The following is a 72,089-nucleotide window of genomic DNA, read 5'->3' as shown; positions in this document are numbered from 1 at the left end:
AAGTCAGGCTGGTCGACCCATCGCACCCTTCTATGAACCTTTTCCTGCCTACCCCACTGTCCCTAAACATCGAGAAAAAGAAAAAGAAAACATCTGAGGTCCCATTACATTTAGAAACCATCATTTCTCAAGCATGTAATACACAAAAAGAAAATTCCTTTTTAATAACACTAAGGTAACATCTCAGAGAAAACATAAGACTGTATAACGCTGTAGTTTCTCAGCAGCCTTGACGCCGGTGTAGTATCGATGACGTCTTGACTCTGGATGTTGTATCGACAGTCCACGTTCAGAGTTCTTCAGGCCATTCGTATTTTCATGTTTGAAGTGTCTGAATCCATTCAGCCCATCGGAGTCCCTGACAATCCACCACCCTCACAGTGTTCTTCCCCCAGAATGTTCTAGAATGAAAGAAAAGAAAACCAGTATCTTTTGCATACAGAACAGATACAAATTTAAACATCAAACTCAGAATAAGAACACTTTTATAAGTAAAAATGTGAAATTAGAAATCATAAATGTGAAATTAATCATATTGTTCATAAATGTCCATTAATCATATTGTTCATATTAGAAATCATAAATGTGAAATTAATCATATTGTTCATTTGTTGCCATACCCCCCCTTCGAGACTAAACAAAGTCTCGAAAGAGCAACACAACATCAACACTACAAACTACACAAGCAAAAACAGAGGTAAATAATATGATTATGTTTTAAAATGGATATTCCTCCATCACTTCGATCTTCATTGCGTCATCCTCTTCCACGTCCGTGTCAGCTTCGTGTAATAATGGCATCAACGTTTGATCGTCGGGCAGCACAACTCCAACCCATTTAATTATCATGGCCTTTGCAAAGGTCAACAACATCGTGCAAAAACAAAACATCACGCACAACGACAGAACGAGCGCTACCAAAACCTGAACTAACACTGCTCCTAGTGGCCCCAATTTATCCCGCAACCAAGCATTTGCAGACCATCCCGCGTCTTCTGATGGGCCAAACGCATCTCTTATGAGCTTCAATGCCCCTATGACACTAGTCATATTATCAGAACTATCGGGAATCAAAGTGTAGCAAGCATCTCCTGTTAAATTTAAAGCAACACATAAGCCCCCTTGTTTGGCCAAAATATAATCAAGAGCCATGTCATGTTTCAGCAACGTCAGTCTGTGACTTCTCTGGGTGTTTGACAACAATTCGAAACCTCTTATGGTTTCGTTCGCAAAGCCTTGCAAGGTGTAGGTAATGTTGTCGATGTGATCTGCCAAGAACGTCACACCATACCATGGAAAAAATCCTATACCCCACTTCTCTCCTAAACTTATTCTCCAATGGAAGGATTCCAACTTGTGAAACTGTGCCAACTCACGTTTTCTCCTACTACTTGAAGCGACATCAGATTGGACCCCCTCTGTCCCTACTCCCTTCTGGATAGTAAGAACCTCATATGGAAGTTTCAACAGTGACATATAACAGCATCCTGTCCACCCATATGGTAGAAATATGTATGCCTTATTACCACAGACCCACCAAATATCCTTGAAATTCCCTATAGTCACATTCCCTGGCAATATCTGGTTATGTACCCTCAAAATTGTCTTCTTTTTGTGTTGTGATGCCTGAAAAGACGCTTCATACGAATCATTACTATTCCCACGTTCCATTTTACCCAAGTCCATCATATATTTATCACACTTTGATAACCCCATAAACGTTCCCGGCCCTTCATGAGTTGTATTTGAACAAAAACAGCTGGTAGCTCCCCCTGCTGTCACCTCCATTATATCAGGGACCGCTGTTCTGATATCTTCATGCTGATCACGTATATTTACATATGGTAAACCTGCCACCCAAGAACAAGTCAATCTAGGCTTAAAAAGGTTCATTGCTAAAGCCATCACTTTATCCACTGATGATTGCTGTTGATACAAGAGCCATGATAATGCATAATTTTGACACATAGTGGTTAGTGGTTCTGGTATAGTCTCTAAAATCGAAGGCCATGAGCTTGGCGATCGGATTTTCACCAGATACGGACCATCCGTTTTCACAACCGATCTTACGGAGTGGGTTACTTGCTGAAACCATAAGTTCCTACCTGCCCACGGGTCTGCGATTTGTAACACTGAAGGATCAAACCCAAATGCCTTCCATTTAGTGTCTCTCTTCTGCAATACATGGTTCTGTTCAAACATCTCCTGTGATATCTGATCTGAGTCAACAAACTCCTTTCCCATATCTAAAATATTCCTCTGAACAGTCTCAGATGAATTTCCAACCTTCACTTCCTCAATCTCCTTCCTACTACCCACACTAATCCCCATCTCCAACATAGACTTCCGTCTCTCATTTACCATCTCTTTCACTTTCAAGGATACTTTATCAAGTGTCTGTGTCACATTCTCCAATTTCCTAGGCGTTAATATTACCGCCAAGGCAGTACTCTGATTGGAAGCATTATCATTATTTATTGATTTCAAATTTAAAGTAGCAGCCTCTGAGCTGGACGTAGATGACTCTACATCCTTTTCTTCTATCCTCTGTTCTCTAACTTCAACAATGTCATTGCTTCTGTTCACTCTAGGCTCTATTTTTGACACTTGCTTCTCGACTAAATTAACCACATCCTTAAAGGTCCAAGATGTCATATTAGGTGTCTGCGTTGTATTTACAAATGTCGTAGATGCCACGGATGTCGTCACTGTTGTAACATTCATCCCCTTTGAAGTCATAATTAGAGTAGTAGCCAGAGTCGGTGTATGAACATTCTTAGTTGTTTTTGGAACTAATGTAACAAGCTTTATCTGTGTACTAATCACCTTTGGAGTGGTTACTGTAGTAAATTGTTTCTGAACTTCTTTAGTACCCCTAGAAACTCCAATAGGCCCCAAATCTTTTATCAGGAGTGACACTCTACGAGTCACACGACCTGTGATCCAATAATTTTGATATGGAACAAATTTAAACTCCGGATCTTCATAAGAACACATGTATTCTCCTTCGTCTTCCCGAGTAACGTTACGCAGGACAAGGGAACAATCATCTTTAATTTTTATCCACCTAACCTCATTAAACAAAATATACTTCCTCTGACCACGAGGCACAACGTCATCGTCCGGTCTTGTCAACAACAAATCTTCACCACGACTATTTTCCCATTTGGGAAACAAGTTCCCTCCATTATTCCATCTCCCACACTGACAAGGAAGGTAAGCTGTTCCTCCTACCCTAGCTCTGATCACAGTACTCAAATGAGGTGACGTTATAGATATCACCTGAGGCGCCTTTGTAGTTACATGTGACGCATTTATACTTTCAATAGCTTTTGCCATTGAAGGAGTAGATTTCTCTTCCATCTGTCCAGCTTTCGTCTGGAGAGTTGATGTCATCGTTGTCAATTCTCTTGTTTCCCCAACCTCTTGTGAATCTATACTCTTATTCCCCCCTAGTATTACTAGAGACACCACGCGAACTCCAAATCCTAGCTCGGACAGCTCACTTCCAATATGTCGATCGTAAAAAGAACACCTGTAATCACCTTGATCTTCCTGTTGAGGCTTATATACATAGAGACTACAGTCTCCCTCAACCTTCACTCTCCTTTTGTCATTAACTAATGTATACTTCCCTAATGGTACTGTCTCTGACAGATCTAGGATCTTACCATGGTTATCTTCCCACTGAACTCTGAGTTTCCCTTTACCACTGTTTTCTTCTGTACACTGACATGGAAGCCTACCTGACTGTCCCAAGGTTACTTCAACCCTGGTTCTAATAACGGTCTGGTTTGACTCTTCTCCTAACTGGTCTCGGGCTCCTTGGTCTGGCTGGATCCCTGGGTTGTCCTGCAGCGGAGTCACCGCCCTTTGATATCTCTGGCGCTGTGCAGGCAACTGAAATAGGCCCTGCTGGGTCTGGGACATGTTGAAAGACAATGTCTCTAAATCTTCTGTCCTGTCCATCAACTGCCGAGTCATTTCTGGCATCATCAGGAATGTGTACAGAAACATCAACATTGTCCACAACCTGGGTGATCTCTCCTTCTGAATTCTGACTCTGGGGATTTTCATGCATCTGCCCTTCGGCTGCCTGTTCTCCCTCATTTTGTTCCACAGAGTCATCTCGACTCTGTGTGGGTTGTACCTCTTCTCTGGGTGCTTTGACGCAGTGCGATAAATGATACCAAGTTGGAGACCCCTTAACCTGGACCGCGGTTCCAGTACTGCGAACCACTTCAAACGGTCCCTCACGGCGTTCGTTATACCACTTCCGTCTAAACACCTTCACGAACACCGTGTCTCCAGGTTGCACTGTGATCCTTTTTTGCGCATCGAGCTTCTCCTGCACCTCCTCCTTAGTTTGCCTGTCAGACACATATGTGGATATTCTTTTATGTAGATTAACCATGTATGTGACATACGTTTGCATTTCATCTTCCAAAAGGGCCAAACTTGGACCTTTACCACTTGTCCGCAGACAAGGCGTTGGCATCAGTCTTCCTGTAACCAACTCATGAGGTGTCATATGTAAATCGCGGAGCTCACTAGAGCGACATACCATTAACGCCAATGGAAGTGCTGCAATCCAGTTTAACCCCGTGTGCTGGCATATTTTGACAATACGATTCTTCAGAACCCCATTCATTCTCTCGCAGATTCCTTGACTACGTGGGCTATAGATTGCCCCAAGACGCTGTTTGATTCCTAGTTTTTGCAAAATCAATTTCACCGTCTTATCCACAAACTCTTTCCCATTGTCTGAGGATATTCGATCTGGAAGTCCCCACCTGCTTATGACCTCTCTGCATAAGAACTTGGCAACCGATTGAGCATCCTTTCGTTTTGTTGGACAGGCCTCAGGCCATCGTGAAAATCTGTCCACCACGACTAGCATGTACCTTTTCCCTTCAATCGGTTTTATCATGTCAACATATTCTATAACTAGTTCCCGCATAGGACCTCTTGGAGTTGGGATGTGGCCAGGAGGAACCGGCACTCCCCTCCGAACATTGTTTTTCAGACAGATAGTACACCTGCCTATGACATAATCAATCTGTTCAAGCAAACATGGTGCCCAAAAACCATACTCTTTCGTGATCTTTCTCTTCACTTCCCCCCTTGCAACGTGAGCTAAGCCATGCGCCTCCTGAATCATCAGACCCAACAGGTCTGGAGGTGATAGTACCAGCCCCTCATGAGTTCTCCAAAGTCCAGTAGAATCTCGGGTGGCACCTCGGTCTAGCCACAACTGTTTGTCCATTTCAGGAGCAGCTTCCTGCATTAAAATCACATCTTTGAGTGTAATTTTGTCTTCCAAGTTCACTTCATGCGTGACGAGGAGAACTTTGCCCAATTTATCTGCTCCAGTGACTGCTTTTGCAGCTTCATCAGCCGCTCTGTTCCCTTGTGAAACCCTTGACGCATCCTTCTTATGTGCCGCACATTTAGCTATTGCTATTTCTTTAGGCTTCATCATAGCATGCAACAATTTCATGATCTGGGCGTGATGCTGTATCGGCGAACCATCCGTTTTCTTAAACCCTCGGTTCTTCCACACTGCTCCAAACAAGTGGCACACATTATGTGCATATGCAGAGTCAGTGTATATCGTCACTCGCTTCCCTTCTGCCAACAAACATGCTTCAGTTAGCCCCACCAGCTCAGCAAGTTGTGCAGATGCAGGCTGTGGTATCTCTTCAGCCTTCTCAACTGTAAATCCAGTTCCTTGGGCTTTTACTATCGCATAGCCGGCCCTTAATTTATCGCCCACACGATAACAAGACCCATCAGTCCAATACTCCAGGTCTACCACATGCAATGGGAGAGCTTGTAAATCTGATCTAAGCCTAGAGTATTTCTCTGCTTCTTGAACACAATCGTGTGGCTCACCGTCTTCTGGAGTTGGCAAATTCTCTGCTGGATTTACCGTAACACACCTTGCTAGGGTAACATCTTCCTGCTCTAAGAGCCTATGATAGTCTCTGAGCCTAGACATGGTCAAGTTGTTCTTACCATAGTTCAAAAGATTTCTTAGACTATGATGTGTAAGAATTGTCACTGGATAACCCATTGTTACAGATGATGCTTTATTGTACATTAGAGAAACTCCCACCATAGCTCTGTAACACAGTGGTAACCCTAGCTCTACTTCTGAATAAGCCGTGGAGTAATACGAAATAGGTTGAGGACTCGTACCCGTACCCGTTGGTTGGCAAAGAACTGCACATGCATATTTACCCCCAATGGAAGTAGATACATATAACACAAAATTCTTAGAGTAGTCTGGAATTGCTAGCGCCGGAGCCTCTTGCAACTTCTTTTTTGTCGTTTCAAATGCCAAAAGGCCATCATGTGTCCAGGACAGATTACAGTGTAGCTTAGCATTCCCAGTATCTTTGATCATAGCTCTTAAAGGCCCCGTCAAGCTAGCATAATCCTCAACCCATGCTGAGGAATATCCTGCAATACCAAGGAATGTCATCATCTCTCGGACTGTTCTGGGTTTTGGAGCCTTACGAATAGCCTCCACGTGAATATCAGAGATGCTTCTGTGTCCCTGCGTTATTGTTTGACCCAAATAGATTACCTTCTCCTGACAATACTGCAGTTTCTTCAGAGAGGCCTTGTGGCCCTTCTCTGCCAGTATTTGTAGCAATTTAATTGAGTTCTTTTTGCATGTCTCCTCATCTGGTGAACAAATGATGATGTCGTCCACGTATTGAATTACATTGCTTTTTAGTACCTGCTCTATCCCCTCCAAATCGTCTTTCACTATTTTATTGAAAATGTGAGGACTATGTTTGAATCCTTGTGGCAGTCTCTCATACTCATAAGATTGTCCATTGTACGTGAACCCAAATAACCCTTGGCTTTCCCTACTGAGTGGAACACTGAAAAACGCACCACATAAATCTAACACTGTGAAATGTGTCGCTTTTGGCGGAAGTTGGGCTAGCAAAGTATGTGGATCCGGCACCTCTGCTGGAAAATCAACCACCACTTCATTGACCGCTCTTAGATCATGTGTTAGGCGATATGAATCATCTGGCTTCTTTATCGGCAACAAAGGCGTGTTGCTCTGGGGATCCTGTGTTATCTTCAACACCCCCGCCTTAAGAAGTCCCTCAATCTGTGGTTCAATTCCTCGGATTGCCTCTTCACTCAGTGGATACTGGTTCTTCCACGGTGGTTTGACTCCTGGTCGGAGTTCAACTCTCACTGGTTGAGCTGACTTCACAAGTCCAATATCCGTATTATGCCGAGCCCATAAACATTCTGGAACTTGTTGTAGCATCTCTTCTCTCATTGAGTCTGAGTCCATCTTAGCACTGCAGATGGATTCATGTGTCATTCGCACGGTTTGTGGCTGTCCTATTCCTTGAGCAGAGATCATAATCTTAATGAATCTCTGATCCTCACTCGTCCAGATGGCAAGATTCTCTGTTACTGGTGTAAAAACAGCTTTTTCAGCCTCCGCCATCATTTCTCCCACTTGCTTCTGGGTATGTTCTTCACGCACCCACAAGGTCACATGTGGGACACTCTTCTCGATATCAAACTCTTTGTCCAAATAGTCATCTTTGTGTATTTTCATAGCTGCTCCTTGGGATCCCAAAATTATACAGCCTGAATTTATTTGAACTTGTTTTGGTTGTCGGCTCAACCATTCTTCTGCGTTTATTTGAGCATCATCATTGAAATACTGGAGCGTGCAGTGAAATGGATACTCTGGAAGCTTTGCGTCGGGCATATTTGCGGTGATAAACTTTTCCCACAACTTAACCGGCTCAAAAAAATCTGCACTGAGATTTCCAATCCAAAATACTGACGACGCTCCAGTCTCTGTTGTCATCAATAATTGGTGAACCCTCTCGTTCGGCATTTCCACCAGACAGCCGTCTGGCGTGCATTTTATTGTACACCCCAATTTACACATAGCATCTCTTCCCAAAAGCGCAATAGGTGTATGTCCTGATACCAATATGGGTAACGTGATCTTCTTCTTTTTATAGCTGATCTCGATTGGTTTAGTGAGAGGAACTAGCTGTTTTACTCCCTCGAACCCGATTGTCCGAATCAATTGATCAGACATGGGGAGATGTATAGCATCTTCAGGCCGAATACAGGTAAAAGCAGCTCCGCTGTCCGCCATCACTTCCACTGGACGATTATTTACTTTTACCTCTATTGTTGGATCTTCCTCCGGCCCTGATACTACCAGCTGACACCCCCCTCTCGAGTCTTCCGGGCACCCCTAGTAACCAGGTTCCGGGCCCCTGTAAGGGTTCACCGGTCCTCTGGGTGACCTTGATTGGCCCCTGAATCCTCCCCTGAATCCTCCTCTGAAGTTTCCTCCTCTGATGTTTCCTCCGGGCCTGTTGCACTCGCGAGCGAAATGGCCTTGTTGTCCACAAGTATAACATCCGGTTGATTGCTGTTGAAAGTTTGGATTAAACCTTCCTCCTCTTCCGAAATTTCTTTGATCTCTTCCTCTCCAGGTCTGCGCTTGATCAAAGGCTGGCTGTGGGTAGGTGACAACTGGAACCACCGGCGGTGGCTGGAACGCTTGGAGCTGAACCTGGTTCGGCTGTGGTAGTGGTACTATTTGATTTAGTGGAGCCTGATTCTGCATAACCAGAGCCTGCTTCTTCTCCATCCTCTTGTTATCCGTCAGTTGTATTTGATTAAGTTTCCTGAGGGTCTCTTGGTCCTGGTCTTTTTGATCATGTTCCTTTTTCCTATACAGCTCAACTTGGTGGGCTATATGAGCCGCATAAACCCTCTTTTCCATGCTTCCAAGACCAACCACCTCTGCCAATTTGCTTCTCACTGGCAGGGGCAACCCCTTCTGTATTCTGGTTCGCAAAATCGACTGCTCCATTTGATTCAAATCCGGGTCATTTCCTGTGATACTTCTCCACACTTGATGAACTCTCGACACATAGGCCCTCGGGTTTTCCTCTTGTCCCAGTGGATCAATAAAAATATTGTCAGGATGTACGTTTGTCGGAAATGTGTCTTTCAGCGCCCTGCACACTTGGCCTCTACTTGCAGCAAACAGCTCTGAATCATTCACAGCAGTTCCCACATATCGATTAAGTCCAGCTTTCTGTAGAATCTCTTCCATAGCGTGAATTCCAATGAGGCAGGCCAAGAGTCTCTTTATATCTCCCATGGCCAGTTGCTCTCCCACTGTGATTTCTTCCAACTTCGAAATCCAAGGATGTGCTCCATCTTCAAGAGTAGGTAACTTTTCGCGTATGTTTGACATATCTGTATTCTGCCAAGGCTTGTACTCCAACTTCCGTCCTCGGATAATGACTGGACAGATTTTTCCAGTCTCCTTCTTGTTTCTTGAGCGCAATGCATATCTCATAGCTGGTTTTGGGGAGCTCTTCTTCTGTAACTCTTTTTTCTGTCTATACAGTTCCTCCAATTGTTCTTCCAACGTTCCTTGGCGATCAGGGCTGGGACTTCTATCCAAGCATGAAAAGCATTCCTCTATGCTTCTTTCGATTTCTCTCATAGTTTTCCGTGCATCCTCTTCATGGCCCTCTTCCTGGCCCTCTTCATCCTCACTGTCATCAGAGTTATCATTTCCTCTTATTTCCGCTCTTGCCAACATCCGCCTGACTTCAGGGTCATATCCTCCTCTGCACCCTTCCTGATCGCTTTGGTCACTCTCGTTTCCATGGTCCCGCTTTTGCCTCCTAGACCCAAACTTTGTTTTACTCTTACTTTTGGATCTTGGATACATCGTTATAGTTGTCTCCGCTCGTCCTGTTTCTATTATTCTGTCCTCCTCGTTTCTGATACGGTAGTCACCTTCCTGACTGATCACCGGGATTTGAGGATAGATTTTCTTAGCCTCCGTCTTTACCTCATAGGGTGGTGGTCCCTTCACAGGGTTCATGTGTGAGAACGATGAATTGGTGTCTTTCCTTAGTTTTTCTGTTTGTTCTGTGTTTTGTTTTATTTCTTCTTCAACTTTATCCCTCTTATCGTTTGCAGCTTTGATCAGTTTCTGTCCCTCATCTTCAAATAACTGGAGAATGCCAAGCTCCACTTGCCTCTTCTCTTTGCGTTTTATCCCCTTTTTTCCCTTCTTTTGCTCGGCTTTGTATGTCGATACAAGTACTAGCATTATTCCAATTACATCTGGGTTAAGCGTCCCCTCTATTGGCCATGGTTGGTCAATTTCAGGCCAGCGTTTGTGCCATTTTTCCGATATTTTTGCAATGTTTGCGATGCCCCTAATTAAAGGATTATTCTTCTGTACTATCTCAACAGGAGTGATTACTTTCGGATTTTTAGTGTTCTTCTTCCCCATTATAACGGCTTCCTTATGTTCCGTTATTGTACTTCAAGAAGTAATTGCTGAAATTAAAACTACTCAAGGCTTAGATTACTTCCCCCCTTTATTTTTTTTTTTTTGAAATCCAATTACCCAATTAATCAATTAACCAATTAACCAATTAATCAATTAACCCATTATCCAATTAACCAATTAACCAATTAACCAATCAACCAATTAACCAATTATCAATTAACCAATCAACCAATTAACCAATTATCAAATCAACCAATTAACCAATTAATCAACCAACCAATCAGTCAATCAACAATTTATCCATTTATCCAACTAATCAGTTAACCAACAAATTAACCAGTCATCTAATCAATCAATCAATAAACAACCAGTTATCTAATCAATCAATATTCAGCTCAAATCTTCAAACAGTCACCACCTTGAATGTCCACCACATCACAGATCAGACAGACTACGCACCATAACATAAATGAACATCTGTAATTGTCAGCAGAGGTTAGACTAAACAATCATATGCCATTAATTAATCAAATGCATTAACTGATCAATCCGTTGCCAAGTTTTTTATTAATTCATTTATTTATTTCTCCTAACTGAGCAGGTCAGTTTCCTCTTAGGCTTAATAAATGAAAGCAGGTCTATATGTGTACCATCAATATTGCTTATGACTGAGAACACATACACATATGGAAATGCAGGTTTTGTTTTTGTTAAAGAGTTTGTGTATAAGTTGTACCGGCCTTTTTAGTAGATTGACCTGGAAAGCCTTCCAAGTCGACGTCAGCAATCCACCCTCCGTGATGTGCCGGCCCTCTGCCTTGCCTCCCGTCTCAATTCTCACTCACCATAAATGACATAACAGGCAATGCTTTAGTCTCTTGTGAACCCATAGGTCCCTTTAACAGCATCATACATTATATTCCTAACTTAAACCCCTTATCTAAACATTAAAGAACCCCACTGGACCAAACAGTTCAAATGGCAAAGGAATTTTCTGTATCTCCCAAGAAAGGGTCATCGAAAGGAATTTTGGGAAGAGAGAGAGAGAGAGAGAGAGAGAGAGAGAGAGGGTTTCAATCACTACCCTTCTTAAACGAAGTTCATGGTTTTATACATTCTTTATTCTTATTATTATATGTTTCTATTCTTTTCCAAGGGTTATACGGGTACTGCAGTTACACAACTCCACTTTATTTGTCCTGGTTTATAGTTATTATCTTATGTGTATGCGTTTATCGTAACCAGGCTCATTTCAGTGGCTCATCGTTTTATTCTTTTACTGTATCTCCCGGAAGTCCCTCTTTTGCAGAGAAAACAAGCGTCCACTCCTACCGGCCGTGTCATCACGCCCAACGGCGTGAGTGACAGCGGAGATCCAGAGAGGGTGCGCTTCGATCTCTGATCCAGAGCAATTCCCACAATCAACAGCTTATGTTTTACATTATTTAATTAATTTAGTCTTCTGGAAACAGAAGCTCATGGTTTTATACAATACATCATTAGTCTTCTAACCATTTTATGGCCCACATCTGGACTCCATCAGCAGCCAAATGTCACACACACATTTACGCACCCACATTTTCCCTTCTGCTCCCCTCAAAGTAAACACACCCCCACCTTTTTTTTTTTTTTTTTTTTTTTTTTTTTCACTCCAAAACTCCAACGCACATACATCCAGACTCCAACGCACACCCATTTTTCTCAACTGCACCCTTCCATCCCAAAGTAAACACGCACCCACATTTTCTTCACTTGAACTTTTAGATATATTCCTATGCATGCTTTCTGCCGCTATTTCCTTACTTTTTCTCGTAAAATTTCTGCTACCCATGAGATGTAAAATTTTCGACGAGAAGCTACTTCTTGAATCACCGTTCGTCAACAGCGTCAGAGTGGTAACTGTCAATCGAATTGTGATTCTACACTCTCCAGTTATTAACTGACCATCAGATGTTGTTTCAGGTTTTAATTTGGCCCATACTACAATGCTCCTCACCTGAGGGCCCTATCCTATCCGATTTGCGGCTTGTCATATGATCATTTCCTTTATTTCCTTTATTTCCTTTATTTCCTTATCTCTCTTAACACTCTTTACATTTATTTATTCAAATTACCTGGATCCAGGTTTCCCAATTTTGTCTTTCTAAGTTAATTCCGGACTATGTCAGAGCCATCGTTACGCAGTGGCTAATATGCATGCGTCTTACCGTTAAGAAGTTTAGGGCCCCTCTTCATTAATCCTGCACGATACTTTTTAACCACCTTATCGTTACCATAAAGCTATTCTAAACTATTCCTTGTATTTCTCATACTTCTTTTCTTCCCTTTATATCTTTTCTCTATTCATTCCCCCTTTTTTCATTAAATTTAGCACGGAGCCTCACTTTAAACATCAAATCAACAGTACATGTCTATAACCAGAAGGTTCTTAATTTACGGTGTGTCCAAACAACTCCACATAACAGCCCCAATTAATGACCAGCATTCAATGAGTGATCTCACCGTTCTGTGAAGTTGTGCTGATGGTCACCTCCGATCCTGTCTCGTGACGCCAAATTATGTCATATCTTTTCTGCGACAGTGCTGTTGAAGTGATGATGAAGGATGCTCCGAGGACACTGTTCTTGCTGGTAAAATAGAGTTTATTACAAACAAGCCACACATGTCATACGGACGTCGCGAGCAGTCCGGAGGCCTCCAGTCGAATATGAAAGTCCTGCAGCTTGGGGGCCCGCGCCCACCTTATATCGGGTTCAGGCCCTCCAATCACCGAGCTAAGATATGAACTCATGTCTTAGGTATTCTCCTACATGTTTATCTTTCAGCCCCTGGCCTTTGCCCTACTTCTTTCACATATGTTTTTAATTAGGGGCCTCTCAGTCCGGCATCAGACCTGAAAATATACCACATTAGCGAGTCCAATTTTTAACGTTTTAAGGATTTTGTGCGTTAGCTCGTCCATTGTTAATGTTTTAAGGCGTTTGTGCTGTAGGGACCCACCATTACTGGTGGCAAAGACAATGAACTATGCTTCTCAGGATCCTTGAGTCATGCAGCCATTGGCTGTGGACTCAGCTCAGTAGCCATTGGCTACTGTAACATTCACACATAGGTGTGAAATTCATCCAGGACAAAACCAGAGGAATCTCTTTGTTCCTCCTCTTTCTTCACCTTCTCCTCACCCCAGCTGACCTGTGGAGGTGAGCTGCTGCTCTGATCTATGGCCTGTTAGGAAACAGCCATAGGAACACAAGGAACCTCTAAGCAGAGGACGCGAGAGCCTGACTTTTGACCAACTAACTTCAAGCAACAACCGCAAGGAAGTTAGCACCAAGCTATCAAGCTGCTGAGAAGAAGTATTGGAGCGATCAGCTTCCTCCAATCTGCACAGCAAAGACGACATCTTTGACTTTGAACCACAACTTCAACACATGGAATCACAAACCCTTTTCTTCCATGGATCGGTAACGTACTGGGCTTACCTTAGCAGTAGCAATTACACATGGCTGAGCAAGACTGTTCAACTTTGATTTCTAGAATGTACTTGTATTGATTTGGTTTAATGTTATTCATTGAGTTTAACTGTTGTGATATTATTTGTGGTTATTTGGGTAACTGGCTTCGTCACATCTGATGTGTTTAGTTTATGCTTCACATAGACAAGGTCTTTCATGCAAACTAACCATCTTTTCTAACCTACTGTATATCTGACACACATTAAGATCACATACACAAACTGTGAATTAGTTTTAAACATAAACATACAGCTTCAGATAATCTTAACCCCACATCACTCTGTCCTTCCTGAGCACATGTGCTCCGAAGAACAAAGAGGCCATGTGGTGACATGTTGGTGGCCATCTTTGATCCTGCCATCTTTGTAGTTTTACAGTGCTTGCCCCTTTTGTCTGTAGGCCATGCAGACATCTTGAGACAAGAAGCCATCTTGTCTCTCTCTCTCCCTCTCTCTCTCTCTCTCTCTCTCTCTCTCTCTCTCTCTCTCTCTCTCTCACACACACACACACACACACACACACACACACTTTGTTTGGTTTGTTTAGTTTAGTTATTTAGTTAGATTAATATTGTGTTTTAAACCTTTATTATCTTGTAAATAAATGTTTGTGGAATATACCTGCTGGTCTGTTTAATGTTGTACAAGAGTGAATAATGCCAACCTCTGCTATGTCAAGAACTCCGATATCCTTCAACCTTTACTATCTATTTTGGTTATAGTTATTAATTTAATTATTAATCAACGTTCCAAATTGATAGTTTAGCATATATAATGAGACTATATTAACGTTTTGGTTATTGGTCCCTGATTCCAGGGTGGTGCCCCGTTTATTAATAATGTTTATTGATAATCTTTATTAATATTAATAATTCTATTATTATTTATTAATTAATTTGCTGATAACCAAACCTGTTACTGCCAAATCCCTACAGTGCGTTAGCTCGTCCAATTTGAACGTTTTAAGGCGTTTTAAGACGTTTTTATAAAGTCCCAAAGTGTACATTTACTACTACGTTCTACCACTACGTTTACATTGAAACAGATTTATTGTGACACGTGCACAAAGTGTATTAGTATAGCTTTAGAAATTGTGGTACAGCAGCAGAGCGGAAGGCGGTTGGGCTTCTGCTGAGGTCGGACATGTGTCTCTACATCTGAATGAATGTAGGTGAAACTATGGAAATATAGACATTGATGTTTTACACATTAAATACTGGTGAGAATGTTTTCTGAGGACACAGCACTGACCTGAACTAACCTTTTACATTTCAGCATCACCTTTATGAATCGTGACTGTGGTGTTACCTGATAAGATATTATCTGAAGATGTGTTCGTTGTTTTGACTTCAACTTGTGCTTTAATCTCTTCATCGCTTTTATTCCCAGCAGACAGATTCAGTCGTGATGGAGCTCAGTGAACCAGAGAAGTTTCCTATATCCGCCTTCTAATCTGCACCGACTGGTAAAACTATAACTGTGTGCCAGTTTCACACCTTAAAAAGAGAAACTAAATATGTCCTTTGTGCAAATGTCACATAAAGTTCACTGTCTGCTCTCCTTTCTAAAGAACTTCAGAGGTCCTAAATTTAAGACCTGAACCAAAACAGACCCGTTGAAAACCTACTAAAGGGATCTAGTGAAAGTCAGACTTGGTCCGAGGACGATTAGACCTGATCCAAAATGTGGTGGACCACATTGAGAACAGCAGCACTGGAAGCATCATGGTGATCTACTGATTAACAAGCAGCCACGGTGAAGGAGAGCAGCTTGTCCTAAGAATCAGTGTTCAGTTATTAAAGGTTCTGTTTGTAACTTGTTCAGGTATAACTCATTGCTGGTCGGTGTCTCATGGTCTCTCGTGTGTCTCCGCTGTTCAGACTCAGACTCCAACACAAACTCCAGTGAAGCACCAAAACCTCTTGGTTGTATCTAGTGAAGCTGTTAAACAGTGTTGGCCGCGGTCGGAGGACGCGGGGGAGACCGTAGCTTTGGTCTCCAGGACCGGAGTCTCTGCTCCTCTGCTTCTCTGCTCCTCTGCCTGCCTTCACTCACACACCACGCTCCTTCTCTCTCTCTCTCTCTCCACCTCTCACGTGCATGCTGCTCACTCCACACTGCAGAAGAGTTAGTTTAGCTCTGAGAATATCTAGTGAATGTTCAGTGGACGTTTGTGCAGAAATAACTGCTGCAGCTCCTCCAGACCAACAGAGGTTTCCCGTGTCTTGTGAAGTGACGGGGCTCCGCAGAGAGAAACGTTATCGTCTCCCCCGTTCCCTCCGGCCGCGGTCGGGAGGCTGAGGCGGGAAAAGCCAACACTAGGATCAGCATTGATTCATGGAGAGACCTTGGTCTGGTCAGCTAACATTACTGCCAAGCAGCTGAAATATAGAGTGATATTGTGCTTTTAGCTGACGTGTGTCTCCTCACTGTGTTGAGCGATGCTCCTTCATGTCTATGTAGAGCGAGCACAAGCGCCAGCAACAGGACGCTGACTTTAGTTGACTTAACGGACACAGGTGAAGCTGTTAACAACACATTTAGGATTCTTACTAACAGTCCCTTTAAAACTAAATCCAAAAATAAATTGAGTTAAGTTAAGTTTAGTAAGACACTCACAGCTCCTCCTGAATATTCCTCTGTTCACTACAGCAGACTCAGTTAGAGACCAGCTGGTGAACAAAGTGGAGCGTTTAGCAGAGAAAGAGGCAGATATTTTCCTCAGGAGTAGGTGGAGAACAAAAACAGAGCTAAAAGAGAAAGAATGTTGTTTACTTGTTAAGTCAATCAAAGTCAGTTATCAGATGTAGCACGGAAAAGCACATGAACATCTTTTGATTAAATTCTCTTCAACAAAGCATGACGTTCCAGGGACTGTTTTCAAGGTATTAAAAGCCACGGTTGTGTAACATCAGGAGTTGCTCTTCTTGTTTGGGAATTTTGGACATTCTTGTGATCATGAGACTCGAACGCAATATGTGTCCCTTTGAATGATCAATAACTAAATGATCTGCTGTGTTTGGCTGGGTGGACAGTCCAGGAGAAGACATGGTGTCTCAGCTTGTCCTGGTGCGGACCCCGAGGTTACAGTTCTATTACCTGATGTTTGGGCAACCTGACTGGCTGACTGTGACGGTGGCCTCTATGTTTCAGTGAAATCATGTGACCACAGCGGGTCCGCCTCTCTGCTGATACAGTATATAAACCATGAACATAGACTGCTCTCTGCTGTCTCCTCCTCATCCTCCTCATCCTCCTCATCATCATCATCATCATCATCCTCATCAGAGACCAACAGCACAGGTAAGAACTCTTTAAAATGTTCCCATCAGCAGTTATCACCAGATAATAATAATAATAATAATAATAATAATAATAATAATAATAATAACTGAAGATGCTACTTTAAGTTAACAATTGTTTTCTTTAATTGAGTTTTCATTCAGAATTCAGTTTTTAGATTTTCTTCCAGACAGACAGAAGCAGAATTTAACAACACTTTTATTTTACAACAGAAATAAATAAAAAGAGCTCATCACTGTTTCAATACTGGTCTATATCTAATATTTTACAGTTCCCAGTAAAACATGTAAAATTAAATATTTTATATATTTTAAAACCATATTAGAAAAAAATAGATTCAAAAGATGAAGGTTGTTTGTGAGTTATTAATAGGTAAAGGATAATGTAGAGCTAGCAGGTTTGATGTGAAAGGATCCCCGACAGGGCGATGCTGGACCCGAACACGAAGCGGAGGTCTGTCAACGGTCTGTTATACATAGCAACGGTCTGTTATACACAGCAACGGTCTGTTATATGTAGCAACGGTCTGTTATACACAGCAACGGTCTGTTATATGTAGCAACGGTCTGTTATACGTAGCAACGGTCTGTTATACACAGCAACGGTCTGTTATACGTAGCAACGGTCTGTTATACGTAGCAACGGTCTGTTATACGTAGCAACGGCCTGTTATACGTAGCAACGGTCTGCTATACGTAGCAACGGTCTGTTATACGTAGCAACGGCCTGTTATATGTAGCAACGGTCTGTTATACATAGCAACTGTCTATTATACAGAAATAACAGACCATAGAACGCCATGATTGACCAATCAGACTCGAGTATTCAACAACGCCGTGTAATAACAGTTTATAATGTTCAACAATTATATCTTTGTGATTTATCTTCAGTTGGTGCTGGTAGGTGGATTTTGTTACCTTTGGACAGAGCCAGGTTAGCTATTTCCCCTAAATTCCTATGCTAAGCTAAGCTAACCAGCTGCTGGCTTACCATTTACAAAGATAAAAAAATATGTATGAGTTAATTCTGCAAACTTTATCTATATTTATGAAAGGCTAAGACTTAATCATCTATTCTTTTCCTTTGGTAGATGCAGTTTGTTGCCGTTAGTCAGACATAGCCTGTACATACACAAAACATGTTTTGTAACATAAAATCAGCATAAACAGCTGATTCATCATCACTCTGAGCTCTCACCAACTTTAAATGGCAGAATTTTTGTGTTTAATCCTGTCGGTTACCCAGAACAGCTGACAGGAAGTGAAGGTTACTGACTAGTTTTTCTATCATCCAGAGAACTCAGACGCTGCTCCATCATCAAGCTCCTGTGAACACGTTACCATGGCAACGTGAGTAATACCAGCGTTTTACTATATTATTACATAATTACATTAGGCTACTACATTACTACATTATTAAATTATTACATTACTACATTATTACCTTCATTAATTATTACATTATTACATTAATATAAGTGTTACCTTCATTGATTACTACATTAGTGCCATCATTACATGGCTACATTATTACATTACTGCATTAATACATTATTATATAATCTACTACAATACTAAATTAATACTTTACTACATTATTACTTTACTGCATTAATACATTATTATATAATCTACTACAATACTAAATTAATACTTTACTACATTATTACTTTACTGCATTACTACCTCAGTACATTACTAGATTACATCAGTACATTATTACATCACATTACATCAATACATTACTACATTATTAAATCAATACATTACTACATTATTACATCAATACATTACTACATTATTACATCACATTACATCAATATATTACTACATTATTACATCAATATATTACTACATTATTACATCAATACATTACTACATTATTAAATCAACACATTACTACATTACTACATCAATACAGTACTACATTATTACATCAATACATTACTACATTATTACATCAATGCATTACTACATTATTACATCAATACATTACTACATTATTACATCGATACATTACTACATTATTACATCACATTACATCAATATATTACTACATTATTACATCAATATATTACTACATTATTACATCAATACATTACTACATTATTAAATCAACACATTACTACATTACTACATCAATACAGTACTACATTATTACATCAATGCATTACTACATTATTACATCAATACATTACTACATTATTACATCAATACATTACTACATTACTACATCAATACATTACTAAATTATTACATCAATACATTACTACATTATTACATCAATACATTACTACATTACTACATCAATACATTACAACATTATAACATCAATACATTACTACATTATTACATCAATACATTACTACATTACTACATCAATACATCAATACAGTACTACATTATTACATCAATGCATTACTACATTATTACATCAATGCATTACTACATTATTACATCAATACATTACTACATTATTACATCAATACATTACTACATTACTACATCAATACATTACTACATTATTACATCAATACATTACTACATTACTACATCAATACATTACTACATTATAACATCAATACATTACTACATTATTACATCAATGCATTACTACATTACTACATCAATACATTACTACATTACTACATCAATACATTACTACATTACTACATCAATACATTACTACATTATAACATCAATACATTACTACATTACTACATCAATACATTACTACATTACTACATCAATACAGTACTACATTACTACATCAATACATTACTACATTATTACATCAATACATTACTGCATTATTACATCAATACATTACTGCATTATTACATCAATACATTACTAAATTATTACATCAATGCATTACTACATTATTACATCAATACATTACTACATTATTACATCGATACATTACTACATTATTACATCACATTACATCAATATATTACTACATTATTACATCAATATATTACTACATTACTACATCAATACATTACTACATTACTACATCAATACATTACTACATTACTAAATCAATACATTACTACATTATAACATCAATACATTACTACATTATTACATCAATACATTACTACATTACTACATCAATACATTACTACATTACTACATCAATACATTACTACATTACTACATCAATACATTACTACATTATTACATCAATACATTACTGCATTATTACATCAATGCATTACTAAATTATTACATCAATGCATTACTACATTATTACATCAATACATTACTACATTATTACATCAATGCATTACTACATTATTACATCAATACATTACTAAATTATTACATCAATGCATTACTACATTATTACATCAATACATTACTACATTATTACATCGATACATTACTACATTATTATATCACATTACATCAATATATTACTACATTATTACATCAATATATTACTACATTATTACATCAATACATTACTACATTATTAAATCAACACATTACTACATTACTACATCAATACAGTACTACATTATTACATCAATGCATTACTACATTATTACATCAATACATTACTACATTATTACATCAATACATTACTACATTATTACATCAATACATTACTACATTATTACATCAATACATTACTGCATTATTACATCAATACATTACTACATTACTACATCAATACATTACTACATTATTACATCAATACATTACTACATTACTACATCAATACATTACTACATTATAACATCAATACATTACTACATTATTACATCAATACATTACTACATTACTACAACAATACATTACTACATTATTACATCAATGCATTACTACATTATTACATCAATACATTACTGCATTACTACATCAATACATTATTACATCAATACATTACTACATTACTACATCAATACATTACTACATTATAACATCAATACATTACTACATTATTACATCAATACATTACTACATTACTACATCAATACAGTACTACATTATTACATCAATGCATTACTACATTATTACATCAATGCATTACTACATTTTTACATCAATACATTACTACATTATTACATCAATACATTACTACATTATTACATCAATGCATTACTACATTATTACATCAATACATTACTGCATTACTACCTCAATACATTACTACATTATTACATCAATACATTACTACATTATTACATTAATACATTACTGCATTACTACATCAATACATTATTACATCAATGCATTACTACATTATTACATCAATACATTACTACATTATTACATCAATGCATTACTACATTATTACATTGATACATTACTACATTATTACATCACATTACATCAATATATTACTACATTATTACATCAATGCATTACTACATTATTACATCAATACATTACTACATTATTACATCAATACATTACTACATTACTACATCAATACATTACTAAATTATTACATCAATACATTACTACATTATTACATCAATACATTACTACATTACTACATCAATACATTACTACATTATAACATCAATACATTACTACATTATTACATCAATACATTACTACATTATTACATCAATACATTACTACATTACTACATCAATACATTACTACATTATAACATCAATACATTACTACATTATTACATCAATACATTACTACATTACTACATCAATACAGTACTACATTATTACATCAATGCATTACTACATTATTACATCAATGCATTACTACATAATTACATCAATACATTACTACATTATTACATCAATACATTACTGCATTATTACATCAATACATTACTACATTACTACATCAATACATTACTACATTATAACATCAATACATTACTACATTATTACATCAATACATTACTACATTACTACAACAATACATTACTACATTATTACATCAATACATTACTACATTACTACAACAATACATTACTACATTATTACATCAATACATTACTACATTACTACAACAATACATTACTACATTATTATATCAATACATTACTACATTATTACATCAATACATTACTACATTACTACATCAATACATTACTACATTATAACATCAATACATTACTACATTATTACATCAATACATTACTACATTACTACAACAATACATTACTACATTATTACATCAATGCATTACTACATTATTACATCAATACATTACTACATTATTACATCAATACATTACTACATTATTACATCAATGCATTACTACATTATTACATCAATACATTACTACATTACTACCTCAATACATTACTACATTATTACATCAATACATTACTACATTATTACATCAATACATTACTGCATTACTACATCAATACATTATTACATCAATACATTACTACATTATTACATCAATACATTACTGCATTATTACATCAATACATTACTACATTACTACATCAATACATTACTACATTATTACATCAATACATTACTACATTACTACATCAATACATTACTACATTATAACATCAATACATTACTACATTATTACATCAATACATTACTACATTACTACAACAATACATTACTACATTATTACATCAATGCATTACTACATTATTACATCAATACATTACTAAATTATTACATCAATGCATTACTACATTATTACATCAATACATTACTACATTATTACATCGATACATTACTACATTATTACATCACATTACATCAATATATTACTACATTATTACATCAATATATTACTACATTACTACATCAATACATTACTACATTACTACATCAATACATTACTACATTACTAAATCAATACATTACTACATTATAACATCAATACATTACTACATTATTACATCAATACATTACTACATTACTACATCAATACATTACTACATTACTACATCAATACATTACTACATTACTACATCAATACATTACTACATTATTACATCAATACATTACTGCATTATTACATCAATGCATTACTAAATTATTACATCAATGCATTACTACATTATTACATCAATACATTACTACATTATTACATCAATGCATTACTACATTATTACATCAATACATTACTAAATTATTACATCAATGCATTACTACATTATTACATCAATACATTACTACATTATTACATCGATACATTACTACATTATTATATCACATTACATCAATATATTACTACATTATTACATCAATATATTACTACATTATTACATCAATACATTACTACATTATTAAATCAACACATTACTACATTACTACATCAATACAGTACTACATTATTACATCAATGCATTACTACATTATTACATCAATACATTACTACATTATTACATCAATACATTACTACATTATTACATCAATACATTACTACATTATTACATCAATACATTACTGCATTATTACATCAATACATTACTACATTACTACATCAATACATTACTACATTATTACATCAATACATTACTACATTACTACATCAATACATTACTACATTATAACATCAATACATTACTACATTATTACATCAATACATTACTACATTACTACAACAATACATTACTACATTATTACATCAATGCATTACTACATTATTACATCAATACATTACTGCATTACTACATCAATACATTATTACATCAATACATTACTACATTACTACATCAATACATTACTACATTATAACATCAATACATTACTACATTATTACATCAATACATTACTACATTACTACATCAATACAGTACTACATTATTACATCAATGCATTACTACATTATTACATCAATGCATTACTACATTTTTACATCAATACATTACTACATTATTACATCAATACATTACTACATTATTACATCAATGCATTACTACATTATTACATCAATACATTACTGCATTACTACCTCAATACATTACTACATTATTACATCAATACATTACTACATTATTACATTAATACATTACTGCATTACTACATCAATACATTATTACATCAATGCATTACTACATTATTACATCAATACATTACTACATTATTACATCAATGCATTACTACATTATTACATTGATACATTACTACATTATTACATCACATTACATCAATATATTACTACATTATTACATCAATGCATTACTACATTATTACATCAATACATTACTACATTATTACATCAATACATTACTACATTACTACATCAATACATTACTAAATTATTACATCAATACATTACTACATTATTACATCAATACATTACTACATTACTACATCAATACATTACTACATTATAACATCAATACATTACTACATTATTACATCAATACATTACTACATTATTACATCAATACATTACTACATTACTACATCAATACATTACTACATTATAACATCAATACATTACTACATTATTACATCAATACATTACTACATTACTACATCAATACAGTACTACATTATTACATCAATGCATTACTACATTATTACATCAATGCATTACTACATAATTACATCAATACATTACTACATTATTACATCAATACATTACTGCATTATTACATCAATACATTACTACATTACTACATCAATACATTACTACATTATAACATCAATACATTACTACATTATTACATCAATACATTACTACATTACTACAACAATACATTACTACATTATTACATCAATACATTACTACATTACTACAACAATACATTACTACATTATTACATCAATACATTACTACATTACTACAACAATACATTACTACATTATTATATCAATACATTACTACATTATTACATCAATACATTACTACATTACTACATCAATACATTACTACATTATAACATCAATACATTACTACATTATTACATCAATACATTACTACATTACTACAACAATACATTACTACATTATTACATCAATGCATTACTACATTATTACATCAATACATTACTACATTATTACATCAATACATTACTACATTATTACATCAATGCATTACTACATTATTACATCAATACATTACTACATTACTACCTCAATACATTACTACATTATTACATCAATACATTACTACATTATTACATCAATACATTACTGCATTACTACATCAATACATTATTACATCAATACATTACTACATTATTACATCAATACATTACTGCATTATTACATCAATACATTACTACATTACTACATCAATACATTACTACATTATTACATCAATACATTACTACATTACTACATCAATACATTACTACATTATAACATCAATACATTACTACATTATTACATCAATACATTACTACATTACTACAACAATACATTACTACATTATTACATCAATGCATTACTACATTATTACATCAATACATTACTACATAAATACCTCAATACATTACTACATTATTACATCAATACATTACTACATTACTACATCAATACATTACTACATTATAACATCAATACATTACTACATTATTACATCAATACATTACTACATTACTACATCAATACAGTACTACATTATTACATCAATGCATTACTACATTATTACATCAATGCATTACTACATAATTACATCAATACATTACTACATTATTACATCAATACATTACTGCATTATTACATCAATACATTACTACATTACTACATCAATACATTACTACATTATTACATCAATACATTACTACATTACTACATCAATACATTACTACATTATAACATCAATACATTACTACATTATTACATCAATGCATTACTACATTACTACAACAATACATTACTACATTATTACATCAATGCATTACTACATTATTACATCAATACATTACTACATTATTACATCAATACATTACTACATTATTACATCAATGCATTACTACATTATTACATCAATACATTACTACATTACTACCTCAATACATTACTACATTATTACATCAATACATTACTACATTATTACATCAATACATTACTGCATTACTACATCAATACATTATTACATCAATACATTACTACATTACTACATCAATACATTACTACATTATAACATCAATACATTACTACATTATTACATCAATACATTACTACATTACTACATCAATACAGTACTACATTATTACATCAATGCATTACTACATTATTACATCAATGCATTACTACATTATTACATCAATACATTACTACATTATTACATCAATACATTACTGCATTATTACATCAATGCATTACTACATTATTACATCAATACATTACTGCATTACTACCTCAATACATTACTACATTATTACATCAATACATTACTACATTATTACATCAATACATTACTACATTATTACATCAATACATTACTACATTACTACATCAATACATTACTAAATTATTACATCAATACATTACTACATTATTACATCAATACATTACTACATTACTACATCAATACATTACTACATTATAACATCAATACATTACTACATTATTACATCAATACATTACTACATTATTACATCAATACATTACTACATTATTACATCAATACATTACTACATTACTACATCAATACATTACTAAATTATTACATCAATACATTACTACATTATTACATCAATACATTACTACATTACTACATCAATACATTACTACATTATAACATCAATACATTACTACATTATTACATCAATACATTACTACATTACTACATCAATACAGTACTACATTATTACATCAATACATTACTACATTATTACATCAATGCATTACTACATTATTACATCAATACATTACTACATTATTACATCAATACATTACTAAATTATTACATCAATGCATTACTACATTATTACATCAATACATTACTACATTATTACATCGATACATTACTACATTATTACATCACATTACATCAATATATTACTACATTATTACATCAATATATTACTACATTATTACATCAATAAATTACTACATTATTAAATCAACACATTACTACATTACTACATCAATACAGTACTACATTATTACATCAATGCATTACTACATTATTACATCAATACATTACTACATTATTACATCAATACATTACTACATTATTACATCAATACATTACTACATTACTACATCAATACATTACTACATCAATACATTACTACATTATTACATCAATACATTACTACATTATTACATCAATACATTACTACATTATTAAATCAACACATTACTACATTACTACATCAATACAGTACTACATTATTACATCAATATATTACTACATTATTACATCAATACATTACTACATTATTAAATCAACACATTACTACATTACTACATCAATACAGTACTACATTATTACATCAATGCATTACTACATTATTACATCAATACATTACTACATTATTACATCAATACATTACTACATTATTACATCAATACATTACTACATTACTACATCAATACATTACTACATTATTACATCAATACATTACTACATTATTACATCAATACATTACTACATTATTACATCAATACATTACTACATTACTACATCAATACATTACTACATTATTACATCAATGCATTACTACATTATTACATCAATACATTACTACATTATTACATCAATACATTACTACATTACTACATCAATACATTACTACATTATTACATCAATACATTACTACATTACTACATCAATACATTACTACATTATAACATCAATACATTACTACATTATTACATCAATACATTACTACATTACTACATCAATACATTACTACATTATTACATCAATGCATTACTACATTATTACATCAATACATTACTACATTATTACATCAATGCATTACTACATTATTACATCAATACATTACTACATTACTACCTCAATACATTACTACATTATTACATCAATACATTACTACATTATTACATCAATACATTACTGCATTACTACATCAATACATTATTACATCAATACATTACTACATTACTACATCAATACATTACTACATTATAACATCAATACATTACTACATTATTACATCAATACATTACTACATTACTACATCAATACATTACTACATTATTACATCAATGCATTACTACATTATTACATCAATACATTACTACATTATTACATCAATACATTACTACATTATTACATCAATGCATTACTACATTATTACATCAATACATTACTACATAAATACCTCAATACATTACTACATTATTACATCAATACATTACTACATTACTACATCAATACATTACTACATTATAACATCAATACATTACTACATTATTACATCAATACATTACTACATTACTACATCAATACAGTACTACATTATTACATCAATGCATTACTACATTATTACATCAATGCATTACTACATAATTACATCAATACATTACTACATTATTACATCAATACATTACTGCATTATTACATCAATACATTACTACATTACTACATCAATACATTACTACATTATTACATTAATACATTACTACATTACTACATCAATACATTACTACATTATAACATCAATGCATTACTACATTATTACATCAATACATTACTACATTATTACATCAATACATTACTACATTATTACATCAATGCATTACTACATTATTACATCAATACATTACTACATTACTACCTCAATACATTACTACATTATTACATCAATACATTACTACATTATTACATCAATACATTACTGCATTACTACATCAATACATTATTACATCAATACATTACTACATTATTACATCAATACATTACTGCATTATTACATCAATACATTACTACATTACTACATCAATACATTACTACATTATTACATCAATACATTACTACATTACTACATCAATACATTACTACATTATAACATCAATACATTACTACATTATTACATCAATACATTACTACATTACTACAACAATACATTACTACATTATTACATCAATGCATTACTACATTATTACATCAATACATTACTACATTATTACATCAATACATTACTACATTATTACATCAATGCATTACTACATTATTACATCAATACATTACTACATAAATACCTCAATACATTACTACATTATTACATCAATACATTACTACATTACTACATCAATACATTACTACATTATAACATCAATACATTACTACATTATTACATCAATACATTACTACATTACTACATCAATACAGTACTACATTATTACATCAATGCATTACTACATTATTACATCAATGCATTACTACATAATTACATCAATACATTACTACATTATTACATCAATACATTACTGCATTATTACATCAATACATTACTACATTACTACATCAAAACATTACTACATTATTACATCAATACATTACTACATTACTACATCAATACATTACTACATTATAACATCAATACATTACTGCATTATTACATCAATACATTACTACATTACTACAACAATACATTACTACATTATTACATCAATGCATTACTACATTATTACATCAATACATTACTACATTATTACATCAATACATTACTACATTATTACATCAATGCATTACTACATTATTACATCAATACATTACTACATTACTACCTCAATACATTACTACATTATTACATCAATACATTACTACATTATTACATCAATACATTACTGCATTACTACATCAATACATTATTACATCAATACATTACTACATTACTACATCAATACATTACTACATTATAACATCAATACATTACTACATTATTACATCAATACATTACTACATTACTACATCAATACAGTACTACATTATTACATCAATGCATTACTACATTATTACATCAATGCATTACTACATTATTACATCAATGCATTACTACATTATTACATCAATACATTACTACATTATTACATCAATACATTACTACATTATTACATCAATGCATTACTACATTATTACATCAATACATTACTGCATTACTACCTCAATACATTACTACATTATTACATCAATACATTACTACATTATTACATTAATACATTACTGCATTACTACATCAATACATTATTACATCAATGCATTACTACATTATTACATCAATACATTACTACATTATTACATAAATGCATTACTACATTATTACATCGATACATTACTACATTATTACATCACATTACATCAATATATTACTACATTATTACATCAATGCATTACTACATTACTACATCAATACATTACTACATTATAACATCAATACATTACTACATTATTACATCAATACATTACTACATTACTACATCAATACAGTACTACATTATTACATCAATGCATTACTACATTATTACATCAATGCATTACTACATTATTACATCAATACATTACTACATTATTACATCAATACATTACTACATTACTACATCAATACATTACTACATTATAACATCAATACATTACTACATTATTACATCAATACATTACTACATTACTACATCAATACAGTACTACATTATTACATCAATGCATTACTACATTATTACATCAATGCATTACTACATAATTACATCAATACATTACTACATTATTACATCAATACATTACTGCATTATTACATCAATACATTACTACATTACTACATCAATACATTACTACATTATAACATCAATACATTACTACATTATTACATCAATACATTACTACATTACTACAACAATACATTACTACATTATTACATCAATACATTACTACATTACTACAACAATACATTACTACATTATTACATCAATACATTACTACATTACTACAACAATACATTACTACATTATTATATCAATACATTACTACATTATTACATCAATACATTACTACATTACTACATCAATACATTACTACATTATAACATCAATACATTACTACATTATTACATCAATACATTACTACATTACTACAACAATACATTACTACATTATTACATCAATGCATTACTACATTTTTACATCAATACATTACTACATTATTACATCAATACATTACTACATTATTACATCAATGCATTACTACATTATTACATCAATACATTACTACATTACTACCTCAATACATTACTACATTATTACATCAATACATTACTACATTATTACATCAATACATTACTGCATTACTACATCAATACATTATTACATCAATACATTACTACATTATTACATCAATACATTACTGCATTATTACATCAATACATTACTACATTACTACATCAATACATTACTACATTATTACATCAATACATTACTACATTACTACATCAATACATTACTACATTATAACATCAATACATTACTACATTATTACATCAATACATTACTACATTACTACAACAATACATTACTACATTATTACATCAATGCATTACTACATTATTACATCAATACATTACTACATAAATACCTCAATACATTACTACATTATTACATCAATACATTACTACATTACTACATCAATACATTACTACATTATAACATCAATACATTACTACATTATTACATCAATACATTACTACATTACTACATCAATACAGTACTACATTATTACATCAATGCATTACTACATTATTACATCACATTACATCAATATATTACTACATTATTACATCAATGCATTACTACATTATTACATCAATACATTACTACATTATTACATCAATACATTACTACATTATTACATCAATACATTACTACATTACTACATCAATACATTACTAAATTATTACATCAATACATTACTACATTATTACATCAATACATTACTACATTACTACATCAATACATTACTACATTATAACATCAATACATTACTACATTATTACATCAATACATTACTACATTATTACATCAATACATTACTACATTACTACATCAATACATTACTACATTATAACATCAATACATTACTACATTATTACATCAATACATTACTACATTACTACATCAATACAGTACTACATTATTACATCAATGCATTACTACATTATTACATCAATGCATTACTACATAATTACATCAATACATTACTACATTATTACATCAATACATTACTGCATTATTACATCAATACATTACTACATTACTACATCAATACATTACTACATTATAACATCAATACATTACTACATTATTACATCAATACATTACTACATTACTACAACAATACATTACTACATTATTACATCAATACATTACTACATTACTACAACAATACATTACTACATTATTACATCAATACATTACTACATTACTACAACAATACATTACTACATTATTATATCAATACATTACTACATTATTACATCAATACATTACTACATTACTACATCAATACATTACTACATTATAACATCAATACATTACTACATTATTACATCAATACATTACTACATTACTACCTCAATACATTACTACATTATTACATCAATACATTACTACATTATTACATCAATACATTACTACATTACTACATCAATACATTATTACATCAATACATTACTACATTATTACATCAATACATTACTGCATTATTACATCAATACATTACTACATTACTACATCAATACATTACTACATTATTACATCAATACATTACTACATTACTACATCAATACATTACTACATTATAACATCAATACATTACTACATTATTACATCAATACATTACTACATTACTACATCAATACATTACTACATTATTACATCAATGCATTACTACATTATTACATCAATACATTACTACATAAATACCTCAATACATTACTACATTATTACATCAATACATTACTACATTACTACATCAATACATTACTACATTATAACATCAATACATTACTACATTATTACATCAATACATTACTACATTACTACATCAATACAGTACTACATTATTACATCAATGCATTACTACATTATTACATCACATTACATCAATATATTACTACATTATTACATCAATGCATTACTACATTATTACATCAATACATTACTACATTATTACATCAATACATTACTACATTATTACATCAATACATTACTACATTACTACATCAATACATTACTAAATTATTACATCAATACATTACTACATTATTACATCAATACATTACTACATTACTACATCAATACATTACTACATTATAACATCAATACATTACTACATTATTACATCAATACATTACTACATTATTACATCAATACATTACTACATTACTACATCAATACATTACTACATTATAACATCAATACATTACTACATTATTACATCAATACATTACTACATTACTACATCAATACAGTACTACATTATTACATCAATGCATTACTACATTATTACATCAATGCATTACTACATAATTACATCAATACATTACTACATTATTACATCAATACATTACTGCATTATTACATCAATACATTACTACATTACTACATCAATACATTACTACATTATAACATCAATACATTACTACATTATTACATCAATACATTACTACATTACTACAACAATACATTACTACATTATTACATCAATACATTACTACATTACTACAACAATACATTACTACATTATTACATCAATACATTACTACATTACTACAACAATACATTACTACATTATTATATCAATACATTACTACATTATTACATCAATACATTACTACATTACTACATCAATACATTACTACATTATAACATCAATACATTACTACATTATTACATCAATACATTACTGCATTACTACATCAATACATTATTACATCAATACATTACTACATTATTACATCAATACATTACTGCATTATTACATCAATACATTACTACATTACTACATCAATACATTACTACATTATTACATCAATACATTACTACATTACTACATCAATACATTACTACATTATAACATCAATACATTACTACATTATTACATCAATACATTACTACATTACTACAACAATACATTACTACATTATTACATCAATGCATTACTACATTATTACATCAATACATTACTACATAAATACCTCAATACATTACTACATTATTACATCAATACATTACTACATTACTACATCAATACATTACTACATTATAACATCAATACATTACTACATTATTACATCAATACATTACTACATTACTACATCAATACAGTACTACATTATTACATCAATGCATTACTACATTATTACATCAATGCATTACTACATAATTACATCAATACATTACTACATTATTACATCAATACATCACTGCATTATTACATCAATACATTACTACATTACTACATCAATACATTACTACATTATTACATCAATACATTACTACATTACTACATCAATACATTACTACATTATAACATCAATACATTACTACATTATTACATCAATGCATTACTACATTACTACAACAATACATTACTACATTATTACATCAATGCATTACTACATTATTACATCAATACATTACTACATTATTACATCAATACATTACTACATTATTACATCAATGCATTACTACATTATTACATCAATACATTACTACATTACTACCTCAATACATTACTACATTATTACATCAATACATTACTACATTATTACATCAATACATTACTGCATTACTACATCAATACATTATTACATCAATACATTACTACATTACTACATCAATACATTACTACATTATAACATCAATACATTACTACATTATTACATCAATACATTACTACATTACTACATCAATACAGTACTACATTATTACATCAATGCATTACTACATTATTACATCAATGCATTACTACATTATTACATCAATACATTACTACATTATTACATCAATACATTACTGCATTATTACATCAATGCATTACTACATTATTACATCAATACATTACTGCATTACTACCTCAATACATTACTACATTATTACATCAATACATTACTACATTATTACATCAATACATTACTACATTATTACATCAATACATTACTACATTACTACATCAATACATTACTAAATTATTACATCAATACATTACTACATTATTACATCAATACATTACTACATTACTACATCAATACATTACTACATTATAACATCAATACATTACTACATTATTACATCAATACATTACTACATTATTACATCAATACATTACTACATTATTACATCAATACATTACTACATTACTACATCAATACATTACTAAATTATTACATCAATACATTACTACATTATTACATCAATACATTACTACATTACTACATCAATACATTACTACATTATAACATCAATACATTACTACATTATTACATCAATACATTACTACATTACTACATCAATACAGTACTACATTATTACATCAATACATTACTACATTATTACATCAATGCATTACTACATTATTACATCAATACATTACTACATTATTACATCAATACATTACTAAATTATTACATCAATGCATTACTACATTATTACATCAATACATTACTACATTATTACATCGATACATTACTACATTATTACATCACATTACATCAATATATTACTACATTATTACATCAATATATTACTACATTATTACATCAATACATTACTACATTATTAAATCAACACATTACTACATTACTACATCAATACAGTACTACATTATTACATCAATGCATTACTACATTATTACATCAATACATTACTACATTATTACATCAATACATTACTACATTATTACATCAATACATTACTACATTACTACATCAATATATTACTACATCAATACATTACTACATTATTACATCAATACATTACTACATTATTACATCAATACATTACTAAATTATTACATCAATGCATTACTACATTATTACATCAATACATTACTATATTATTACATCAATGCATTACTACATTATTACATCACATTACATCAATATATTACTACATTATTACATCAATGCATTACTACATTATTACATCAATACATTACTACATTATTACATCAATACATTACTACATTATTACATCAATACATTACTACATTACTACATCAATACATTACTAAATTATTACATCAATACATTACTACATTATTACATCAATACATTACTACATTACTACATCAATACATTACTACATTATAACATCAATACATTACTACATTATTACATCAATACATTACTACATTATTACATCAATACATTACTACATTACTACATCAATACATTACTACATTATTACATCAATACATTACTACATTATTACATCAATACATTACTACATTATTACATCAATACATTACTACATTACTACATCAATACATTACTAAATTATTACATCAATACATTACTACATTATTACATCAATACATTACTACATTACTACATCAATACATTACTACATTATAACATCAATACATTACTACATTATTACATCAATACATTACTACATTATTACATCAATACATTACTACATTATTACATCAATACATTACTGCATTATTACATCAATACATTACTACATTACTACATCAATACATTACTACATTATTACATTAATACATTACTACATTACTACATCAATACATTACTACATTATAACATCAATGCATTACTACATTATTACATCAATACATTACTACATTATTACATCAATACATTACTACATTATTACATCAATGCATTACTACATTATTACATCAATACATTACTACATTACTACCTCAATACATTACTACATTATTACATCAATACATTACTACATTATTACATCAATACATTACTGCATTACTACATCAATACATTATTACATCAATACATTACTACATTATTACATCAATACATTACTGCATTATTACATCAATACATTACTACATTACTACATCAATACATTACTACATTATTACATCAATACATTACTACATTACTACATCAATACATTACTACATTATAACATCAATACATTACTACATTATTACATCAATACATTACTACATTACTACAACAATACATTACTACATTATTACATCAATGCATTACTACATTATTACATCAATACATTACTACATTATTACATCAATACATTACTACATTATTACATCAATGCATTACTACATTATTACATCAATACATTACTACATAAATACCTCAATACATTACTACATTATTACATCAATACATTACTACATTACTACATCAATACATTACTACATTATAACATCAATACATTACTACATTATTACATCAATACATTACTACATTACTACATCAATACAGTACTACATTATTACATCAATGCATTACTACATTATTACATCAATGCATTACTACATAATTACATCAATACATTACTACATTATTACATCAATACATTACTGCATTATTACATCAATACATTACTACATTACTACATCAAAACATTACTACATTATTACATCAATACATTACTACATTACTACATCAATACATTACTACATTATAACATCAATACATTACTACATTACTACAACAATACATTACTACATTATTACATCAATACATTACTACATTACTACAACAATACATTACTACATTATTACATCAATACATTACTACATTACTACAACAATACATTACTACATTATTATATCAATACATTACTACATTATTACATCAATACATTACTACATTACTACATCAATACATTACTACATTATAACATCAATACATTACTACATTATTACATCAATACATTACTACATTACTACAACAATACATTACTACATTATTACATCAATGCATTACTACATTATTACATCAATACATTACTACATTATTACATCAATACATTACTACATTATTACATCAATGCATTACTACATTATTACATCAATACATTACTACATTACTACCTCAATACATTACTACATTATTACATCAATACATTACTACATTATTACATCAATACATTACTGCATTACTACATCAATACATTATTACATCAATACATTACTACATTATTACATCAATACATTACTACATTACTACATCAATACATTACTACATTATAACATCAATACATTACTACATTATTACATCAATACATTACTACATTACTACATCAATACAGTACTACATTATTACATCAATGCATTACTACATAATTACATCAATACATTACTACATTATTACATCAATACATTACTGCATTATTACATCAATACATTACTACATTACTACATCAATACATTACTACATTATTACATCAATACATTACTACATTACTACATCAATACATTACTACATTATAACATCAATACATTACTACATTATTACATCAATGCATTACTACATTACTACAACAATACATTACTACATTATTACATCAATGCATTACTACATTATTACATCAATACATTACTACATTATTACATCAATACATTACTACATTATTACATCAATGCATTACTACATTATTACATCAATACATTACTACATTACTACCTCAATACATTACTACATTATTACATCAATACATTACTACATTATTACATCAATACATTACTGCATTACTACATCAATACATTATTACATCAATACATTACTACATTACTACATCAATACATTACTACATTATAACATCAATACATTACTACATTATTACATCAATACATTACTACATTATTACATCAATGCATTACTACATTATTACATCAATGCATTACTGCATTATTACATCAATACATTACTACATTATTACATCAATACATTACTGCATTATTACATCAATGCATTACTACATTATTACATCAATACATTACTGCATTACTACCTCAATACATTACTACATTATTACATCAATACATTACTACATTATTACATCAATACATTACTACATTATTACATCAATACATTACTACATTACTACATCAATACATTACTAAATTATTACATCAATACATTACTACATTATTACATCAATACATTACTACATTACTACATCAATACATTACTACATTATAACATCAATACATTACTACATTATTACATCAATACATTACTACATTATTACATCAATACATTACTACATTATTACATCAATACATTACTACATTACTACATCAATACATTACTAAATTATTACATCAATACATTACTACATTATTACATCAATACATTACTACATTACTACATCAATACATTACTACATTATAACATCAATACATTACTACATTATTACATCAATACATTACTACATTACTACATCAATACAGTACTACATTATTACATCAATACATTACTACATTATTACATCAATGCATTACTACATTATTACATCAATACATTACTACATTATTACATCAATACATTACTAAATTATTACATCAATGCATTACTACATTATTACATCAATACATTACTACATTATTACATCGATACATTACTACATTATTACATCACATTACATCAATATATTACTACATTATTACATCAATATATTACTACATTATTACATCAATACATTACTACATTATTAAATCAACACATTACTACATTACTACATCAATACAGTACTACATTATTACATCAATGCATTACTACATTATTACATCAATACATTACTACATTATTACATCAATACATTACTACATTATTACATCAATACATTACTACATTACTACATCAATACATTACTACATCAATACATTACTACATTATTACATCAATACATTACTACATTATTACATCAATACATTACTACATTATTAAATCAACACATTACTACATTACTACATCAATACAGTACTACATTATTACATCAATATATTACTACATTATTACATCAATACATTACTACATTATTAAATCAACACATTACTACATTACTACATCAATACAGTACTACATTATTACATCAATGCATTACTACATTATTACATCAATACATTGCTACATTATTACATCAATACATTACTACATTATTACATCAATACATTACTACATTACTACATCAATACATTACTACATTATTACATCAATACATTACTACATTATTACATCAATACATTACTACATTACTACATCAATACATTACTACATTATAACATCAATACATTACTACATTATTACATCAATACATTACTACATTATTACATCAATACATTACTACATTATTACATCAATGCATTACTACATTATTACATCAATACATTACTACATTATTACATCAATACATTACTACATTACTACATCAATACATTACTACATTATTACATCAATACATTACTACATTACTACATCAATACATTACTACATTATAACATCAATACATTACTACATTATTACATCAATACATTACTACATTACTACATCAATACATTACTACATTATTACATCAATGCATTACTACATTATTACATCAATACATTACTACATTATTACATCAATGCATTACTACATTATTACATCAATACATTACTACATTACTACCTCAATACATTACTACATTATTACATCAATACATTACTACATTATTACATCAATACATTACTGCATTACTACATCAATACATTATTACATCAATACATTACTACATTACTACATCAATACATTACTACATTATAACATCAATACATTACTACATTATTACATCAATACATTACTACATTACTACATCAATACATTACTACATTATTACATCAATGCATTACTACATTATTACATCAATACATTACTACATTATTACATCAATACATTACTACATTATTACATCAATGCATTACTACATTATTACATCAATACATTACTACATAAATACCTCAATACATTACTACATTATTACATCAATACATTACTACATTACTACATCAATACATTACTACATTATAACATCAATACATTACTACATTATTACATCAATACATTACTACATTACTACATCAATACAGTACTACATTATTACATCAATGCATTACTACATTATTACATCAATGCATTACTACATAATTACATCAATACATTACTACATTATTACATCAATACATTACTGCATTATTACATCAATACATTACTACATTACTACATCAATACATTACTACATTATTACATTAATACATTACTACATTACTACATCAATACATTACTACATTATAACATCAATGCATTACTACATTATTACATCAATACATTACTACATTATTACATCAATACATTACTACATTATTACATCAATGCATTACTACATTATTACATCAATACATTACTACATTACTACCTCAATACATTACTACATTATTACATCAATACATTACTACATTATTACATCAATACATTACTGCATTACTACATCAATACATTATTACATCAATACATTACTACATTATTACATCAATACATTACTGCATTATTACATCAATACATTACTACATTACTACATCAATACATTACTACATTATTACATCAATACATTACTACATTACTACATCAATACATTACTACATTATAACATCAATACATTACTACATTATTACATCAATACATTACTACATTACTACAACAATACATTACTACATTATTACATCAATGCATTACTACATTATTACATCAATACATTACTACATTATTACATCAATACATTACTACATTATTACATCAATGCATTACTACATTATTACATCAATACATTACTACATAAATACCTCAATACATTACTACATTATTACATCAATACATTACTACATTACTACATCAATACATTACTACATTATAACATCAATACATTACTACATTATTACATCAATACATTACTACATTACTACATCAATACAGTACTACATTATTACATCAATGCATTACTACATTATTACATCAATGCATTACTACATAATTACATCAATACATTACTACATTATTACATCAATACATTACTGCATTATTACATCAATACATTACTACATTACTACATCAAAACATTACTACATTATTACATCAATACATTACTACATTACTACATCAATACATTACTACATTATAACATCAATACATTACTGCATTATTACATCAATACATTACTACATTACTACAACAATACATTACTACATTATTACATCAATGCATTACTACATTATTACATCAATACATTACTACATTATTACATCAATACATTACTACATTATTACATCAATGCATTACTACATTATTACATCAATACATTACTACATTACTACCTCAATACATTACTACATTATTACATCAATACATTACTACATTATTACATCAATACATTACTGCATTACTACATCAATACATTATTACATCAATACATTACTACATTACTACATCAATACATTACTACATTATAACATCAATACATTACTACATTATTACATCAATACATTACTACATTACTACATCAATACAGTACTACATTATTACATCAATGCATTACTACATTATTACATCAATGCATTACTACATTATTACATCAATGCATTACTACATTATTACATCAATACATTACTACATTATTACATCAATACATTACTACATTATTACATCAATGCATTACTACATTATTACATCAATACATTACTGCATTACTACCTCAATACATTACTACATTATTACATCAATACATTACTACATTATTACATTAATACATTACTGCATTACTACATCAATACATTATTACATCAATGCATTACTACATTATTACATCAATACATTACTACATTATTACATAAATGCATTACTACATTATTACATCGATACATTACTACATTATTACATCACATTACATCAATATATTACTACATTATTACATCAATGCATTACTACATTACTACATCAATACATTACTACATTATAACATCAATACATTACTACATTATTACATCAATACATTACTACATTACTACATCAATACAGTACTACATTATTACATCAATGCATTACTACATTATTACATCAATGCATTACTACATTATTACATCAATACATTACTACATTATTACATCAATACATTACTACATTACTACATCAATACATTACTACATTATAACATCAATACATTACTACATTATTACATCAATACATTACTACATTACTACATCAATACAGTACTACATTATTACATCAATGCATTACTACATTATTACATCAATGCATTACTACATAATTACATCAATACATTACTACATTATTACATCAATACATTACTGCATTATTACATCAATACATTACTACATTACTACATCAATACATTACTACATTATAACATCAATACATTACTACATTATTACATCAATACATTACTACATTACTACAACAATACATTACTACATTATTACATCAATACATTACTACATTACTACAACAATACATTACTACATTATTACATCAATACATTACTACATTACTACAACAATACATTACTACATTATTATATCAATACATTACTACATTATTACATCAATACATTACTACATTACTACATCAATACATTACTACATTATAACATCAATACATTACTACATTATTACATCAATACATTACTACATTACTACAACAATACATTACTACATTATTACATCAATGCATTACTACATTATTACATCAATACATTACTACATTATTACATCAATACATTACTACATTATTACATCAATGCATTACTACATTATTACATCAATACATTACTACATTACTACCTCAATACATTACTACATTATTACATCAATACATTACTACATTATTACATCAATACATTACTGCATTACTACATCAATACATTATTACATCAATACATTACTACATTATTACATCAATACATTACTGCATTATTACATCAATACATTACTACATTACTACATCAATACATTACTACATTATTACATCAATACATTACTACATTACTACATCAATACATTACTACATTATAACATCAATACATTACTACATTATTACATCAATACATTACTACATTACTACAACAATACATTACTACATTATTACATCAATGCATTACTACATTATTACATCAATACATTACTAAATTATTACATCAATGCATTACTACATTATTACATCAATACATTACTACATTATTACATCGATACATTACTACATTATTACATCACATTACATCAATATATTACTACATTATTACATCAATATATTACTACATTACTACATCAATACATTACTACATTACTACATCAATACATTACTACATTACTAAATCAATACATTACTACATTATAACATCAATACATTACTACATTATTACATCAATACATTACTACATTACTACATCAATACATTACTACATTACTACATCAATACATTACTACATTACTACATCAATACATTACTACATTATTACATCAATACATTACTGCATTATTACATCAATGCATTACTAAATTATTACATCAATGCATTACTACATTATTACATCAATACATTACTACATTATTACATCAATGCATTACTACATTATTACATCAATACATTACTAAATTATTACATCAATGCATTACTACATTATTACATCAATACATTACTACATTATTACATCGATACATTACTACATTATTATATCACATTACATCAATATATTACTACATTATTACATCAATATATTACTACATTATTACATCAATACATTACTACATTATTAAATCAACACATTACTACATTACTACATCAATACAGTACTACATTATTACATCAATGCATTACTACATTATTACATCAATACATTACTACATTATTACATCAATACATTACTACATTATTACATCAATACATTACTACATTATTACATCAATACATTACTGCATTATTACATCAATACATTACTACATTACTACATCAATACATTACTACATTATTACATCAATACATTACTACATTACTACATCAATACATTACTACATTATAACATCAATACATTACTACATTATTACATCAATACATTACTACATTACTACAACAATACATTACTACATTATTACATCAATGCATTACTACATTATTACATCAATACATTACTGCATTACTACATCAATACATTATTACATCAATACATTACTACATTACTACATCAATACATTACTACATTATAACATCAATACATTACTACATTATTACATCAATACATTACTACATTACTACATCAATACAGTACTACATTATTACATCAATGCATTACTACATTATTACATCAATGCATTACTACATTTTTACATCAATACATTACTACATTATTACATCAATACATTACTACATTATTACATCAATGCATTACTACATTATTACATCAATACATTACTGCATTACTACCTCAATACATTACTACATTATTACATCAATACATTACTACATTATTACATTAATACATTACTGCATTACTACATCAATACATTATTACATCAATGCATTACTACATTATTACATCAATACATTACTACATTATTACATCAATGCATTACTACATTATTACATTGATACATTACTACATTATTACATCACATTACATCAATATATTACTACATTATTACATCAATGCATTACTACATTATTACATCAATACATTACTACATTATTACATCAATACATTACTACATTACTACATCAATACATTACTAAATTATTACATCAATACATTACTACATTATTACATCAATACATTACTACATTACTACATCAATACATTACTACATTATAACATCAATACATTACTACATTATTACATCAATACATTACTACATTATTACATCAATACATTACTACATTACTACATCAATACATTACTACATTATAACATCAATACATTACTACATTATTACATCAATACATTACTACATTACTACATCAATACAGTACTACATTATTACATCAATGCATTACTACATTATTACATCAATGCATTACTACATAATTACATCAATACATTACTACATTATTACATCAATACATTACTGCATTATTACATCAATACATTACTACATTACTACATCAATACATTACTACATTATAACATCAATACATTACTACATTATTACATCAATACATTACTACATTACTACAACAATACATTACTACATTATTACATCAATACATTACTACATTACTACAACAATACATTACTACATTATTACATCAATACATTACTACATTACTACAACAATACATTACTACATTATTATATCAATACATTACTACATTATTACATCAATACATTACTACATTACTACATCAATACATTACTACATTATAACATCAATACATTACTACATTATTACATCAATACATTACTACATTACTACAACAATACATTACTACATTATTACATCAATGCATTACTACATTATTACATCAATACATTACTACATTATTACATCAATACATTACTACATTATTACATCAATGCATTACTACATTATTACATCAATACATTACTACATTACTACCTCAATACATTACTACATTATTACATCAATACATTACTACATTATTACATCAATACATTACTGCATTACTACATCAATACATTATTACATCAATACATTACTACATTATTACATCAATACATTACTGCATTATTACATCAATACATTACTACATTACTACATCAATACATTACTACATTATTACATCAATACATTACTACATTACTACATCAATACATTACTACATTATAACATCAATACATTACTACATTATTACATCAATACATTACTACATTACTACAACAATACATTACTACATTATTACATCAATGCATTACTACATTATTACATCAATACATTACTACATAAATACCTCAATACATTACTACATTATTACATCAATACATTACTACATTACTACATCAATACATTACTACATTATAACATCAATACATTACTACATTATTACATCAATACATTACTACATTACTACATCAATACAGTACTACATTATTACATCAATGCATTACTACATTATTACATCAATGCATTACTACATAATTACATCAATACATTACTACATTATTACATCAATACATTACTGCATTATTACATCAATACATTACTACATTACTACATCAATACATTACTACATTATTACATCAATACATTACTACATTACTACATCAATACATTACTACATTATAACATCAATACATTACTACATTATTACATCAATGCATTACTACATTACTACAACAATACATTACTACATTATTACATCAATGCATTACTACATTATTACATCAATACATTACTACATTATTACATCAATACATTACTACATTATTACATCAATGCATTACTACATTATTACATCAATACATTACTACATTACTACCTCAATACATTACTACATTATTACATCAATACATTACTACATTATTACATCAATACATTACTGCATTACTACATCAATACATTATTACATCAATACATTACTACATTACTACATCAATACATTACTACATTATAACATCAATACATTACTACATTATTACATCAATACATTACTACATTACTACATCAATACAGTACTACATTATTACATCAATGCATTACTACATTATTACATCAATGCATTACTACATTATTACATCAATACATTACTACATTATTACATCAATACATTACTGCATTATTACATCAATGCATTACTACATTATTACATCAATACATTACTGCATTACTACCTCAATACATTACTACATTATTACATCAATACATTACTACATTATTACATCAATACATTACTACATTATTACATCAATACATTACTACATTACTACATCAATACATTACTAAATTATTACATCAATACATTACTACATTATTACATCAATACATTACTACATTACTACATCAATACATTACTACATTATAACATCAATACATTACTACATTATTACATCAATACATTACTACATTATTACATCAATACATTACTACATTATTACATCAATACATTACTACATTACTACATCAATACATTACTAAATTATTACATCAATACATTACTACATTATTACATCAATACATTACTACATTACTACATCAATACATTACTACATTATAACATCAATACATTACTACATTATTACATCAATACATTACTACATTACTACATCAATACAGTACTACATTATTACATCAATACATTACTACATTATTACATCAATGCATTACTACATTATTACATCAATACATTACTACATTATTACATCAATACATTACTAAATTATTACATCAATGCATTACTACATTATTACATCAATACATTACTACATTATTACATCGATACATTACTACATTATTACATCACATTACATCAATATATTACTACATTATTACATCAATATATTACTACATTATTACATCAATAAATTACTACATTATTAAATCAACACATTACTACATTACTACATCAATACAGTACTACATTATTACATCAATGCATTACTACATTATTACATCAATACATTACTACATTATTACATCAATACATTACTACATTATTACATCAATACATTACTACATTACTACATCAATACATTACTACATCAATACATTACTACATTATTACATCAATACATTACTACATTATTACATCAATACATTACTACATTATTAAATCAACACATTACTACATTACTACATCAATACAGTACTACATTATTACATCAATATATTACTACATTATTACATCAATACATTACTACATTATTAAATCAACACATTACTACATTACTACATCAATACAGTACTACATTATTACATCAATGCATTACTACATTATTACATCAATACATTACTACATTATTACATCAATACATTACTACATTATTACATCAATACATTACTACATTACTACATCAATACATTACTACATTATTACATCAATACATTACTACATTATTACATCAATACATTACTACATTATTACATCAATACATTACTACATTACTACATCAATACATTACTACATTATTACATCAATGCATTACTACATTATTACATCAATACATTACTACATTATTACATCAATACATTACTACATTACTACATCAATACATTACTACATTATTACATCAATACATTACTACATTACTACATCAATACATTACTACATTATAACATCAATACATTACTACATTATTACATCAATACATTACTACATTACTACATCAATACATTACTACATTATTACATCAATGCATTACTACATTATTACATCAATACATTACTACATTATTACATCAATGCATTACTACATTATTACATCAATACATTACTACATTACTACCTCAATACATTACTACATTATTACATCAATACATTACTACATTATTACATCAATACATTACTGCATTACTACATCAATACATTATTACATCAATACATTACTACATTACTACATCAATACATTACTACATTATAACATCAATACATTACTACATTATTACATCAATACATTACTACATTACTACATCAATACATTACTACATTATTACATCAATGCATTACTACATTATTACATCAATACATTACTACATTATTACATCAATACATTACTACATTATTACATCAATGCATTACTACATTATTACATCAATACATTACTACATAAATACCTCAATACATTACTACATTATTACATCAATACATTACTACATTACTACATCAATACATTACTACATTATAACATCAATACATTACTACATTATTACATCAATACATTACTACATTACTACATCAATACAGTACTACATTATTACATCAATGCATTACTACATTATTACATCAATGCATTACTACATAATTACATCAATACATTACTACATTATTACATCAATACATTACTGCATTATTACATCAATACATTACTACATTACTACATCAATACATTACTACATTATTACATTAATACATTACTACATTACTACATCAATACATTACTACATTATAACATCAATGCATTACTACATTATTACATCAATACATTACTACATTATTACATCAATACATTACTACATTATTACATCAATGCATTACTACATTATTACATCAATACATTACTACATTACTACCTCAATACATTACTACATTATTACATCAATACATTACTACATTATTACATCAATACATTACTGCATTACTACATCAATACATTATTACATCAATACATTACTACATTATTACATCAATACATTACTGCATTATTACATCAATACATTACTACATTACTACATCAATACATTACTACATTATTACATCAATACATTACTACATTACTACATCAATACATTACTACATTATAACATCAATACATTACTACATTATTACATCAATACATTACTACATTACTACAACAATACATTACTACATTATTACATCAATGCATTACTACATTATTACATCAATACATTACTACATTATTACATCAATACATTACTACATTATTACATCAATGCATTACTACATTATTACATCAATACATTACTACATAAATACCTCAATACATTACTACATTATTACATCAATACATTACTACATTACTACATCAATACATTACTACATTATAACATCAATACATTACTACATTATTACATCAATACATTACTACATTACTACATCAATACAGTACTACATTATTACATCAATGCATTACTACATTATTACATCAATGCATTACTACATAATTACATCAATACATTACTACATTATTACATCAATACATTACTGCATTATTACATCAATACATTACTACATTACTACATCAAAACATTACTACATTATTACATCAATACATTACTACATTACTACATCAATACATTACTACATTATAACATCAATACATTACTGCATTATTACATCAATACATTACTACATTACTACAACAATACATTACTACATTATTACATCAATGCATTACTACATTATTACATCAATACATTACTACATTATTACATCAATACATTACTACATTATTACATCAATGCATTACTACATTATTACATCAATACATTACTACATTACTACCTCAATACATTACTACATTATTACATCAATACATTACTACATTATTACATCAATACATTACTGCATTACTACATCAATACATTATTACATCAATACATTACTACATTACTACATCAATACATTACTACATTATAACATCAATACATTACTACATTATTACATCAATACATTACTACATTACTACATCAATACAGTACTACATTATTACATCAATGCATTACTACATTATTACATCAATGCATTACTACATTATTACATCAATGCATTACTACATTATTACATCAATACATTACTACATTATTACATCAATACATTACTACATTATTACATCAATGCATTACTACATTATTACATCAATACATTACTGCATTACTACCTCAATACATTACTACATTATTACATCAATACATTACTACATTATTACATTAATACATTACTGCATTACTACATCAATACATTATTACATCAATGCATTACTACATTATTACATCAATACATTACTACATTATTACATAAATGCATTACTACATTATTACATCGATACATTACTACATTATTACATCACATTACATCAATATATTACTACATTATTACATCAATGCATTACTACATTACTACATCAATACATTACTACATTATAACATCAATACATTACTACATTATTACATCAATACATTACTACATTACTACATCAATACAGTACTACATTATTACATCAATGCATTACTACATTATTACATCAATGCATTACTACATTATTACATCAATACATTACTACATTATTACATCAATACATTACTACATTACTACATCAATACATTACTACATTATAACATCAATACATTACTACATTATTACATCAATACATTACTACATTACTACATCAATACAGTACTACATTATTACATCAATGCATTACTACATTATTACATCAATGCATTACTACATAATTACATCAATACATTACTACATTATTACATCAATACATTACTGCATTATTACATCAATACATTACTACATTACTACATCAATACATTACTACATTATAACATCAATACATTACTACATTATTACATCAATACATTACTACATTACTACAACAATACATTACTACATTATTACATCAATACATTACTACATTACTACAACAATACATTACTACATTATTACATCAATACATTACTACATTACTACAACAATACATTACTACATTATTATATCAATACATTACTACATTATTACATCAATACATTACTACATTACTACATCAATACATTACTACATTATAACATCAATACATTACTACATTATTACATCAATACATTACTACATTACTACAACAATACATTACTACATTATTACATCAATGCATTACTACATTTTTACATCAATACATTACTACATTATTACATCAATACATTACTACATTATTACATCAATGCATTACTACATTATTACATCAATACATTACTACATTACTACCTCAATACATTACTACATTATTACATCAATACATTACTACATTATTACATCAATACATTACTGCATTACTACATCAATACATTATTACATCAATACATTACTACATTATTACATCAATACATTACTGCATTATTACATCAATACATTACTACATTACTACATCAATACATTACTACATTATTACATCAATACATTACTACATTACTACATCAATACATTACTACATTATAACATCAATACATTACTACATTATTACATCAATACATTACTACATTACTACAACAATACATTACTACATTATTACATCAATGCATTACTACATTATTACATCAATACATTACTACATAAATACCTCAATACATTACTACATTATTACATCAATACATTACTACATTACTACATCAATACATTACTACATTATAACATCAATACATTACTACATTATTACATCAATACATTACTACATTACTACATCAATACAGTACTACATTATTACATCAATGCATTACTACATTATTACATCACATTACATCAATATATTACTACATTATTACATCAATGCATTACTACATTATTACATCAATACATTACTACATTATTACATCAATACATTACTACATTATTACATCAATACATTACTACATTACTACATCAATACATTACTAAATTATTACATCAATACATTACTACATTATTACATCAATACATTACTACATTACTACATCAATACATTACTACATTATAACATCAATACATTACTACATTATTACATCAATACATTACTACATTATTACATCAATACATTACTACATTACTACATCAATACATTACTACATTATAACATCAATACATTACTACATTATTACATCAATACATTACTACATTACTACATCAATACAGTACTACATTATTACATCAATGCATTACTACATTATTACATCAATGCATTACTACATTATTACATCAATACATTACTACATTATTACATCAATACATTACTACATTACTACATCAATACATTACTACATTATAACATCAATACATTACTACATTATTACATCAATACATTACTACATTACTACATCAATACAGTACTACATTATTACATCAATGCATTACTACATTATTACATCAATGCATTACTACATAATTACATCAATACATTACTACATTATTACATCAATACATTACTGCATTATTACATCAATACATTACTACATTACTACATCAATACATTACTACATTATAACATCAATACATTACTACATTATTACATCAATACATTACTACATTACTACAACAATACATTACTACATTATTACATCAATACATTACTACATTACTACAACAATACATTACTACATTATTACATCAATACATTACTACATTACTACAACAATACATTACTACATTATTATATCAATACATTACTACATTATTACATCAATACATTACTACATTACTACATCAATACATTACTACATTATAACATCAATACATTACTACATTATTACATCAATACATTACTACATTACTACAACAATACATTACTACATTATTACATCAATGCATTACTACATTTTTACATCAATACATTACTACATTATTACATCAATACATTACTACATTATTACATCAATGCATTACTACATTATTACATCAATACATTACTACATTACTACCTCAATACATTACTACATTATTACATCAATACATTACTACATTATTACATCAATACATTACTGCATTACTACATCAATACATTATTACATCAATACATTACTACATTATTACATCAATACATTACTGCATTATTACATCAATACATTACTACATTACTACATCAATACATTACTACATTATTACATCAATACATTACTACATTACTACATCAATACATTACTACATTATAACATCAATACATTACTACATTATTACATCAATACATTACTACATTACTACAACAATACATTACTACATTATTACATCAATGCATTACTACATTATTACATCAATACATTACTACATAAATACCTCAATACATTACTACATTATTACATCAATACATTACTACATTACTACATCAATACATTACTACATTATAACATCAATACATTACTACATTATTACATCAATACATTACTACATTACTACATCAATACAGTACTACATTATTACATCAATGCATTACTACATTATTACATCACATTACATCAATATATTACTACATTATTACATCAATGCATTACTACATTATTACATCAATACATTACTACATTATTACATCAATACATTACTACATTATTACATCAATACATTACTACATTACTACATCAATACATTACTAAATTATTACATCAATACATTACTACATTATTACATCAATACATTACTACATTACTACATCAATACATTACTACATTATAACATCAATACATTACTACATTATTACATCAATACATTACTACATTATTACATCAATACATTACTACATTACTACATCAATACATTACTACATTATAACATCAATACATTACTACATTATTACATCAATACATTACTACATTACTACATCAATACAGTACTACATTATTACATCAATGCATTACTACATTATTACATCAATGCATTACTACATAATTACATCAATACATTACTACATTATTACATCAATACATTACTGCATTATTACATCAATACATTACTACATTACTACATCAATACATTACTACATTATAACATCAATACATTACTACATTATTACATCAATACATTACTACATTACTACAACAATACATTACTACATTATTACATCAATACATTACTACATTACTACAACAATACATTACTACATTATTACATCAATACATTACTACATTACTACAACAATACATTACTACATTATTATATCAATACATTACTACATTATTACATCAATACATTACTACATTACTACATCAATACATTACTACATTATAACATCAATACATTACTACATTATTACATCAATACATTACTACATTACTACAACAATACATTACTACATTATTACATCAATGCATTACTACATTATTACATCAATACATTACTACATTATTACATCAATACATTACTACATTATTACATCAATGCATTACTACATTATTACATCAATACATTACTACATTACTACCTCAATACATTACTACATTATTACATCAATACATTACTACATTATTACATCAATACATTACTGCATTACTACATCAATACATTATTACATCAATACATTACTACATTATTACATCAATACATTACTGCATTATTACATCAATACATTACTACATTACTACATCAATACATTACTACATTATTACATCAATACATTACTACATTACTACATCAATACATTACTACATTATAACATCAATACATTACTACATTATTACATCAATACATTACTACATTACTACAACAATACATTACTACATTATTACATCAATGCATTACTACATTATTACATCAATACATTACTACATAAATACCTCAATACATTACTACATTATTACATCAATACATTACTACATTACTACATCAATACATTACTACATTATAACATCAATACATTACTACATTATTACATCAATACATTACTACATTACTACATCAATACAGTACTACATTATTACATCAATGCATTACTACATTATTACATCAATGCATTACTACATAATTACATCAATACATTACTACATTATTACATCAATACATTACTGCATTATTACATCAATACATTACTACATTACTACATCAATACATTACTACATTATTGCATCAATACATTACTACATTACTACATCAATACATTACTACATTATAACATCAATACATTACTACATTATTACATCAATGCATTACTACATTACTACAACAATACATTACTACATTATTACATCAATGCATTACTACATTATTACATCAATACATTACTACATTATTACATCAATACATTACTACATTATTACATCAATGCATTACTACATTATTACATCAATACATTACTACATTACTACCTCAATACATTACTACATTATTACATCAATACATTACTACATTATTACATCAATACATTACTGCATTACTACATCAATACATTATTACATCAATACATTACTACATTACTACATCAATACATTACTACATTATAACATCAATACATTACTACATTATTACATCAATACATTACTACATTACTACATCAATACAGTACTACATTATTACATCAATGCATTACTACATTATTACATCAATGCATTACTACATTATTACATCAATACATTACTACATTATTACATCAATACATTACTGCATTATTACATCAATGCATTACTACATTATTACATCAATACATTACTGCATTACTACCTCAATACATTACTACATTATTACATCAATACATTACTACATTATTACATCAATACATTACTACATTATTACATCAATACATTACTACATTACTACATCAATACATTACTAAATTATTACATCAATACATTACTACATTATTACATCAATACATTACTACATTACTACATCAATACATTACTACATTATAACATCAATACATTACTACATTATTACATCAATACATTACTACATTATTACATCAATACATTACTACATTATTACATCAATACATTACTACATTACTACATCAATACATTACTAAATTATTACATCAATACATTACTACATTATTACATCAATACATTACTACATTACTACATCAATACAGTACTACATTATTACATCAATACATTACTACATTATTACATCAATGCATTACTACATTATTACATCAATACATTACTACATTATTACATCAATACATTACTAAATTATTACATCAATGCATTACTACATTATTACATCAATACATTACTACATTATTACATCGATACATTACTACATTATTACATCACATTACATCAATATATTACTACATTATTACATCAATATATTACTACATTATTACATCAATACATTACTACATTATTAAATCAACACATTACTACATTACTACATCAATACAGTACTACATTATTACATCAATGCATTACTACATTATTACATCAATACATTACTACATTATTACATCAATACATTACTACATTATTACATCAATACATTACTACATTACTACATCAATATATTACTACATCAATACATTACTACATTATTACATCAATACATTACTACATTATTACATCAATACATTACTAAATTATTACATCAATGCATTACTACATTATTACATCAATACATTACTACATTATTACATCAATGCATTACTACATTATTACATCACATTACATCAATATATTACTACATTATTACATCAATGCATTACTACATTATTACATCAATACATTACTACATTATTACATCAATACATTACTACATTATTACATCAATACATTACTACATTACTACATCAATACATTACTAAATTATTACATCAATACATTACTACATTATTACATCAATACATTACTACATTACTACATCAATACATTACTACATTATAACATCAATACATTACTACATTATTACATCAATACATTACTACATTATTACATCAATACATTACTACATTACTACATCAATACATTACTACATTATAACATCAATACATTACTACATTATTACATCAATACATTACTACATTACTACATCAATACAGTACTACATTATTACATCAATGCATTACTACATTATTACATCAATGCATTACTACATAATTACATCAATACATTACTACATTATTACATCAATACATTACTGCATTATTACATCAATACATTACTACATTACTACATCAATACATTACTACATTATAACATCAATACATTACTACATTATTACATCAATACATTACTACATTACTACAACAATACATTACTACATTATTACATCAATACATTACTACATTACTACAACAATACATTACTACATTATTACATCAATACATTACTACATTACTACAACAATACATTACTACATTATTATATCAATACATTACTACATTATTACATCAATACATTACTACATTACTACATCAATACATTACTACATTACTACATCAATACATTACTACATTATTACATCAATACATTACTACATTACTACATCAATACATTACTACATTATAACATCAATACATTACTACATTATTAAATCAACACATTACTACATTACTACATCAATACATTACTACATTATTACATCAATACATTACTACATTATTACATCAATACATTACTACATTATTACATCAATACATTACTACATTACTACCTCAATACATTACTACATTATTACATCAATACATTACTACATTATTACATTTATACATTACTGCATTACTACATCAATACATTATTACATCAATACATTACTACATTACTACATCAATACATTACTACATTATTACATCAATACATTACTACATTATTACATCAATGCATTACTACATTATTACATCAATACATTACTACATTACTACCTCAATACATTACTACATTATTACATCAATACATTACTACATTATTACATCAATACATTACTGCATTACTACATCAATACATTATTACATCAATACAATACTACATTACTACATCAATACATTACTACATTATTACATCAATACATTACTACATTACTACATTACTACATCAATACATTACTACATTACTACATCAATACATTACTACATTATTACATCAATACATTACTACATTACTACATCAATACATTACTATATTATAACATCAATACATTACTACATTATTACATCAATACATTACTACATTACTACATCAATACATTACTACATTATTACATTAATACATTACTGCATTACTACATCAATACATTATTACATCAACACATTACTACATTACTACATCAATACATTACTACATTATTACATCAATACATTACTACATTATTACATCAATGCATTACTACATTATTAAATCAATACATTACTACATTACTACCTCAATACATTACTACATTATTACATCAATACATTACTACATTACTACATTATTACATCAATATATTACTGCATTACTACATCAATACATTATTACATCAATACATTACTACATTACTACATCAATACATTACAACATTATTACATCAATACATTACTACATTACTACATTACTACATCAATACATTACTACATTACTACATCAATACATTACTACATTATAACATCAATACATTACTACATTACTACATCAATACATTACTACATTACTACATCAATACATTACTACATTATAACATCAATACATTACTACATTATTACATCAATGCATTACTACATTATTACATCAATACATTACTACATTATTACATCAATACATTACTACATTATTATATCAATGCATTACTACATTATTACATCAATACATTACTACATTACTACCTCAATACATTACTACATTATTACATCAATACATTACTGCATTATTACATCAATACATTACTACATTACTACATCAATACAGTACTACATTATTACATCAATGCATTACTACATTATTACATCAATACATTACTACATTACTACCTCAATACATTACTACATTATTACATCAATACATTACTGCATTATTACATCAATACATTACTACATTACTACATCAATACAGTACTACATTATTACATCAATGCATTACTACATTATTACATCAATGCATTACTACATTATTACATCAATGCATTACTACATTATTACATCAATACATTACTACATTATTACATCAATACATTACTACATTATTACATCAATGCATTACTACATTATTACATCAATATATTACTACATTACTACCTCAATACATTACTACATTATTACATCAATACATTACTACATTATTACATTAATACATTACTGCATTACTACATCAATACATTATTACATCAATGCATTACTACATTATTACATCAATACATTACTACATTATTACATCAATGCATTACTACATTATTACATCGATACATTACTACATTATTACATCACATTACATCAATATATTACTACATTATTACATCAATGCATTACTACATTATTACATCAATACATTACTACATTATTACATCAATACATTACTACATTACTACATCAATACATTACTAAATTATTACATCAATACATTACTACATTATTACATCAATACATTACTACATTACTACATCAATACATTACTACATTATAACATCAATACATTACTACATTATTACATCAATACAGTACTGCATTATTACATCAATGCATTACTACATTATTACATCAATGCATTACTACATTAATACATCAATACATTACTACATTATTACATCAATACATTACTACATTACTACATCAATACATTACTACATTAATACATCAATACATTACTACATTATTACATCAATACATTACTGCATTATTACATCAATACATTACTACATTACTACATCAATACATTACTACATTATTACATCAATACATTACTACATTACTACATCAATACATTACTACATTACTACATCAATACAGTACTACATTATTACATCAATGCATTACTACATTATTACATCAATGCATTACTACATGATTACATCAATACATTACTACATTATTACATCAATGCATTACTACATTATTACATCAATACATTACTACATTATTACATCAATACATTACTAAATTATTACATCAATGCATTACTACATTATTACATCAATACATTACTACATTATTACATCGATACATTACTACATTATTACATCACATTACATCAATATATTACTACATTATTACATCAATATATTACTACATTATTACATCAATACATTACTACATTATTAAATCAACACATTACTACATTACTACATCAATACAGTACTACATTATTACATCAATGCATTACTACATTATTACATCAATACATTACTACATTATTACATCAATACATTACTACATTATTACATCAATACATTACTACATTACTACATCAATACATTACTACATTATTACATCAATACATTACTACATTATTACATCAATACATTACTACATTACTACATCAATACATTACTACATTATAACATCAATACATTACTACATTATTACATCAATACATTACTACATTACTACATCAATACATTACTACATTATTACATCAGTGCATTACTACATTATTACATCAATACATTACTACATTATTACATCAATACATTACTACATTACTACATCAATACATTACTACATTATTACATCAATACATTACTACATTACTACATCAATACATTACTACATTATAACATCAATACATTACTACATTATTACATCAATACATTACTACATTACTACATCTATACATTACTACATTATTACATCAATGCATTACTACATTATTACATCAATACATTACTACATTATTACATCAATGCATTACTACATTATTACATCAATACATTACTACATTACTACCTCAATACATTACTACATTATTACATCAATACATTACTACATTATTACATCAATACATTACTGCATTACTACATCAATACATTATTACATCAATACATTACTACATTACTACATCAATACATTACTACATTATAACATCAATACATTACTACATTATTACATCAATACATTACTGCATTACTACATCAATACATTACTACATTATTACATCAATGCATTACTACATTACTACATCAATACATTACTAAATTATTACATCAATACATTACTACATTATTACATCAATACATTACTACATTACTACATCAATACATTACTACATTATAACATCAATACATTACTACATTATTACATCAATACATTACTACATTACTACATCAATACAGTACTACATTATTACATCAATGCATTACTACATTATTACATCAATGCATTACTACATTATTACATCAATACATTACTACATTATTACATCAATACATTACTGCATTATTACATCAATACATTACTACATTACTACATCAATACATTACTACATTATTACATCAATACATTACTACATTACTACATCAATACATTACTACATTATAACATCAATGCATTACTACATTATTACATCAATACATTACTACATTATTACATCAATGCATTACTACATTATTACATCAATGCATTACTACATTATTACATCAATACATTACTGCATTATTACATCAATACATTACTACATTATTACATCAATGCATTACTACATTATTACATCAATGCATTACTACATTATTACATCAATACATTACTACATTATTACATCAATACATTACTACATTATTACATCAATGCATTACTACATTATTACATCAATACATTACTACATTACTACCTCAATACATTACTACATTATTACATCAATACATTACTACATTATTACATCAATACATTACTGCATTACTACATCAATACATTATTACATCAATACATTACTACATTACTACATCAATACATTACTACATTATAACATCAATACATTACTACATTATTACATCAATACATTACTGCATTATTACATCAATACATTACTGCATTACTACATCAATACATTATTACATCAATACATTATTACATTATAACATCAATACATTACTACATTATTACATCAATACATTATTACATTATAACATCAATACATTACTACATTATTACATCAATACATTACTACATTATTACATCAATACATTATTACATCAATACATTACTGCATTACTACATCAATACATTATTACATCAATACATTACTACATTACTACATCAATACATTACTACATTATAACATCAATACATTACTACATTACTACATCAATACATTACTACATTATAACATCAATACATTACTACATTATTACATCAATACATTACTGCATTACTACATCAATACATTATTACATCAATACATTACTACATTATTACATCAATACATTACTACATTATTACATCAATGCATTACTACATTATTACATCAATACATTACTACATTATTACATCAATACATTACTACATTATTACATCAATGCATTACTACATTATTACATCAATACATTACTACATTATTACATCAATACATTACTACATTATTACATCAATACATTACTACATTATTACATCAATACATTACTACATTACTACCTCAATACATTACTACATTATTACATCAATACATTACTACATTATTACATTTATACATTACTGCATTACTACATCAATACATTATTACATCAATACATTACTACATTACTACATCAATACATTACTACATTATTACATCAATACATTACTACATTATTACATCAATACATTACTACATTATTACATCAATACATTACTACATTACTACCTCAATACATTACTACATTATTACATCAATACATTACTACATTATTACATTTATACATTACTGCATTACTACATCAATACATTATTACATCAATACATTACTACATTATTACATCAATACATTACTACATTACTACATCTATACATTACTACATTATTACATCAATGCATTACTACATTATTACATCAATACATTACTACATTATTACATCAATGCATTACTACATTATTACATCAATACATTACTACATTGCTACCTCAATACATTACTACATTATTACATCAATACATTACTACATTATTACATCAATACATTACTGCATTACTACATCAATACATTATTACATCAATACATTACTACATTACTACATCAATACATTACTACATTATAACATCAATACATTACTACATTATTACATCAATACATTACTGCATTACTACATCAATACATTACTACATTATTACATCAATGCATTACTTCATTATTACATCAATGCATTACTACATTACTACATCAATACATTACTAAATTATTACATCAATACATTACTACATTATTACATCAATACATTACTACATTACTACATCAATACATTACTACATTATAACATCAATACATTACTACATTATTACATCAATACATTACTACATTACTACATCAATACAGTACTACATTATTACATCAATGCATTACTACATTATTACATCAATGCATTACTACATTATTACATCAATACATTACTACATTATTACATCAATACATTACTGCATTATTACATCAATACATTACTACATTACTACATCAATACATTACTACATTATTACATCAATACATTACTACATTACTACTTCAATACATTACTACATTATAACATCAATACATTACTACATTATTACATCAATACATTACTACATTATTACATCAATGCATTACTACATTATTACATCAATGCATTACTACATTATTACATCAATACATTACTGCATTATTACATCAATACATTACTACATTATTACATCAATGCATTACTACATTATTACATCAATGCATTACTACATTATTACATCAATACATTACTACATTATTACATCAATACATTACTACATTATTACATCAATGCATTACTACATTATTACATCAATACATTACTACATTACTACCTCAATACATTACTACATTATTACATCAATACATTACTACATTATTACATCAATACATTACTGCATTACTACATCAATACATTATTACATCAATACATTACTACATTACTACATCAATACATTACTACATTATAACATCAATACATTACTACATTATTACATCAATACATTACTGCATTATTACATCAATACATTACTGCATTACTACATCAATACATTATTACATCAATACATTATTACATTATAACATCAATAAATTACTACATTATTACATCAATACATTATTACATTATAACATCAATACATTACTACATTATTACATCAATACATTACTACATTATTACATCAATACATTATTACATCAATACATTACTGCATTACTACATCAATACATTATTACATCAATACATTACTACATTACTACATCAATACATTACTACATTATAACATCAATACATTACTACATTACTACATCAATACATTACTACATTATAACATCAATACATTACTACATTATTACATCAATACATTACTGCATTACTACATCAATACATTATTACATCAATACATTACTACATTACTACATCAATACAGTACTACATTATTACATCAATGCATTACTACATTATTACATCAATACATTACTACATTATTACATCAATGCATTACTACATTATTACATCAATACATTACTACATTATTACATCAATACATTACTACATTATTACATCAATGCATTACTACATTATTACATCAATACATTACTACATTATTACATCAATACATTACTACATTATTACATCAATACATTACTACATTATTACATCAATACATTACTACATTACTACCTCAATACATTACTACATTATTACATCAATACATTACTACATTATTACATTTATACATTACTGCATTACTACATCAATACATTATTACATCAATACATTACTACATTACTACATCAATACATTACTACATTATTACATCAATACATTACTACATTATTACATCAATGCATTACTACATTATTACATCAATACATTACTACATTACTACCTCAATACATTACTACATTATTACATCAATACATTACTACATTATTACATCAATACATTACTGCATTACTACATCAATACATTATTACATCAATACAATACTACATTACTACATCAATACATTACTACATTATTACATCAATACATTACTACATTACTACATTACTACATCAATACATTACTACATTACTACATCAATACATTACTACATTATTACATCAATACATTACTACATTACTACATCAATACATTACTACATTATAACATCAATACATTACTACATTATTACATCAATACATTACTACATTACTACATCAATACATTACTACATTACTACATCAATACATTACTACATTATTACATCAATACATTACTACATTATTACATCAATGCATTACTACATTATTACATCAATACATTACTACATTACTACCTCAATACATTACTACATTATTACATCAATACATTACTACATTACTACATTATTACATCAATATATTACTGCATTACTACATCAATACATTATTACATCAATACATTACTACATTACTACATCAATACATTACTACATTATTACATCAATACATTACTACATTACTACATTACTACATCAATACATTACTACATTACTACATCAATACATTACTACATTATAACATCAATACATTACTACATTATTACATCAATGCATTACTACGTTATTACATCAATACATTACGACATTATTACATCAATACATTACTACATTATTATATCAATGCATTACTACATTATTACATCAATACATTACTACATTACTACCTCAATACATTACTACATTATTACATCAATACATTACTGCATTATTACATCAATACATTACTGCATTACTACATCAATACATTATTACATCAATACATTACTACATCAATACAGTACTACATTATTACATCAATGCATTACTACATTATTACATCAATACATTACTACATTATTACATCAATACATTACTACATTATTACATCAATGCATTACTACATTATTACATCAATACATTACTACATTATTACATTAATACATTACTGCATTACTACATCAATACATTATTACATCAATACATTACTACATTACTACATCAATACATTACTACATTATTACATCAATACATTACTACATTACTACATCAATACATTACTACATTATTACATCAATACATTACTACATTATTACATCAATACATTACTACATTATTACATCAATACATTACTGCATTACTACATCAATACATTATTACATCAATACATTACTACATTATTACATCAATGCATTACTACATTATTACATCAATACATTACTACATTATTACATCAATGCATTACTACATTATTACATCAATACATTACTACATTATTACATCAATACATTACTACATTATTACATCAATGCATTACTACATTATTACATCAATACATTACTACATTACTACATCAATGCATTACTACATTATTACATCAATACATTACTACATTATTACATCAATGCATTACTACATTATTACATCAATGCATTACTACATTATTACATCAATACATTACTACATTATTACATCAATACATTACTACCTTATTACATCAATACATTACTACATTATTACATCAACACATTACTACATTATTACATCAATACATTACCACATTATTACATCAACACATTACTACATTATTACATCAATACATTACTACATTATTACATCAATACATTACTACATTATTACATCAATACACTAATACATTATTACATCAATACATTACTACATTATTACATCAATACATTACTACATTATTACATTAATACATTACTACATTATTACATCAATGCATTACTACATTACTACATCACATTACATCAATACATTACTACATAATTACATTACTATATCAATACATTACTACATTATTAAATCAATACATTACTACATTATTACATCAATACATTACTACATTATTATGTTTATGTTGTCACGGAGGTTTCATAATAACGGTGCGCTACACAAAACGTGCAGTCATTTTCATCATCGTTCATTCTAATGTAACAGGTATTTTTCTTTCAACTCTCCCAAATTCGTCCCAAAATTAATTGTCATCCTCCCCGATCATATTTTTTTCCTCCGCGTGACGACGGGCCTGCCAAAGTGGCGGATGGCCTGATGATTTTATCTGCCACTGTCAACAATTTACCCGCATTTGGCGGGTGCTAATTTCCGACCCTGATTACATTACTACATTATTACATTACATACAATTAAATATTTTAATTGATTGACAGCCCTAATTATTACACTAAATGGCATTTTATATTAGTAGTCGTAGTAGTTTTTTAGCTAATATCTTTACTTTTCTACAGGAACACCTCATCCAAATATGAACACATCCCCTGCAAAGTTCTGATCCAGCCAGGATCTCCTGATGTACGCCAGCTGATACCAAAGAAAGAGAACATTGGAAATGTAGAGGGAATTACTCTAAAGAGAGTGACTCTGGGTAAAAAAGATCCAAACAAGACAAACAAAACCATCTTGCTTGTGGGTGAAACCGGAACAGGAAAGTCTACTCTGATCAACGCTCTGGTCAACTACGCCATGGGAGTGGAGTGGAAGGAAGATGTCTGGTTTCAGATCTTAGAGGACCAGGGGGAGAAGAAAAATCAATCAGAAAGTCAGACAACAGATGTGATCGTGTACGAGATCTTTGGGTTTGAAGGTAAAACTCTGCCGTACTCTCTGACCATCATCGATACTCCTGGATACGGAGACACCAGAGGGACTGAAGAGGATGCCACCGTCAATCAAAGTTTATTTCACTTGTTCCGCTCAAGTGATGGAGTTCATGAGATCAATGCAGTGGGTCTGGTGCTGAAATCAACTGAGAATCGACTGAATGACCGACTGAGGTACATCTTTAGCTCAGTGATGTCTCTGTTTGGAAACGACATGGAGAAGAACATCGTAGCCCTCATCACACACTCCAATGGTTTGTCACCTAAAAATGTTCTACAGGCCCTCAAAGATGCAAACATTAAATGTGCCAAAGATGAAGACAATGAGCCTCTTCATTTCATGTTCAGTAACTGCCAGATCACTCAGAGAACAAAGAAAAATATGGCTGCTCTCAAAGGTGCATGGGACTTAACAAAGGACCAAATGGGTCAACTCACTGATTACCTGAAAGAAACGTCACCTCAGAACCTGAAAACAACTGTTGAGGTGTTGGATGCACGCGCCAGACTGACAGCCTGCATCCAAAACCTGCAAGAGAGGATGGAGATGACTGAACTGAAAGAGACAGAAATAAAACAGATTCAGGAAGCTCTGAAGAAACATGAAGAAGAGATGAAGCGCAATGAGAAGTTCACAGTAGAAGTTGATGAGCCCTACAAAGTTAAAGTACCTATCAGTGAGAGGAGATGGTGGGCGTTTGGGTTAAATAAAGGAGGAGCTGTCACCTGTAATGTCTGTGAGGAGAACTGTCACTATCCATGCACAATGGCCTTGTACCCAAAACACTGTGTGGTCGTTAAAGGTGGCCGCTGCATTGCATGCACCGGGAAGTGTCCTCTATCAGATCATGTGAAAGAAAAGTGGATCTATGAGCCCAATACAAAGAAAGTTCAAAAGACCCTACAAGATGTGAAAGAAAAATATGAAAAGAACAAGGCAGGAAGTGAGAGCAAGTTGAGCCTTTTGGAAACTCTTGAGAAGGAAATGCAAGAACTTCAGAAAGGAAAGGATCAGTGGCTGGAAAAGTCCTTCAAGCATGTCGTCAAACTGGAGCAGATCGCCCTGAATGTGGACTCACTGTCCACTCACGTCTACGTGGACTTCCTGATTGAGAAGATGAAGGAGAAAGGAGACAGAGAGAAGGTCCAGAAACTGGAGGAGATGAAAGCTCGAATGGAGAAAGTTAAAGGACTCAAAGCAGCGCAGTCGTACGGGTATGGTAAACTAAAAGCAGCTGGTAAAGCAGTTGGTAAAGCAGTTGGTAAAGCATTCAAGAATTAGATGAACAGAATCACTGTGAGCAGACAGCTGAGTAGAAATCAAGTCTACCCTGCTGATTAAAGGTAGTTCATTATAGTTCTATAAGTCTGATGTTGACTGAACTACATAAGAACATTAAAATGTAATCACCTTTTAAATGTAAATGTGTAATTGGTGGAAACAGCGCCCTCTAATGACTGTTTCTGTTTGTTGTTGTAGTTTCATGTTTAATTATCGATAGTTACTTCACTGTACAGATTAACATCACTGATCAATAGTCTCTGGATTCTTCATCGTTCTCCTCTCAGCTCCACCATCAGATCACAACACAACATTCAGGGTGTTAACTTCAGTAACCAGGTTACAGTCGGATCATTTCTGACCTGTCATGTAAACCAGAACAGTAGATTTAGAGATGCAAAACAACCTCAAAGAGATGCAAAACAACCACAAAGAGATGCAAAACAACCACAAAGAGATTTAAAACAACCACAAAAAGACTCAAAACGACCACAAAGAGACACAAAACAACCACAAAGAGATGCAAAACAACCACAAAAAGACTCAAAACAACCACAAAGAGACGCAAAATAACCAAAAAGAAACGCAAAACAACCACAAAGAGACGCAAAACAACCACAGAGATGCAAAACAACCACAAAAAGACGCAAAACAACCACAAAGAGATGCAAAACAACCACAAAGAGATGCAAAAAAACACAAAGAGACACAAAACAACCACAAAGAGACTCAAAACAACAAAGAAGAGACTCAAAACAACCACAAAGAGACGCGAAACAACCACAAAGAGACAAAGCGACCTCTTTGAGGTCATTACACATCAAACACAAAGATGTGATCTACAGAAACACATGTATTTTCTTTACTTTCTTTGTATGAGTTTAATGATTTCAGGGTTTATCTAATGTGTTTTTCAGTCAGTACAGGCTGTGATTTATTCTGATGACAGAAGTTAACTGGTGGTGGGACTGTAACACATCACTGACATATAGAATATATACATATATCTACTTATATCTACATATAAAGCTGTTAAACTTGATGTTTTCTTCTCATGTTAATCAGTTTGGTACAGAACTATTCTGTTGTGTTGGAGCTCAATCAAACGTTAAACCTCCAGTCACGAAGTCTAATGTACTTTTATCTGTTATATAATCAATACATATTCATATATATTATATACTCTGGTGTCTTCATGTGTATTAATGCCTTTTGATCCATTCATGTTATACAAGCCACCGTATTTTAGATTTATTTTACATGAAATCACGTCCTGACTGATGCAGTTTCCTGTGAATCATTAATAAAATCTCTGCTTGATGAAATCAGTTTGATCAGAGTGCTCAAAGTTTTTCTCTATTATTGAAACTATTTGAGTTTATTCTGAGGAGAAACAGACACCACCTTTAGAACTGATCCGTATATATATATATATATATATATATATAATTTATATATATAATATTGTGATATCACAGCTTATTTCTTTCTTGAGAATTCTCTTTAATATAGAAATTAATAGCAATAATAATGATAATAGGATTTGATATTTTTTTTTTATCTGGTGACTCATTGTGGTGGCATAAAAAGATGAATATTATTTATTTATTGTCTCAGTGAGTCTATAACTCAGGAGGGCTTTCTGTATTTAGTTTTGTTATGATGGTGTTTAACCAGCAGGTGGCGCAAGATGTCAATAAGAAAAAC

General features: G+C 28.7%; 1 protein-coding gene across 1 annotated transcript; it reads left to right on the top strand.

Moving 5' to 3' along the window:
- The first annotated feature begins 17,109 nt into the window (after positions 1-17,109).
- On the top strand, positions 17,110-70,647 carry LOC141757599 (uncharacterized). Its single transcript, XM_074618182.1, has 3 exons — positions 17,110-17,153; positions 18,448-18,502; positions 68,729-70,647. Exons 2-3 carry the CDS (start codon positions 18,495-18,497, stop codon positions 70,380-70,382), a joined length of 1,662 nt encoding a protein of 553 aa, XP_074474283.1. The 5' UTR covers positions 17,110-17,153; positions 18,448-18,494; the 3' UTR covers positions 70,383-70,647.
- Positions 70,648-72,089: the final 1,442 nt, after the last annotated feature.

The sequence above is a fragment of the Sebastes fasciatus genome, chromosome 19, assembly GCF_043250625.1.
Source record: "Sebastes fasciatus isolate fSebFas1 chromosome 19, fSebFas1.pri, whole genome shotgun sequence".
Classification (NCBI taxonomy): Eukaryota; Metazoa; Chordata; class Actinopteri; order Perciformes; family Sebastidae; genus Sebastes; species Sebastes fasciatus.
This window is presented reverse-complemented; position numbering and strand designations above follow the sequence as displayed.